We start from the raw sequence: 72089 nt of genomic DNA on the forward strand, positions 1-72089 counted from the left end.
ATAAGTGCAGTCAAAATGTAAGCAAGTACTCCATGCTAAATTCTTTGACATATGACAAGAATTTTAAATGGGCTATCTTAGCCAGTGGGTAACTATAATAATACCAAGTAAAGATAAGGAGGCTGTATAATTTTGGAATTCAAAATTGAAAGAGAAGATGAGATAACACAAAAGATTACATAGATGGAAACCAGCCCAGGACTAAGCAGCCCTGACAATAACACAAGGCTGTCTGTTGGTAAAAAGATGCTACGGGCCAACAGATAGGCAAATAGGGCCAGAAGAAAGATGCGCTGCCTAAGTCCACATTAAATGGGTTTAAGAAGAGGGCTGGAGAGATGGCTTAGCGGTTAAGCACTTGCCTGTGAAGCCTAAGGACCCCGGTTCGAGGCTCGGTTCCCCAGGTCCCACGTTAGCCAGATGCACAAGGGGGCGCACGCGTCTGGAGTTCGTTTGCAGAGGCTGGAAGCCCTGGCGCGCCCATTCTCTCTCTCTCCCTCTATCTGTCTTTCTCTCTGTGTCTGTCGCTCTCAAATAAATAAATAAATAATTAAAAAAATTAAAAAAATTAAAAAAAGAATAGGCTGGGGGCAGAGAGACTACCCATCCTTAGCAAGCAGAGAAATGAAGGGGCTTTAAGAGGCAGAGGAAGCCTTTGAATTGGGGACTGAAGGGAGCAGCTAACACTGAGTAGTGAGAGATGGCAGTTACTGGAAGACAGTGGGGAGGATGCAAAAAGATTCTCTGTCTCATCTTCAAGTCATGATTTGTGATAAGGAAACCAACCAAAGGCTCAAGATCCACAGTGGTAAGTGTTCTAATAAAACAGAGAAGCAGGTCAGGGGACATGCTTGTATCTAACAATGCAGTAATAAGCAGGCCAGGGGACATACTGGTATTCAAGGAAGCTGAAAACTAGGAGTCCACCATGGATGCAGAGTGGGGGGAGGAAGAGGGGTACAGTGAGGTAACCCCTCAATGGGAAACTGCAAGCTTGAGCTCTGGCCCCTCTCTTCCAATCCCTACCATAGAAGTGCAGGCAAGTTCTGCCCTGTTGGAGGGAAAAGGGAAGGAATGACTCTAAGATTGTAATGGGGTGCTAAAGGTCAAGGAAAGTCCTTGCACCCCAAACCCTGGGTTCGTTTCTAATTTTAGTCAAATAAAAAAGAAAACTGAAAAGGATAATTAGTAAATTGTTATATTTATTGAGGGAAGTAGAGCGAAGGAAAGGCACCTACGTGGTTAGAGATCCCACATGGAGGGCCTGGGGAAAACAGCATGAAAAGAAGAGAAAAGAAAGTTCAAGGAGCTCCTGTCATGTGGGGAGCTGCAGGGAATAAAGAACCCACGCAGACAGGGCGAGGGGCTCCTCCCAGCTGGGTCTGGGCCTAGGTGGATCCAGCCCAGGCCCAGGGAGGGAAAAACTTCCACAGCTGGAAGTTCCCGAGTGATCAGAGTCTGCCTTTCCCTTGTAAAGGTATTTATGACCTTATGGGGGTGGGCTGTCTTCAGGTGACCCAGAGGACCAGCTGGTTAGTTAAGGTTAAGGGCTGTCTCAGGAAGAGGTTAGGGACTGAACTTGACCAACCATAATGTTTAAATCCTATGAAAGACCTCCCTCCCAGGAAGGCTCCTGGCTGTTTGTGAAAAAACAGGTCTTGGGGACTAGGCAAGAAAAAGATTGTGCTTTTTACCTTCAAGGGTCCACTCACCCTAACTCTACCTGCCTCTCAAGATCACAGCACCAAAGATCTATGCGAGATGACTTGTGTAAGAGGAAAGCTGGAAGATGAGGGTGAATGTGAACAGTTCATCTCATGGATATCCCCTCTTCCTTTCAAACAGACAATAACATAACGGTAGGTATGGTGGGTCATATTTATAATCCCATCATGGGGAAGGCAGGGGTTCTGCAAATTGTCAACCACAGTCAACTATAAAATAGTCCTTCCTTTTACATTTGCACATCTAAGGCTCTACAAATGAAGATGTAGTTGTAGAAATGTGAATTAACTGACTACCTAAATCAGAATTCCATCCACAAACCAGAGCCCAGAATTCAAGCACAGCTGCCAGTTTTTGTAAATAAAGTTTTACTGGAACACAGCCACACTCAGCTCTCTCTGTGGCTGTTATTCCATGGCAAAGGCAACATTGAACAGTCAAAAGAAATAGTATGGCCAAAGAACCAGGAACATTTACTGTAGGTCCCTTTCAGAAGGCTTACAATGTTCTTCTCTAACACAGTGGCTCATGACTCTGTCTTCACAATGGAATCACCTGAGGAAATTTAGAAAATACTGATGCCCATATCCTCTTTCCAGAGATTTTATTTGGTTGGTTCCATAACAAGAGCATGAAGCTTGTTAAAAGCACCCTGTGACTCTAACATGCAGCCAGAGTTGAATGATCCGAGCTGTAGGTTCCCAAGCCAGACCACATCAGTCTAAAGGTAAAGCAACATCCCACATTGTATTTTAGTTCCCCCCCAGAAATGAGTTAAAAGCTACTGTTGGTATTCATATCTCTCTTCTCACAGAAGAGTGACATCACAAGTGTCTATTTGAAGAGCATTCCTTTATCTTTTGAACCACCAGAGCCAGACATTGACTGATCTATTCCTCAATGTCTCTGATGAAAGAACTCACTCAATAAAGTCTAAAATTCTATGTCAAAGGAAAAAAAGTGATTCTAGATAAACTTGTAAACTACCTTTTATCCAATAACTGGAGCTCCAAACCTCAAAGTCCTGCAGAATTGAACTTCACGGCCAGGAAGCGAATGTGACGCTAACTGAAGGGACTATAAGCAGGTCAGGTTTCTGATCCATCTGGTCCTATTGTCCTTTCATTATTTTTGTTTGTTTCCTTCAGTCTTATTTTTAATTGATCCACCTGTCTTATCTTTCAATTATTCAGATCTTCTTTTCTTAAGAGACATATATTAGTAACTGGAGGTATATGTATGTAGGTTCACTTCCTAAAGGTAAAATGGTGGTTTTGAAACATGTCAGCAGGGCTGGAGGGATAGCTTAGCAGTTGAGGCACTTGCCAGAAGCCAAAGGACACAGGTTTGATTCCCCAGTTCCCACATAAAGCCAGACGCACAGGTTCATATGCAGTGGCTAGAGGTCCTGGCATGCCCATTCTCTCTCTTTCTCTCTTCTTTCTCCCTCACTCTCTCGAAAATAAATAAATAAATAATATATTTTTTTATTAAAAAAAATGCCTGCAAATTTTTGACATCTGTACTATCAAGGACATTCATGACCATCTACAGAGTACTCTGCCAACAATGCTACATGATCTCCAAGATGGGCTAAAGGGTAAGGCTATTTCCAACTGATTCACTGGAAGCATGCCAGAACCTTGAGTCAATCTCCAATCCATAGAAGCCATTATAACAAAGTCCTATGAATAGGTGTGTGACTACAACAGACCAAATAAATGATGTCACCCAAGTCTAGCTTGGTAAAGCAATGGGTTTATGGGGTTACTTATAGGAGCACAGATGACTCACAAGTTGACTGCATCAACAGAAAGCCTACCCCAGGATGGATAACAACTCACAAAAGCTTCACCCCTGGAAATACTTTCCCAACTTGCAGGTAGTCCCACCAAAGAGCCTCCTCTCCCCAGAAATTATTTAGTGCTTATATAACCTTGGGGAAAGACCTACGAGTCTTGCAATTTTGTCAGCTCTCTATATCCCCTCAAAGAGAGACTAGTTCAGCTCAGAGGAAACAGATATACAGCAATAGGGTGGCTTATAAGCAATGGAGGTTCACTTCTCACAACTCCAAAGGCAGAGATGCTCAACGTAAGCCATCTGTAGAGTTGGTACCTAGACACTATAGGTTTTCTGGTTCTTATACACTGATTTTGTTGTTGTTTCACTGTGTCCCCACATAATGAGACTTCCTTAGGCCAAGTTATCTGAGGCCTGTTCTTATAAAGGCACTTATTCCATTCATGAAGACTCCACTATCACTATGCAATCACCTCCCAAAGGTTCCCACCTTGTAATTCCATCAGCTTCAAGGTTTAGGAATTCAACATGTGACCTGGAGGAAACACATGCTTTGGGACCTTGCTAGTCACCATGAAAAGAAGGTCTACCTCCAGACTGCCATGCTATGTGGAAGCCTAAACTAACTCATGCAGAGCAGCTACACAGGGCGGGCATGAAACGACAGAAAGAGAAATGCTTATCTGACTTCTGCTACTCTAATGTCCTGCTTTTCTTAGTGCCAGCCCCATCTGACAGCAGCCATGTGACTCATCCCAGGTTAGTAGCATCCAACTATGCCTTTTCTGAATCCTTGTCCAACAAAGACCTAGAAAGATATAATCATTGTTGTTCAAAGTCACCATTTTGGGCTAGTTTGTTAATCTGACTGTAAGTAATGCATGGTAACAGTAACATGCAAAGTAATAGTGCCTCTGCTCAATTCCACTGTAGTTTGCCCTATTGTCAGAAAATGTCAGTTGGTAAGAAAGTTCTCTCATTCTGGAAAGAGATCAATAATGGGTACTAAAATCATTAGGTGAAAGGTTGATGGAAAACTGAATAGTGTCACCCACAGGGTTATATGCTGACCACAAAAGAGACTGTCTTCCTTTGAGGTAGAGAGTAGTTGTCACAGCCTTGAGCAGAGTAATCAATGACACATTATAAATAGTGGGCAACAGACCAGGCATTGCGTGCCCCCTACTGTGAGCGCCATCATCTCTGAGGTATTAGTAACAAAAATATCTCACATAAAGGGCTCTAGAGATGGCTTAGCAGTTAAGGTGCTTGCCTAGGCAGCCTAAAGACCTGTGTTCAATTACCCAATACCCTCAAAAGACAGATGCACAAGGTGATGCATGTGTTTTCTGTCTTTCTCTCTCTGTCTCTCATGAAAAATAACATGTATAATTTTAATCCCAGCACTTGGGAGGCAGAGGTAGGAAGATGACTGAGTTCAAGGCCAGCCTGAGACTATATAGTGAATTCCAGGTCAGTCTGGGCTAGAGTGAGACCCTACCTTGAAAAATAAAAATAAAAATCTCCCATGAATCCAACCAGCTAACTTTCCCTTACATTGTATAGGAATGACAAAGAAGAAAAAAAAAATAAGAAACCAATTCTCTAGTCCCCAATCTTATTTTTCAAAGAAAAAGAGATTGTTTTAGATTGAGAGACCTAAAGAATATACCATTAATAATTTTAGAATTTGCCAATAAAATGCTCTGCCCTGCCCACTATAATACTTGAGTAGCAGGCAAACTCGACACTTAGGATTACTTCTGCAGCTCAATTAGAAAACAAGGAACACACTTGGCAACTTAAAATCCTACTACATAAAGCTGTGCTTCCAAATCCAAAAGCACCACGGATTATGAGAAAACACAAGCATAAAATCAACTCAGTATGCAAAAATTACATTATAATACAAGAAACACAGAGAATCAAGAAAATACAATCCCACCAAAAATTATAAATCTATCAGAAGTTACCCCCAATGAGGCTGTTTTAAATGAAATGCCTGACAGAGATTTAAAAAAAAAAAAAAGATTTTATCTATACTCAAAGAAATCCAAGGAATCAAAGAAGAAAACAAACTTCTGGGAGAATCCCAAAAGAAAACAGGAAACCAGTTTAATGAAATAAGGAAAGTATTGCAAGACATGAGAAAGGAAACAGAAATACTACAGAAAAACCAGATTGAAATTCGAGCTCTGAAAAGCACAGTCAATCAAATGAAAAATTCTGTGGAAAGCCTCATGAGTACAGTAGATGAAAGAGAAAACCAAATATCTAAACTAGAAGACCAGGTAGCAGATCTAATACACTCCAACAAAGAGAAAGACAAGCTAATAGCAAGGTATGAATGGAAATTTCAAGATATCTGGGGCACTATGAAAGGATCAAACATAAGAATTCAGGGTATAGTAGGAGAATAATTTTAATTCAGAGGCTTAGCAAGCATTTTCAACAAAATTATAGAAGAAAATTTTCCCAAAATTGGGCAAGAAATGCCAGTGCAGGTACAGGAAGCTTTTAGAACACCAAAGAGACAAAACCTGGAAATAACCTCTCCTTGCCATGTTATAATTAAACTACTAAATACACAAGTCAAATAAAATACATTAAACAGTTAGGGAGAAAAAGCAAGTCACCTACAAAGGCAAGCCCATCAGGATCACAGCATATTACTCAATACAAACTTTAAAAGCTAGAAGGGCTTGGAGTGATGCTTTCCAAGTTCTGAAAGATAACTGTTAACCAAGATTGCTTTGTCCTGCAAAGCTATCTATACAAATTGATTCATATGACCTGCGAAGATTAAATCAATATGAGATAAACCATTTAAATAGGGACAAAAATTGGAAAGGAAAAGATCAAATTGTCATTATTTGCAGATTATATGATTATATACATAAAAGACACTAAAGACTCTACCACTGCTAGAGCTGGTAAACACTTCCAGCCATGTAGCAGCATACAAAATAAACACATAGAAATCAGTAGCTTTCCTATATACTAACAACAAAACACACAAAGGATGAAATCATAGAATCTCTCCCATTCACAACTGCCTCAAAAAGTACCTTGAAGTAAACTTAACCAAGGAAATGAAGGATATCTACAATGAGAACTTTAAAACACTCAATTAAGAAATTAGGGCTGGAGAGATGGCTTAGCGGTTAAGCGCTTGCCGGTGAAGCCTGTGAACCCTTGTTCAAGGCTCAATTCCCCAGGACCCACCTTAGCCAGATGCACAAGGGGGCGCACGCATCTGGAGTGAGTTTGCAGTGGCTGGAAGTCCTGGCACGCCCATTCTCTCTTTCTCTCTCTGCCTGCCTGCCTTTCTCTCTCTCTCTCTCAAATAAATAAATAAAAATAAACAAAAAAAATTTAAAAAAGAAAGAAATTGCAGAAGACAATTAAAAATGGAAATACATCCCATGTTCTTGGATTGGAAGAATCAATATTGTGAAAATTTCAATCTTACCAAAAGCAACCTACAAATTTAATGTAATCCCCATTAAAATTCCAATGGCATTCTTCACAGAAATAGAATACACAATCCTAAAATTCATTTGGAAGCACAAAAAACCTCAAATGGCCAAAACAACTTTGAGCAACAAAAATAATGTTGGTGGCATCACCAATTTTAAGCTATACTGCAAAACCATAGTAACAAAAATAGCATGGTATGGGCACAAAGACAGACATGTAGATCAATGGGATAGAATAGAGGACCCAGATGTTAATCCCAGCAGCTAAAGACATCTGATTTTGACAAAAAAATGCCAAAAATATTCATTGGAAAAAAAGATAACAAGTGGTTCCGGGAAAACTAGACATATATATATATGTATATGTATATGTATATATATATATATATATATATATATATATATATATATATATATATATATATATATATATGTAGAAGGATAAAAATAGATCCTTGTCTTCCTCCATGCACAGGAATCAAGTCCAAATGGATCATGGACCTTAATATCAGACCTGAAACACTGGAATTGCTAGAGGAAAAGGTAGGGAAAACCCTTTAACATATTGGTATAGGCAAGGACTTTCTGACTATAACCCCAATTGCTGAGGAAATAATACCACTAATCAACCACTGGTATCTCATGAAATTACAAAGCTTTTGTACAACAAAGGACACTGTGAATAGAGCAAAGAGACAACCTACAGAATGGAAGAAAATCTTTGCCAGCTACACGTCTGGCAGAGGATTAATATCCAGAATATACAAAGAACTCAAAAAACAAAACACTAAGAAATCAAACAACTCAATTAAAAAATGGGCTATGGAACTAAACTGAGAGTTTTCAAGGGAAGAAATATAGATGGAATATAAACATCTAAAAAGGTGTTCTATATCCTTAGCCATCAGAGAAATGCAAATTAAAACTGGTAAGATATCACATGTCTTGGGTAGCAAGGTCACTGAGAAATCAAGCTGGTGCTGAGCAGAAAACCTTCTCCCTGCAGACCAGCCAACTGAAAGCTGGAAAAAGCTGCACTGCATGCAGCCCTGGAAGACAGAAGTCATCAGCGGTGAAAACAGTGGACAATGGAAGCCTCAAGTTTGGCCAGACAGGGCAAATGACCAAATGAGTGCAACAGTGGCATGTCTGCTCTGGGGTAACCAACTGCTCTCTTATTGGACTGGAAGCTGGCTCTATGGGAATGAGGACATGCCTGGCACTGAAAACCTAATCAAAAACCTATGGCAGGGGATGTCATGAGCCTTAGGGGTATAAAGCCTGCTCTTGTCTGGTAAATATGTATCTTTCTGTCACCAAACTGCCCTGATAGCACTACACTTAATGTTCATATTCATCTATTAATGCTACCCTCACTTCTCGTTAGAGAAGCTTCTCTTTTCAGATGGTGATGACCGCTGGGAAAACCCAAAAGGCAACATAGTGCTAACAAGAAGGGAAGGAGGACTGTCCAGCACTGAAACATCTCTATCACACCCTTCAAAGCTCAGGGTCCATTGTGGAAGAAGTGGCAGAAAGAATGTAAGAGCCAAAGGAAGGGCACTGCTCCTTACATACAGCTGTTCGAACAGAAATTGGCCTTGATATCCATGAACTTGCACTGCCTAGAAATACCTTCACAAGACCTTCATAATAGGAGAAAAAGATGATGATATTAAAATAAAAGAGAGATTAACAGAGAGAGAGAGAGGGAGGGGATAAGATGGAGAGCAGAGCTATGAAGGGGAAGGTGGCAGAGGGAAGGGAAGCATCATAATTTTTTAAATAAATAAAACTATAAAAAAGAAAAGTAAAGAAGGTTGGAGGTGGAGAGATGGCTCAGCAGTTAAGGCACTTGTCTTCAAAGCCTAAGGACCTGGGTTCAATTCCCCAGTACCCACATAAATCCAGATGCATGGGGTAGCACTTCCATACAGAGTTCATTTGCAGTGGTTGGAGGCCCTGGCATGCCCATTCTCTCTCTCTCTCTCTCTTTCTCTCTCTCATTCTGTTTGTGTTGCCTTTCTTCCTCAAATAAATAAATAATGTTTTTTTAGGCAAGACCCACAGACTGGCCTTTTTTTATGCGAGAGTGTAAGAATGAGAGAAAGAGAGACAGAGAATAGGCATTCTGGGGACTCCAGCCACTGTAATCGAACTCCAGATTCATATGCCACCTTGTGTGCATGTGTGACCTTATGAGCTTGTGTCACCTTGTGCATCTGGCTTACATGAGACCTGGAGAGTCGAACATGGGTCCTTAGGCTTTGCAGGTGAGTGCCTTAACCACTAAGCTATCTCTCCAGTCCTAAAATACTTTTAAAAAAAATAGTAATACCAATTCTGTTATATGTGACCATATTATTATAATATATGAAAACACCTTATTTTGAAAATGCAACACGATATAGTTAAGGAGAATAGAAAAATCTCCAATTTACTTTCTAATGGTTTAGTAAAACAGAGAAGCAGATATGAAAAATGTTGACAGGTGGTAGTCTAGGCAGCAGACATACAAATGTTTATTCTACTATTCTCTCTTCTGTACTTTTGAAATTTTTCATGAAAATATATTAAATTCTTGAAATTATGCTGCAAACAATATTTTTAAAGTTCATCTGGCTATTCTAAGTCTTGTGATTCATATTACAATTAAATATACATTCTTTAGACAGAAAAATAGCTATGGGCATTCCCCGCATTACCTATTTCATACAGGCTAATTTGGTCAAAAGGAATAGACACCAGGTTTGCTCAAGCTTGGCCAAGAAAATCCAGCTTTATTATTAAGCTCAAATGATCTCATGAAGAGACAAGGTCAGGAATAGAGGAGATCCTTATTAGGAGATAGGAGTTGGCCTAAAAGAATCTGAATGGAGTATTTCGGGAATCTGCGTAACTCCAGGGACAGAGCCTCCCTCATGCTGTTCCTGTGGCTCCTTCTTTTGCTTCTCTCCTAAGTGTTTGGGCTTCCCAGGCTCTCTGCCATGCTGCTTACATATGTCCCATATCCAACTGGTAATCATCTGCATTTCTTCATTCTGACTGGCCCAGCTCATTCCTGCACATCCTTCAGCCATGCACCTAGGTCTGGCCACAAGGAGCTGGAGCACTTAGCATCACGGGCTTTAAGTGGCTCAAGTCCCTCACAAGGTACTGTGAGCAGAGTAGACATCCAGAGCACCTCTGACACAGCCTGTGTTCTGTCTGGTAGAGAGCATTCTAAGCCACTGGGGAAGTTTTTCAGGAACCTAAAAAAGAAATTTCTAGGTTTCCCACATCTCTGCACACAATTATCATATCCTATGAGATCAATATCTAGCTAATGAATATGAAGTACTTTACTCAGAACACAGAGATTACCTGTAACTGAACTGAACACATAACTGAAAATAGAGGAAATAAAGTGATCCTTCACTTGGATTTGAGCAACAAAAGTGGGCCTGGGCTTTCATTGAGATCTAATATTACCCTTCCATTGTATATCCAGTAAATGTGGATGGAGTGAATGTCTGCTCTGTGCACATTGCTTTGCCAGGAGAAGCACGGTGGCCTACAAAAGAAGGCGATGGCTTACATGTAAGAATAGAACAGCCTTGGTGAGGGAGGTGAGGTATAGACTCCAGCAAGCATAACAACAGAAGCAATTGCCTGGTACGAGAGCTTCCATAGGTCAATGCCTGCTAACTACAAAGTGAGTGCTCTGTGTATGTGGAGAGGCCAGGAAACCTAGAAATTTCAGATAAAAGGCTCTCTAGAAGTCTGGCTTTGGAAGGTGGCAGATAATTTAAAGAATGCACTTTAAGGCAGAGGACAAGAAAATATGCAAAAAAGTACATCAGGCAAGTCTGAAACAGCGGAGCAGGTAAATATGATTAAAGACAATTTTTACTGGAGGCAAGGGGGTCATTTTGAAAAGGTAAATGGAAAACAGGACGTCGCAGAAGGGCCTTGAAAAGCAGGGTAATGCACTTCACCTTCTGAGAAAGGCTGTGGAGTTAGGAAAGGCTGGGATGAGATCAGTGCTTCAGGAAGTGCTGGTGTCAGGGGCGGGCTGAGAGGCCAGAGAGCTCTGCAATTTACAAAGCAACCTCAGGCATGAGTCAGCCAACTCTGTCCTGGCAAGCGGTTCCTCAGGAGGCTTTTAGAGACTCCACTCTGGCAAGGCTGCATTCAGAAGCCTGCACAGACTACAGTTGCAGCAATTAACAAGGGTAAGTCACTGGCGCCAGAATGGTCAGACAGATCAATGTGGCAGGATGGAACATCTGGAAACAGACCCAGATATTTATGTTTATATATAGATTGTTAATATTTTATCATGGTGGCATTTTAAATCAGTGAACAAAGGAGATTAATTTAATAAACAGCTTTAAGATAATTGTCTACCCGCTTAGGGGAAAAAATACGTGAAATGCCTTCCTTACAACTTACATCAAAAAAAAAAGATTATTAAAATGGAAAAATAATGGATCTCAAAGTTTAGCATCTAGTTAACAACTTACAGAATTTATAAAATGGATACTTCCAGAGATTCTGATGCAATAGTGCTCAGGTAGGCCCCAGAAACGATGGTCTATAGACCATACTGTGACAAACACATATTAAAGACATTATAGATGATGAAACTATAAAAGCTTAAAAATGCATTAATGTTTGTGTAATTTTATGAGAGAAATCATAATACTGAAAGCAAATGTTAATATTAACCTCCAAAAATTAAATATTCTTTATGTCATAAAAATAACAATTTTCTCACTCCTTTCACTGAGTACAACCATAAGCACTGTATCAAAATATATGAATAAGAAAACCCTGAAAGATAGAGAAAACCAAAAAAGACAATCTGACTAAGGCAGCTGAGAACTTGAGGTGAGCTCACTGGGTTTTCTCTTTGTTCACAAATCCCAGGAGGGATGAGGAACCCAGAACCCCAGAAACTCCACCGAGTACAGGGAGGAATGCTCTCCAGCCAAAGGTCCAGAGGAGGAGAGGAGGTTAGGAGGACAATAAACTTTCTAATCAATCGCCCAGAAAAGAGAGTGGTCCACCCTTGACAGCAATGGCAGGACAGAGAGCCTACATGTCATTCCCATCCAGTAGAATAAAGGTGCCCCCCACCCATCGTGGTCATACTAAAAGGAGACCTAATGGCATGTGGGCCCCATGGAAGTGAGTTGTCCCTCACAATGTCATTGCAAGTCATGCAGGGAAAAGTAACCAAGTACCCCTGCCCTGCTAGTCAGAGCAGAACAGCACAGGCCTAGTGTGGTCCCTGAACTCCCAACTCACCCAGTAGTAACCAGAATACTTTGAAAAAGTAGGTGGTCCCTAGATTGAAGCTGAGAGGCCTTCAATGTTCAATACCAAGATTATTAGCTTCATCTTAGGAGCAAGTTTCACAACAGATGAAATTATCATAGCCACATATGTCAATAATGAAGCCATTCCCTCTTCCCCTGTCAGTACATTTTGTGTGTGTGTGTGTGTGTGTGTTATAAACAAAATATTTAAATAATATCCAAAATTTATTAACATATATATTAGTCCATTTTTTGTTACTATAACTGAAGCTGGGTAATTTATAGCCAGCCAATAAAGCAAGATGGGCCCACTGGTACAACAGCAGCATGTCAATTATGGGTGTAACCAGCTCCTTTTGTCTGGGTTTGAGACCCACTCCATAGGAGGTATTTCATTCCTGGTAATGAAAACTGGGTCAAAAGCCTATGGCTTAGAAGATCATAGGCTCTAGGAGGGAAACTACATTGTTCTTTGATTAAATGGATATGTAGGGCCTATCAATTTGACTTCTAAACATTTATGTTTATGCTCATAGATTAGTGCTTTTCTCACTTTTGTTTACAAAAGCTTCTTTTTGCAGATGGTGGTGACAACTGAGGAGACCCAAGACCCATCAAGGTAATGAGAAGTGACAGCTGAGGGCTCAGCACTGGATGAGACATCTCTATCTCACATGATGGGCCATAGAGAACAATGCAGAGAATGTGGGACAAAGAATATTAGTGCTAAAAGTCTACTCCAAATGGATCAAAGACCTTAACATCAGACCTGAAACTGAAACTGCTAGAGGAAAAAGTAGAAAACACTTAACATAAAGTCATATTCAAGGACATTTTTAATAGAACTCCAGTCACTTAGGAAGAAGAAAACTGATCAAACACTGGGACCTCATGAAATTTAAAAGCTTTTGTACAGCAAAGGACACTGTGGATAGAGCAAAGAGGCAACCAACAGAATGGGCAAAAATCTTTGCCAGCTCTACATCTGACAGAGGATTAATATCCAGGATATACTAAGAACTCAAAAAACTAATATGCAATCAAACACCCCAATCAAAAAGTGAACTATAAGCTAGGCATAGTGGTGCACATCTTTAATTCCAGCCCTCAGGAGGCAGGGATAAGATTGCCAGGTGTTTGATGCCAGCCTGGGACTACATAACAAATTATAGATCAGCCTGGGCTAGAGTGAGACCCTACCTTAAAAAAAAAAAAAAATAGACTACAGAGCTGAATAGAGTTCTCAGAAAAAAAAAAAAAAAAACGGAATACAAATGGCCAATAAATATCTACAAACATGAACTACATCCTTAGCCATCAGGGAAATGCAAAATAAAACTACTTTGAGATTCCATCTCACTCCTTTCAGAATGGCTATTATCAAGAAATCAAATGACAATAAATGCTGGTGAGGATGTGGGGAATAAAGAACCCTTCTCCATTGCTGGTGGGAATGTAAACTGGTATAGCTATTGTGGAAATCAGTGTGGAGGCTCCTGAGATGGCTGAAAATAAATTTACAATATGATACAACTCTACCACACCTTGGCATATACCCTAAGGACTGTACATATTACTGTAGTGGTACTTGCTCATCAATGTTTATTACTGCTCTATTCACAATAGCTAGGAAATAGAACCAGCCTAGATGCTCATCAACTGATGAATGGATAATGAAGATGTGGTCTATTTACACAATGGAGTTTTATTCAGCTGCAAAGAAAAATGAAATTAAGATATTTGCAGGGAAATGGATGGATCTGGAAAATATTATACTAAGTGAGGTAACTCAGGCCCAGAAAGTCACATTCTCCCCACCGCCCCCTTCATATGTGGATCCTAGCTTCAAATATTTAGGTTTCTATTAAGTTGGAGTAAAAATCTATAGTAGAGGCCAGGAAGCTAAAAAGGGGCCATAAGAAGAAGCAAGAAGAGAGAAGGGCTTAAGAGAAGGCTATAGTAGATATACAAGTAGAGGGTCAGAATACTGGAGGTGAAATGGTCTATGTGGGGTCAGGGAAGAGGATGACAGAGATAAGGACTAGGAGGTGATCCAATCAACATTAAGGATGTTATGAATATAGATAGATAGATAGATAGATAGATAGATAGATAGATAGATAGATAGATAGAGAGGGAGAGAGGAAATCAATGTGTGTGTGTTATTTTTGGCAGAAGTACCCTGGACAAGTGGATAATGCTATGTCCAGAAGCCATAGATTATTACTAGAAAATTTTATTGCTATGGGTGGGATACCTTCCAACAAGCTATTGGTCAGGCTGGCCTTTAGTGCCTCCAAAACATTAGACTACTTCCAAGGCTCTTGTTTGACCACCAAACTATATAAATGGTAAGATCCTATTGCTGAAGAAATCACATGCTTGGGCTGAAGGTCACTGAGAATTCAAGCTGGAGCTGAACTAGAAAGTCCCCTCCTTTTGGCTAGCTACCAGGATGCTGGAAAGAGATATGCAGCCTGTTAGGAGTGAAAAGTTTTCAACAGTCTTAACCAGCAGCGGACCCTCCAAGTTTTACAGCTGGACAGTCAGGTCAAATATACTAACTGGTGCAATGGTGGCAGGTCTGTTATGGGGGAAATCAAATACTCTTTAATTGGACTTGAAGCCCACTCCACAGAAGGGAATTCCTGCTTGGTACTGAAACCCTCATGAGAAGCCTGGGAGGTCATAAACCCTAGGGAAAAAACTACTCTTGTTGTCTGGATAAATGGATATATTAAGACCACCAAACTGCCTTCTAAACACTTATGTTTATGCCCACAAAGTAATACTATTCTTGCTTTTGGTTAGAGAACATTCTCTTTTCAGATAGCCATGACCACTAGGGTGACTCAAAATTCACCAAAGGGCTGAGAAGAAATGACTGTCTTGTATTCAGCACTGACACATCCATAATCACACACTCCAAGGCTCAAGGACCATTGTGGAAGAGGTAATAGAAAGAAAGAATGTAAGAGCCACGTGCTTGCTTTGGCAGCACATATACTAAAATTGGAAAGAATGTAAGAGCTCAAAGAGGGCAGAAGTAGTGTGGTGGTTTGATTCAGGTGGCCCCCATAAACGTAGGTGTTCTGAATGCTGGGTTCCCAGATGATGGAGATTTGAGAATTAACACCTCCTGGAGGGAGTGTATTCTTGGGGGCAGGCTTCTGAGTGTTATAGCCAGTTTCCCCTTGCCAGTGTTTGGCACACTCTCCTGTTTCTATTGCCCACCTTATGTGGGCCAGGGGGTGATGTCCACCCTCTGCTCATGTAATTGTTTTCCCTGCCATCATGGAGCTTCTCCCTCATGCCTGTAAGCCAAAATACCCCTCTTTTTTCCCACAAGCTGCTCTTGGTTGGGTGATTTCTACCAGTAATGTGAACTGGACTGCAACAAGTACTTTGCAATACTGTCTTCTAGACACAAAGTGGTCATGGTATTCATGATCTCACAGTGGCTGAGGCTACCTACATAATAGGAAGGGGGATAAATGATGATATTATAGTAGGAAAGAAACTAGTTGCAAAGACAGGATTTAGTGGAGTGGGGATTTGGAAAGGGGGAAAAAGGAGGGTGGCAGGAGGGGATTAAGACCATGCAATATTATCTATATATATGGAGATTGTTAATAAAAGGTTTTAGAAAAGAATTTTAGTGCTGCTTTCACCTCTGGCCAGAGAAGCTTCTTTATGGAGATGGCTATGGATACTGAGTAGACTCAAAATTTATCAAAGTGCTGAAAGCAAGAGGTTCTTGAGAGCTTAGTGCTAAATGACATCTCTATCATGAACTCCAAGGCTCAGGGAACACTGCAGAAGAGAATGCAATGCAGAAAGACTGTAAGGGAAAAAAAAAAAAAAGAATGTTAGAGTCAAAGGGTGGGGAGGAATACTTTGGGATATCACTCCCAGGTATGAAGTGACGGTCGCATTTACGACCTCACAGAGGATATCACTACTTCCACAAGACTCGCACAATATTGAGCCCAGCAACATATTAACATAGATGCTGGAAGAGGGCAAAACAGAATAAAACATCAAAACAGACAAGGGAGTACTTGGAAAGAGGAGGGATTCCAGTAGAATACGGGTGTGAAAGGGGGAGAAAAGAGTATAATTGGAGGAGATTATGATCAAATTACAGTATGTCCATGTATTAAATTCTAAATAAAAAAAGAAAGAAGTAGCCAATAGTTTTGGAGATGGAAAGTCCAAGCAGGTGTCAGCACTGTGGAGGCTTTCCTGGCTCACTCAACTGACAGCAGACAGAACCATAGCAGGCTTTGTGTAAGACAGACAGACCACATGGTAAAATAGGAAGTCAGAGCAGGAGGGAGGGACATGCTCTGTTTTCTACGAGGACTGCTTTGAAAACTCTCCCTTGAGAAACACCTAGACCCTCTGAAGGTAGCTTCCATATGCTTTACCACCTCTCACATCCCCAGGTTAAGGACCAAACTTCCCACACATGAATTCTAATGCCCACATAGCAGTATAAAAATGTCTGTTTTCGTGCAAAATCATTCAATATACTAAGAATATCTCCAAGCTGATTTGTAAAGATAATTGTCAGATGCTTTTGGAGATTGAATGGAAGCCCTAAGAGAAATACGTCACCATGAATGTCACTCGTTTGGGAAAATGGGCCTTAGTGGGTATAATTAAGGATCTTCAGATGACATTATTCATTACTCAAGTGGGCTCCAAATCCAATGACAGCTGTTATCACGAGACAGAACAGAACACAAAAACAGAAGGGAAGGCCATATGAATATAGAGGAGAGACTGGAATTATGTAGCAAAAAGCCAATGGCTGGCTGATGTTATAGTTTGAATGTAAAAGGACCCCACAGGCTCATGGATTTGAACACTTGTTCCCCAGATGGTGGCTGTCTTGGGAGACTGTGGAGTCTTTCAGACATAAGACCTAGTTAGCATAAGTGGATAGTTGGGAGCTAGCCTTAAAGGTTGTACATCTGCCTCTGGTTCTAGCTTCAGCTCTCTGCTTCCTGCTCTTGCCAAAGGTGAGGAATTCTGTCAAATGCTCTTCCTGCCACAGAACTATTCTGCCATAATGGACTGTTCCCTCTGAAACTGTGAACCAAAATAAACCTCCCCATTTAAATTGTTTCTGCTAAATATTTTTTGTCACCAGGATGAGAAAGTAACTGATACAAGTGGAGCCATGAGAATTTAAAAAAAAAAAAACAGAGGCTTTCCTGGAGCCTCATAGCCCCACTTGAAACTTGCTGGCAGATTCTAGTCAAATTTATATTGTTTTAAGCTAAGTCTGTTATAATTTGTGACCTTAGTAAACTGTCATGTGAAACTAATGATACCAGTACCAAATTGAATAACTATTAGGACTATCCAACAGGTTCGTTAAAGCATTTATCATAAAATACTTCAAAATATACTTGAAACAAATTATAAAAATAGAAGACTCTTTATACAAAATGGAAAAGTTACAACCGAAGTATATAATAGCTAAAGTAAAAATCTCAGTGGAAGAACTCAACAGGAGAATGAAGATGATAGAAGAAAGAATCAGTGAACCTGAAAGTACAAATATAGAAATTACCCAATATATGAATAACAATCCAAAAAGAAATGAACAAAAAAGTCTAATATTTGTCCTTGAAGCCCAAGAAAGACTGTAAAAAATGGGTGCGGCTCGAGGGATAGCTACCAGTTAAGACACTTGCCTGCAAAACCAAAGGACCCAGATTCAATTCTCCAGTACCCATATGCACAAGCAGATCATTTGCAATTCTCCAGTACCCATATGCACAAATAGGCAATATGCACAAGATGGTACATGAGTCTTGAGTTCCTATGCAGTGGCTGGAGGCCCTGGCATGCCCATTTTCTGACTCTCTCTCTCTATGTTTTACTCTCTCAAATAAATGAATAAAAAAAAAATTTTAAGTGGGTGGGACTAAACACCTTAAAAAGTTAGGGACCAGGGTGGAGAGAGGGTTCAGCAGTTAAAGCATTTGCCTACAATACCTAAGGATCCAGGTTTGAATTCCCAGTACCCGCATAAAGCCAGATGCACAAGGTGACATGAGTCTGCAGTTTGTTTGTCCTGGAGCACCCATTCTCCCACCCCCATCTCACTCTTTTATACATAAATCAAAAAAAAAAACATGTTTTTAAAAAGTTAGAGACCTGATATGTTATGCCAAACAAACTATTGTCCAAACACTTATGCTTCTATATAAATGTTACTCTCACTTTTTGTCAGAGGAGCTGCTTTTTTTAGATGGTAGTGACCAATGAGGTAACTCAAAACTCACCATAGTGCTAAGAAGAAATGGCAGATATCCAGCACTAACTGAGACATCTCTATCATACCCTCCATGGCTTGGGGACCATTGTGAAGAGGTGGTGGGAACACTAAAACCACAAGAAGAGAAGGAGGGTGTGAAAAGATGGCTCAGCAGTTAAACGCACTTATTTTCAAAGCCTGACGGCCCGGATTTGATTCCCCATTGCCAACATAAAGCCAGATGCACAAAATGATACATATATCTGGAGTTTGTTTGCAATGACAAGGGCCCCAAGCTTGCCCATTCCATCTGTACATCTTATTCTAATTTTCTCATTATTTCTCCTTTACAAATTAATAAATAAAAATATTTATCTTAAAAAGAAGAGGAGGAAGTTTTACAATACTGTTTTCCAGACACAAAGTATCTATACCATTCATGACCTCATAGTAACTGATGCTACCTACACAAGACCTGCAAAATAGGAGGGAGGAAATGATGACATAAAAATAGAAGTTGGAAAGAAGAGATTCAGTGGGGGAGTAAAGGGAGGAGAAAAATGAGGGGTGGTGGGAGGGGATTATGATCATGGCATATTGTCTATATTTCTGTAGGCTGTCAATAAAATATTTTTTTTCTGTGCCGAGGACCTAACCCAGAGCTTTGCAGTTGCTAGGCAAATGCTTACCCACTGAGCTAAATCCCCAATCTCCAATCCCCAATCCCCAATAAAACATTACTTTTTTACCCCAGTACACATGAGGTAGAAGTAGGAAAATCTGAGTTTAAGGCCAGCCTGAAACTACATAGTAAACTCTAGGTCAGCCTGTGCAAGAATGAGACCCTACCTCAAAAAAACAAACAAGAAATAAAATTAGACACCAGGCAGGTGAGATGGTACATGACTATAACTGTAGCACTTGAAGAGGCTGCAGTTGTATTACAAGTTCAAGGTCAGCCTAAATTGTATAGCAAAACTTTGTCTCTCTCCTTTTCTCTCTCCCTCTCTCTCTCTCTCTCTCTCTCACACACACACACACACAAACACACACAGGAGTTAACACCACAAAGGGAGAAATGTGATAGAGAAAAGCTAACATCCTTATGTAAGATCTAGTTTACGGTCTCTCTCTGTTAAGCTTCTCTTCTAACTGGTGTCACAGACTACAATCTAATAAATCTGAAATGTTATATCCACACCGCACTTGGACTTGACGTGCCAAACAGCGTGCACTAATAAGCCCGTGCACTGCAGAGTGCTGTTTGTCCACACGCATAATGATGTGGGATCTGCAGCTTGCTGCCGCTGCTCAGCCTTGCAGGAGAGAACCGCATTTGCTGTGACAGGCCCAGGAAAAGGTCAAAGTCCAAGCTGAAGCGCAGTTTGTACTGAATGCACGTCACTCTCATGTAGCATAAAGTCAAAACTTCCTAAGCCAGTCTATTGTAAATTGGGACCATGTGTATAGCTATTAAAAGCACAAACTACCATATGGATCTGGGACTAAGCTTACCATAATGATTGCATTTTAAGAAAAGCTATGCATTAACTGCAAAATAGTGTGTTAACACAATAGCAGGTATAAAATGAAAATAGAAAAGCAGTATTGTTCCATGTGGGGAAAAATACATATATATCCAAGAAAAAAAAAAGAAGCACAAAATAGAATTAAGTGAAGGGGAGAAATTACCTGATTTTCTCTCTTTTTTTTTTTCTTACTAATTTCCACCTTTCACTACTCTTAACAAAAATGCAGTTCACTTGTAATGATCTTTAAAGTGAAAACAACTTGAAAATTTGGAACAAACTCTGTTTTGCTGTTTGGATTTTGTTTTTATTTGAAACAAGATATATGCATATAACCTATAAATACTAGTCCAGTGTTGGCTGAGGAACTGGATAAAATTTAACACTTAAATTGGAAGAAAATATTAGTCGTTTTTTTCTTCAGGGCTGGAGAGATGATTTAGCAGTTAAGGTGCTTGCCTGTAAAGCCTAAGGACCTGAGTTCGAATCCACAGTATTCGCATAAAACAAGATGCACAGTAGCACATGCATTTGGAGTTTGTTTGCGGTGGCTGGAGACCCCCAGCATGCCTATTCTCTCTCTCTGTGTCTCTTCTCCCTATCTCCCTCTGCTTGCAAATAAATAAATAAAAATATTTTATAAAAATTCTTGTCTGTCCACATACTGAACTGATTAGAGTAAAGCCCTATTAATCTTACATGTTTTACATTAAATTATCATTAGCACAGAGAAGTATAGTGAACCAATAAAGACCACATACATATAAAAATATAAGCTTTTATAAAAAACACAAAATCTGCTATGTTTATTGTTCTTTAACTATATTCAGTGTATGCATACAACCATACACAACTACATGCACACACATGTACATGTGTATAGCTGAGGTCTCAGCAACCACATAGACATCCATATGGATGTATACAATTGAGATCTTAACAACCACATATGCACACATGCCCACACATGTACATGTATGTATACAGTTGAGATCTCAACAACCACTTGTACATACATGCACACACATGCACAAGTACATGCAGCTTATATACTGTTCCCAGGGTACTGTTCCCACTACCCTGTGTGGCATAGAAGGGTTCTCAGAACAGAAACCCCCAAGGCAACACTCAGGTCAAGTAATGCAGATGTACCTCTGAGGGTCATGCTGTGCTTTCTGTAGGAATTTAACAGGGGCTCCAGGAGAACTCTTAAAACCTAGAAATCTCTTGCTCATGGAACAAAGCTGTAATTGGAAGGTGTGTCTGTAGGGTCACAAGAGTTGTCAGACAAGCTTCTGCTATGATGTAAAGTGCCAGACCTGGTAGTTCATACTCAAACCCCACTTGCACCTAAATAGTAGGCATTGCCCCAAATTACCCAGAAAAATACAAGAGTCTTCCTGTAGCAGACAGCTTCAGGTTCGCTGAGATAAAATTCCACATCAGACACAGTTATGGAGGAAGGGATTTATTGAAGCTTACAGATCCAGGGAAAGTTCCATAATGGCAGAAGAAGCTGGCCTGCCTTCACAGGTCCAAGCAGAGAGAGAAGCACAAGCCTAAAAATCAAAAGACACACAGCACAGCACACTTCAGGACCTCTAGCTGGGCACATTTTGCATATCCCTAGATTGAAATTTCAAACCTACCACCAGACCTTAAGATCTGCCCAATGACACCTCCTCCAGCCAGGTGGCTACAGATGCAAACTACAAAGTAATAAAACAGTGAATATATTGGGACCATCTATTCAAACTGCCACACTTCCCAACAGTTCTGAGCTCACAGCACATTTGGTGTTGGTGAGAGAGGAAGGAAATCAGCCCTGGCTCGGGACCTGGCCCTCATTCAGCACATCCCTGGTGTTTCCTAAATGACCACAGTCATTCAGAGCTAGCAGTGTAGCTCAGTGTTCGAGCACTTGCCTGACATGCACAAGACCCTAGCTTCATTCTCCAGTACAAAAAAAAAAAAAAAGTAAGTTGGATCATTTGATCACTAATCCTCACTTTAACCCTTCTGAGCTCTCAATTACCTCTATCATATAAGAGGTGACCAAAACTTACATTAAAAGAAGTTTGAGGAACAGAATTTAAATTCACTGGATGTGAAAGGAGCCCTTAAAAAGAATGAAATCCACATAAGTCTTCAACAAACAGGCTTCTCATTCAGTCCTTGTATCCACACAGACATCCTGAGTTGATGGGACCTCCCCCACCTTCCACCCCCCCAAATCAATTACTTCCACATCAAGTTTCAGTAAAGGCTTAGCAGTCTTCCTCTACGCAGATTCCCTCCAAGAAAGAATGCTACATTTGGCTCTTAGAGCATAGCAAAAACTGAAAGTGTGCTCTCTCTGTGAGGAATATGCATTTTTTTCCCTTTGGTTTCCCTTGACTGGAGAAGCAGCCCCTCTCTGTACTTCTGAGATCCCATCAGTGCAAGCCTCCCCAATAGACGCTACAACATAGACAGGATGTTAGAAAGTCCACCCTCACTGCCAACTGCACAATTTTCAAAACATTCTACAAAGTGAAAATGCATTCAGACATCTTGCAGAAGACTAGGCAGCAATCATCAAACCAAACACAGGACCTTGAGCCACTGTCGCTGTCCGTGAAGTTGGTCTGGACCACACAGGACATATGCCTGCTTGGACCCAGAGCTGCACCCTAGAGCCTCCTTTCCTTACACATGCAGGTCCACATCCTCGCCGTTCTCCCACCCTCTGCCTCATGGCCAACCCTACTCACTCGCTGTGCAAAAAGAGCCCCGGGCAGTCATAATAAGAGGTGCAGTAGCATCAACCAAGGAAGGCACTTGGTTTTTTTTGGGGATCTCCCCAACCCATCGCCCTGCCTAAACCTGCATCCCTCACCACTGCCTCACAACCCAGCAAAGAAACTGAGACACAGGCTGTCCTGCAAAAGGCCTACTGGGGAACCAGCACGAAGGAGCAACATGCTGGACAAGGACTGTGACAGATAAGGGCAGTGTCCAATTCCTCTTTATAGGTAATTGATGTACACTAGAGGAAAGAAAGAGGGAGGCACTGGCTGGGGAGGTGGCTCAGGGTTGTTGTACAAACTGGCATATGAATCTGAAACTAGGTTAGTGACAAGAGGCCCTGGTGCACCTATTCCCAGCCCCTTTCTGAAAAGTGATAAAATATGTTTAGAAAAAGAAAGAGGCACTTATGCGCTCTCCTCCCAATCGGCCCTAATATCCCTGCGTGTCTCAATTCCTGTGCTTCTGGGCATTTATACTCCAAGCTAAGACATCAGACCCTAGAGAAGAAATGAGTGATAGACGCTTGAGCCAAGGAGAGGCTCCTCTGATTATACCTGTAGCAGCTGTCCAGACCAGTCACTGAAATAGAAACTGAAGCCCAGAAAATTCACAAGGTCCACCCCAACACCCATCCGAGATGAAGGTCAGTAGGTGAAGGAATACCAAGCAGAGCCTGGCGTAGAGCAAGTGGGTAAATAACATGGACTCTTGTTGACGAAGACTGTGATCAGGAAGGCTCACTCCTCTCCAGGCTGAATGTATGTCCTGGCAGAGCAACAGGTGTCCTTTACCCTCTGGTGGACAGTTTATGTCTTGGAACATGTCCAGATCTGGCAGCACACAGGGCCTGTGTTTGTCCACTGAGCATGTGCTTATTACATCATGCTTATTCCTACCAGCCTTATTCAAGGAGAGCTCTATTGAAAACTATCCAAACAAATATAAAATGTGTGATTGAAAAATTAACTCAGAAGTATCTGGGCTTTTCTTCCTCTGTCCCTTTTTATGAGAATGGCTACTCAAGCAATGAGGCCATAATTGAATTAAAAATTTCTCCAGTCAAAATGGGACATAAAACAAATAAACATTGACTTATAGCTTGAAAGGGTATGGTGGGGGTAGAGAAATGAGAGAGTCGACCATCCCAGAATGAATGACAGAGAAAGATCTTCCAAGTCACAGGCAGCATAATGACCATGCCAGCGCCATTGCTCATATGTGAAGAACTCATGTAAACTATTTGATTCGAATTCAAAGTTCATAATAACTTCAAGCAGAGAGAGAAAGAAAAAGAGAGCCTTAATCTAATTCATCCTTGAGTGATCCTTGGGACTCTCAGACTTTGCATTATTCCTTTTCTTCCCCAGAGCACTACCCTAACCTTTCCCCCTATGGCACATTATAAAAACTAACAGGAACATAGGGGAATGGAGTGTTCTAGTTAACTGGGTGATCTAGTTAAGGAAAGTCCAGCTTATAACCACCTCATCTGTCCTATGAAGTTTCCAAGCATCTGAGTCCATCTCCCTGCATCCCAAAGTAGACTCTAGAAGGCAGACTGGGACCTTTTTTTTAGAAATCAGCCTTTTTTTTTCCCTAATATTTTTAATTTATTTATTTGACAGAGAGAGAGAGAGAGAGAGAGAGAGAGAGAGAACGGGCATGCCAGGGCCTCCAGCCACTGAAGACGAACTGCAGATGCATGTGCCCCCTTGTGCATCTGGCCAACATGGGTCATGGGGAATTGAACCTGGGTCCTTTGGCTTTGTAGGCAAACGCCCCAACCACAAAGCCATCCTCTAGCTCCAGCCATTTTTAATATAAAGAGAAGTAGAATAACAAACAATAAATGTTTGCTAGTCAGACATCCAACTCTCCAATCTGCCACTTACTAGCTATGTGATATTCCTAAACCACTTAACCTAGCCAAGTCTACCATCTTTTTCTGATAAAGAAGGTAATAATATCTACACCATATGCTGTGGTTTGGGAAAGTAGCTCCTAAAGACCCATGTGTTAAAGGCTCGGTCCCAGCATGGTGCTATTGGGAGGTGCTGGAGCCTTTATTTCTGGTATTTGTTACCATAAGGCAAAGCTGACCAGGGTGCCATAGAGGTCCCATCAAGGCAACTCATGCTTGATAGAGGTGAGAGCCTCAACCACTGGCGGCATCCTGACTGGTCCAGGGCTCACTGTCAGGGCTTCTGGAGCAGGAGACAAAGTACAGGAGACTGCAAAATCTGCATCGATGCTAAGAGGCCTAGGAGCTTCTTTACCAAAACAGATTATTCACTCCCTGTTGTTCTCTAGTCTTTTTCTAGAGAAAAAAAAAAAAAAACAATAACTATATTCTGTTTGGCTGGCTTCACAAACTCATGAATTTTCATGTCTTAACCATCTCTGTGAAAGAATATAACTATAAAGAATATGTCTATATATTTTTATTTTCACGTGTGTGATGTACATATGTGTGCATACATATGTCCACATGTGCACACATTTGTGTTCACATGCATGTGGAAGCCAGAGGTCAACCTCAGGTGTTTTCCTCAAGAATGCCATCCATTTCTTTTTGAGACTGGATTGGGATATTAAAGGAAATGCTCTCCCCCAAACCTAGCACATGGGACCCAGGTGTGGTGGCGCACTCCTTTAATCCCAGTACCTGGGAGGCAGAGGTAGGAGGATCACCAAGAGTTCAAGGCCATCCTGAGACTACATAGTGAATACCAGGTCAGTCTAAGCTAGAGTGAAACTCTACGTCGAAAAACAAAAACCCACCTAGCACATGGCTTAAATTTCTTCTGCCAAAGTCATTACTTTCGATCAAAACATTTCTTCTGAGAGTTCCGTGTGCTTCCTAGACAGAGAAGAGTCCTCAGATTCACCATTCAGAATCCCTGCTTTGTAATCTCTCTTTACCCTGTGGCCTTGTCTAGACATCACTAGAGACTGGATCACAAGCTTGTAACTCTACACAAATTACTACTGCAAATATCACACCTAGACCTTTACTGGCTGTAATAATTCCATTCATGTATCTTCAAAGCACTTAATAAGAATCACACCCAGGGCTACAGAAATGGCTCAGTGGTTAAGACTCTTGCTGCAAAGCCTAATGACCCGGGTTTGACTCCCCTATACCCATGTAAAACCACATGCACCAGGTGGCACATGTATCTGGATTTCATTTGCAGTGGCTAGAAGCCCTGTTACACCCATCCCCCTCCCCTCTTCTTGCAAATAAATGAATGAATGAATGAATATATAAATAAATAAACTTATTTCTTTAAAAGAATCACATCCAAACTAATTCAACATATCCTACTATAAGTTTCCCTGTCTTAATGACTGACATCACCAATCACCAAACATTGAGATATACTCTATTTGCATACCTTTCCTTCACTTCCCTGAATATAGTTAATTCCTAACCACACCCCAATTTATATCTTAAACAGCACTATCTTAAAACAGTCATCCTTGATCCCCAAGATCATAAAGCTTGGGCTACACAGCCATTGGAGATCTATTAGAACCATCTGAACTTTTCAAAACATACATGCCTTCCACAGAGCTCATCATCTCCTCCCTCCCCTTCCCCTCTCGATAGCTCTTCCCTCCCCAGCGCTCTGGCACCACCAGATTATCATTGAATGCTCGCACATGCTCCAACTGAGACACTATTAATTATTATCACTGCCTATTATAATCAGTGGTAGTTTGTTAGAAGCCTCAGACACATTGAAATGGAAAACCATTGAGAACTGCTCTTCTAGATGGCCTTTAAGGTCCTTCCAGCCCTTAGGCTGGACTTCCCTTGTGTGCAGAGCGCTATGCTGAACCTCAGCGGCATCCCCTCAAGCACCACCTGGAAGTGCAGGCTAGGGCCTCTATATATGAATGGGAGTAGGGCACAGTTAAGGCCACAGCAAATACATATGTTGTTTTACTCTTTCTATTTTTAAAACGTAATTAGGTTTCTGTAGTGATCTGAAATAAATGTCCACCATAAACTCATGTGTTCTGAATTGATGGTCCCCAGCTAGTGGCAGTTTGGGAGATGGAGCCTTGCTAGAGAAGGTACATTGCTGGGAGTGGACCTTGAGGCTTATTAGCCCTAGCTTGCCAGTGTTAGTTTGGCTTGCTCTCCTGGTGTAATTTGCTACCTGATATGGCAAGGAGGTAATGTCCAGCCTCTGCCCATGCCATGCTTTCCCATGCCATCATGGAGCTTCCATTTGAGACTATCAGCCAAATAATAGAGACTAGAAGCAAAATTTTAAAAAAATAAAACCTTTCTTCCCTGGGCTGGAGAGATACTTTAGCAGTTAAGGTGCTTGCCTGCAAAGCCTAAGGACCCATGTTCTACTTTCCAGATCCCACTTAACCAGACACACAAAGGTGAGGCAAATGCAAGGTCACAAATGCCCACTACGTGGCACAGGTATCTGGAGTTCAGTTGCAGTGGCTGAGGCCCTGGTGCACCAATTCCCTCTTCTCTCTCTCCCCTCCCCGCTCTAGTTAAAAAAAATAATCAGGGGCTGGAGAAATTGCTTAGTGGTTAAACACTTGCCTGTGAAGCCTAAGGACCCCAGTTCATGGCTCTATTTCCCAGGACCCATGTTAGCCAGATGCACAAAGGGGTGCAAGCATCTGTAGTTCATTTGCAGTGGCTGGAGGCCCTGGTGTGCCCCTTCTCTCTCTCTCTCTCTCTCTCTCTCTCTCTCTCTTTCTCTCTCTCTCTTTCTCTGTCTATTCCTCTCAAATAAATAAAAATAAACAAACAAAAATATTCAAGAAAAACTTTCTTCCTATGACCTGCTTTTGATCAGGTGCTTTATCCAGCACACAAAGATGACTACAACTGGAAATTGGTGGCAGGAGTGGGGTGGATCATTGCTGCTATAAACCAGACTGTGTGGATTTTTGCCTTTTGAAATTTGATTTGTGGGAGATATGTGTAAGTATTCTAAACCTTCATCTAAGAACTGCCTTGCAGTGCTGAAGCAGAGTTTGAGGAACCATTCTGGTCAGAGTTTGAAAGACCTAAATGCAGAAAGAAATACAGGCTGTGAAGGCTTGGCTTATGGAGGAAGAATGAGCTTTGTCTGGAAGAGAGGAAGTTTGTGTGAGAGGCTACATGTGCTCTTCCCATGTTCTGAGAACTTGTGCAGTGTTAAGGTTAGAAGAAATAGACTGGTATGAGCAAACATATATGGCACAGAAAGAAATGAAAGCTGTGCAGAAGATATCAGCCCCATTCAGCTGCAATTGTTTGAGAGATCACCATGATGGGCCAGATGTTATGAACTGGGTCAGAAGGAATAATGACGACTCTTTTGAAAGGAGAGGGCCTAAATACTGAAGGAATGTCATTCTCTTTAAAGTTGGCTTTATTCCTCCCTGGATTAACAAATTCAGTAGCCTACCTGGTATTATAAGAATATAACAAATATAGGAAATGGTCATTGGATGTGCAATGTGATTTGTTTTTGGAAATGACCACTTGGCATTGTGAGGCAGGATTGTTGGAATCCCTGCATGAAAGCTCTATGGAACCATGAGGATGAATCATGGGTTGCAATGAAGACCATAGGCCTTTTTGAGATACCAGAATTGTCAGACAGCTGCCAAGGAGAGTGGCTAGTTTGGGATGGAGTTTTACCCAGGCTGTAAGCAGCCCAAATGGAGGGGAAGAATTAGAAGTCCTGAGACTTCATCACTGGTTACAGATGTCAGACTTAGCGCTACAGGATTTAATGTTTGCACTGCTTGTTTTAGACCTTGCATTGGTTCCATCTTTCCATGTCATCTCTTGCAGTGTGAATATTTATTCTGTGCCATTATGTATTTTTGTTTTGACAGACTCAAAGTTAAGAAATCTTGGACCATGGGAATATTTGAACAGTGTTGGAACTGATAAAATCTATGATGACTTTTAAAGTTGGACTGAATGCACTGCATTTTATGTCATGGTCATCAGTTTATGGAGGTCAGGGGCAGAATGGGGTGGTTTGAATCAGATATGACCCATTAACTCATGTGTTTCAAATGCTTTATCCTTAGCTGCTGGCAATATGGGTGGTGGAGCCTTGCTGGAGGTGTGTTGCTGGGGATACACATTGAGGTTTATTAGACCTAGCTTGCCAGTATTAGTTTGGCTCACAGTCCTGCTGTTGTTTGACACCTGCTGTGGCAAGGTGGTAATGTCCAGCATCTGCTCATGCCATGCTTTTTCTGGCATCATGGAGGTTCCTCTCAAGATTATAAGAGGATAAAAATCTTTCCTCCCCTAAGTTGCTTTTTGTTGAGTGCTTTATCCCACCAAGAAGGTAATGGGGGTGGGTGATGTGGCTTATCAGTTAAGGCACTTGCCTACAAAGCCTAAGGACTCATGTTCTACTCTCCAGATCCTACATTAGCCAGATGCACAAAGGTGAGGCAAGCGCAAGATAGTATATGCCCACTAGGTGCCACAAGTGTCTGGCATTTGATTGCAGTGGCTGATACCCTGACACACCAATTCGCTCCCTCTCCCTCCTGCTCTCTGTCTCTCTCTCTTGCTCACTTGCTCTTTCTAAAATAATTTTTTTTAAGTAAAAATAAAAGACTTCTGGTCAAGATAGGATCCACCTAACCACGCTTCAGCTCCTATGGTAATACCAGGCAAGATCTTTGAGGTTCCAGGGTCAGCAGGTCCTAGCAGAACCCCAGTGGGAGAATGTAGGGGGGAACAGTAGGAAATCTGATGATTCCCACACTCTCAGGCAGCCTACTAGTCCCTCAGGCCCCTTAAACACCCATTCCAGCCACCACACCACAGACCAGGTTCACTGGTGTACTACCTGTACACAGATCAGGGGCAAATGCCTCTCACCTTTCCTCTCTTTCTCCTCAGCCTTTCCTCCCTTCCTCCTCCCTCTCCCTGCCACCAGGTCTCTGCCCCACCATGACACTAGGTCAGTACCATCCCCCCTCCCTGCCCTGCCTCCCACTACGAGGTCCACGCCATCCCCTCTCCCTACCAACATCCACCATTGGAACTGCACAGTCCCCTCTCCCTCCCCCACCACCCACCTCTGGGACCACGCTATCCCCTCTCCTTGCCTGTCACCGGGTCCATGCCTTCCCCTCTTCCCGCCCCACCACCCACCATCGGGACCATGCCATTTCCCTTTCCTCTCCCACCACAGGATCTCTGGATCTCCACCGGGGCCACACCAATTCCTCCTGCCTGAACAGATAGATCCCTGTGCCATCAAAAGCCTAATATGGTCAATTATAAAAGATAACAATCCCTGAAGACACTTCAAGGATAAACTACAGGTTCCTCCTGAATTAAATAAGATTCCCACACTGTGATGGGCAGCCAGAGTGCAAAAGGAACAACACAAAGCATCAAATGGAAGGAACCTCAACAAGGTTGCCTAATATCACAATAGAAGTTTCTAATCAGACATAGAAGAGACAACAGGAAAAGAACCCCAAGATGAAGACACAAGGTATGTGACCTTGACCAAGCAATTGGCAGAACTTGCAGAAAATCTACAAAAGACCAGCAAGTGTGTGATTGCTGTTCTTTCTAGGTTGGGCCTAATAAGAAAACAAAAAAACAAAAAACAAAAAACAAAAAAACAGAGACTTCAAAAGAGAGTTAAGTGATCTGAAGGAGAGCCAAAAAACAGAAGACCTCAATAAGAAGCTGACTAAGCTCAATAAAGACATAAATAAATGCAAGGATGAATTCCAAGAGGCATTAAGAAAATCAGAAAATGACATGAAAAGGGAACTTAACAGAGGCATGGATACAGAAAAAGGCAATAGAAAATACACACAAAATTGAACAAGTCCAAACCTCTCTAGAAGACCTCAAGAACAAAGTCAGTCATGTGGAGGACAGAACGTCAAAATGGGAAGACAAGAAAGAAGAAACAGTTTGCAAGTCCAAAAACTTTAATAAGTTCAAAAATTTTTATGAACAGAAAATGGGGAACTGTGGGATACCATTAAACATCCCAATATTCCCAACATGGGTATAACAGAAGGGGAAGAAATTCAGACCAAAGACATGGAGAACTTATTCAACAACATTATCAAAGAAAACTTTCCCCCTCTCAAAAGAGAGATGGATCAAGATTGATATAAGATGCTAACGGAACACCAAACAGATTGGACTAAAAGAGAAACTCTCCAAGACATATTATCATTAAAACTCTAAACAACAAAAAACAAAAAGAAAGTCCTGAAAGCAGCAAGAGAGAAGCAACACATCACATATAAAGGTGCCCCATCAGAATTACCTCAGACTTCTCAGTGGAAACCCTGAAAGCCAGAAGGGTCTGGAATGGAATACTGCAAAGTCTAAGAACCTTTGGCTTCTAACCCAAACTACTGTACCCAGCAAAAATATCCCTCATAACAGATGGTAAAATAAAAACTTTCCATAATAAAAGTCAGCTCTACAATTGTATGAACACAAAGCCAAACATCCAGAAAAAAAAAAAAAATCAGGGAATTCTGCACACAGAAGAGTCAAACAATCTTAGGAGCCTATGAGAAGCAGACCACAATAACCAAACCTAGAGAAGGCTCAAAAAACTACACAGTCCAAGAAAACACCAAACCCCATAAAGTACCACAATATGGCAGAAATTTAATAAAGCCTCACAGTTATTACCCTCAACATTAATGGACTTAATTCACCCATCAAGAGAAGCAAGTTATTAACAGGATGAATCAGAAAATGGACCCTTCAATCTGCTGTCTTCAAGAAAGCCACCTCACCACTAAAGACAGACACCTCCTCAGGGTGAAAGGGTGGAAAATGATATTCCAAGCTAATGGAAATAAGAAACAAGCCAGTGTTGCTATACTAATATTGGATAAAATAGACTTCAAACCAAAAGTAATAAAAAAAGAAAAGAAGGCCACTTCTTACTTATCAAAGGAATGATCTAACAAGTGGGTATCACAATCATCAATCTACATACACCAAACATAGGTGCACCACAATTCATAAAACAAAACTTACTTGACAACAAAACATAAATAAACACTAACATTATCATAGCTGGGGACTTCAGTACTTCACTATCAGCAATAGATAGATCATCCAAACAGAAAATCAAGAGGGAAGTATGAGAGCTCAGCAACACCATAGATCAACTTGACCTAACAGACATCTACAAACTATTCTACCCAAAATATTCAGAATACACATTCTTCTCAGCAGCCCATGGCCTTTCTCTAAAATAGATCATATATTGGGCCATAAAGCCTACCTCCATATATTCAGAAAAGTCAACATAATTCCTGCATAATATCAGATAACAATGCTGAAAAGCTAGAAATTAACAAGAGATGTACCAGGAACTCCATCAGCTCTTGGAGACTGGACAATACACTTTTAAATAATAAATGGGTAGTGGATGAAATAAAACAGGAAATTGAAAATTTTCTAGAATTAAATGACAATGAGATCACATTGTACCAAAACTTATGGAACACAATGAAGGCAGAACTTAAGGGAAAATTCATAGCACTAAATGCCTTCATAACAAAAATAGAGATCCCGTATCAATAACCTAACCATCCACCTGAAGGCATTAGGAAAACAATAAGAATCCAACAAAAAAGCTCCAGACAGAAAGAAATAACCAAGATTGGAGAAGAAAGTATTGAATTGGAAACTAAGAAAACAATTAAGAAAATTGATGAAACAAAGAGCTGGTTCCTTGAAAAAATAAACAAGCCAGGCATGGTGGCGTATGCCTTTAATCCCAGCACTTGGGAGGCAGAGATAGGAGGATCACCATGAGTTCGAGGCCACCCTGAGACTACACAGTGAATTCCAGGTCAGCCTGGGCTAGAGTGAGACCCTACCTCAAAAAAAAAAAAAATTTAAAAAAAAGAAAGAAAAAGAAAAAAGAAACAAGATTGATAAACCCCTGGCCAATTCGATCAAATAAGAAAAAAAAAAAATACTTCAAATTAACAAAGTTAGAAATGAAAAAGGAGAGATCATAATAGACATAAGTGAAATTGGAAGAATCATCAGGACTTACTTCCAAAAGCTCTACTCCACCAATCTGGATAATCTGGAAGATATGGATAAATTCCTGGACATATACTACCTACCAAAACTAAACTAAGAGCAGATTAATCTCCTAAACAAACCTATCACACCCATCATGATTGAAAAGGTAATCAAAAACCTCCCCAAAAAAGAAGAGTCCAGGACCAGATGCCTTCTAGGCCAAATTCTATCAAACCTTCATGGACAAACTAAAACCAATTTTCCTAAAACTGTTCCATATAATTGGAGGAAAAAGAAAGCATACCAACTCCTTTTATGAAGCTAGTATCATTCTAATACCAAAACCAGAAAGAGATACAACAAGAAAACAATAGGCCTATAACCATGATGAACTTAGACACAAAGATCTTGAACAAAGTCCTTGCAAACTGAATTCAACAACACATCAAAAGCATTATCCACCTTGATCAAGTAGGCTTTATCCCAGGAATGCAGGGTTTGTTCAATATATGGCAATCTGTCAATGTAATGCACCACATAAATATGCTTAATCACAAAAATATGGTCATTTCGATAGATACAGAAAAGGCTTTCAACAAAATACAACATCATTTCATGATCAAGACAGTGGAGAGAAAGACATGGATGGTATATATCTCAACATAGTAAAGGCTATATAGAAAACACCTAAAGCCCAAATAATATTTAATGGGGAAAGACTCAAGGAATTCCCATTGAGATCAGGAACAAGACAGGCTTGTCCACTCTCACTTCTGCTCTTCAACATAACACTAGAAGTAATAACCCAAGCAATAACACAGTAGAAAGAAATAAAAGGGATACAAATTGGAAAGTAAGAAGTCAAGTTAGCCCTGTTTGCAGATGATATGATCCTATACATAAGTGACCCAAGAGCCTCTATCTCAGAACACCTAAAGGTGATTAATTCCTTCAGCAAAGTAGCAGGATACAAAATCAACACAAAATGTCAGTAGTTTTTCTATATGCAAGGGACAAAGATATGGAGAAAGAAAATAGCAACACTGTTTTATTTTCAATAGCAACAAAACTAATAAAAATAAAATACATTGGAATAACACTAACCAATGATGTGAAAGACATATATAATGAAAACATATAGAAATTGAGGAGGATTGGAGAACATGGAAAGTCCTCCCATGCTCCTGGATAGGCAAAAATCACATTGTGAAAATGGCAATCCTACCAAAAGCAATATACAGATTTAATGCAATACCAGTGAAAATCCCAGCATCATTCTTCACAGAGATAGAAAAAATGATCTCAAAATTCATATGGAGGGCTGGAGAGATGGCTTAGCAGTTAAGCACTTGCCTGTGAAGCCTAAGGACCCCGGTTCGAGGCTCGGTTCCCCAGGTCCCACATTAGCCAGATGCACAAGGGGGCGCACGCGTCTGGAGTGCTTTTGCAGTGGCTGGAAGCCCTGGCACGCCCATTCTCTCTCTCCCTCTATCTGTCTTTCTCTCTGTGTCTGTCGCTCTCAAATAAATAAGTAATAAAAAAAAATTATATGGAATGGCATCAGACCTCAGATATCCAAGCATATTTATTATCAGCAAAGGAAACACCTCTGGAAGCATCACCATACTTGATCTAAAGCTATATTACAAACCCATAGTAACAAAAACAGCAATGTGCTGGAATAAACACAGGACTATAGACCAATAGAACAGAGCTGAGAATCCACATTTTAGGTCAAGTAATTACAGCTACTTGATCTTTGACAAAGGCCCCAATTACACTGGAGAAAAGACAGCATGTTCAACAAATGGTGCTGGTCGAACTGGATAACAATATACAGAAAAATGAAACTAGACCACACATCTTGTCATGCATACAAATCAAGTCCAAATGGATCAAAAACCTCAATATAAGACCTGAGACTCTTCTACTACTGGAAGAAAAAATAGGAACTCTCCACAATATAGGAGTGGGGAAAGACTTCCTGAACAAAACCCCAGTAGCTCAGGAATTAATCAGTCAACCAATGGAATCTAAAAAGGTGAAAACTTTTTTCACAGACAAACATACAATAAGTGGAGCCAATAGATTACCCACAGAATGGGAGAAAATTTTTGTCAGCTATACAACTGACAGATGCCTAATATCCAGAATCTACAAAGAACTTAAAACCTAAAAATAAAATAAAAATAATCAAACAACCCACTCACAAAATGGGGAAGAGAATTGAATAGGGAGTTCTCAGAGGAAGAATTACAAATGGCTAACACACACTTAAGAAAATGTTCAACATCCCTAACCATCAGGGAAATGCAAATTAAAATAACCATGAGATTCCATGTTACCCCAGTAAGGTTAGCAAACATTAAAAAAATCAAATGAAAACAAATGTTGACAAGGATGTGGAGAAATAGGAACACTCATTCACTGTTAGTGGGAATTTAAGCTGGTACAACCACTATGGAAATCAATATGGAGACTCTTAAAAAGTTTGAATATAGAGTTGCCAACAGACTCAGGTATTTCCTGGGCATTTAGTCTAAAAGTTTTGTGCCTAAGTTCAGAGATATTTACTCAATCATGTTTATAGTTGCTCAATTCATAATATCCAAGAACTGGGATCAATCCAGGTGCCCATCATTGGATAACCAAGATGTGATATATTTACACAATGGAATTCTACTCAGCAGTAAGAAAAAACTGACATGATGAAATTTATAGAAAAATGGTCAAACTCAGAATAGATCATACTCAGTGAACTCACACAATCACAGAAAGACAATCATTGGATGATCTCGCTCATATGTTCTTCCTAACTTGGATCAGCCCAAGTTGCCGACATACCTAATAGACATCTGAAGGCCTGGACAACAAGAAGAGTAGGGCTTGAGGGGAAAGGGAGGATGGAGGGGGACACAAAACTGAACCCAAATGGAACTGGTACCATATAATCATGTATCCTGGAAGATACACTAGAAGTTTGTGCCCTCAACAGGACCTTGGGGGCAGCACCTGATTCAAGGGGCCCTGGAGAGGATGAGATGAAGCCTAACCTCAAATTTCTCCTGTTTCTTTTTTTTTTTTTTCTTTTTTCTTTTTCTTCTTTCTTTTCCCTTGGTGATAGCCTGTAACTCCTAGTACCCAGATGTGGTTAACACCCACAGTGAGATATTGATCAGAGAGAGACCAGCAAGGTTTCCCAAAACAAGACAGACTTCTGTCAGAGCACTTGATTAATCACCAAAGGTAAATGGTAAGACTCTACTGTGGAAGATGTCATATGTTGTTGTTATGGAACATTAAGAGAATGGGCTGGAATCTGGAAGACAGCCAATCCCCAGGAAGTTATCCCATCTAGTGCTAGAAGGTGCTACATGAGCTACTGGGGAAAAGTGAGCAACATCTATCCAAGCAACTGAAGGTCTAAGCTACTCAGAATCAAACAACCTGACATGATGATCACACAAGTGCAATAGTGGCACACAGCCATTTTGGGTAACCAACTGCTCTTGGATTGGATAACACATCACTCAGTGGAAAGGAACCCATATCTGGAACTGGGAAACAAGTCATCATATCTAGATAACGATTTTGCTTTCCAATATCAAGCTCCCACTAATCTTGGGCTACAAGAGGGTCTATATCCATTAAATTCTCTCTAAACTAATAATAGTTATCCCATTCAACCTGTGCTGACTTCATTCTCCATTGGAGAACTGGCTTCTCTTTTTCAGATGGAAACGGGACCTGAGGAGAGAAATGACCCATCACACTTCACTACAGTCCAGTTTTTCAGCCTCAGAGGAGCTGGGGAAATAAACAAGAGTGCTGCTCCCTCGGTGAACCTGGTAGCAGCACAAGGGTGAAGGAGATAGACACTGAGGACACTCAACACCTACTAAACCAAAGATTCAGAGGCTCCTAAGAGCCCATCACTGAAGTAGACTTAAAACGCACCCAACATGGCTCAAGGAATTTTGCAGAAGAGGGGGCAGAAAGATTGTTAGAGCCACAAGTTGGGACATTATGCACAGAAATATTGCCTCTTCCCCATAATTGATGGCTGCCCCTACAGTGCATGGCCCACAATTCCCATGAAGATGACCTTCATCCCCAATGAGGAGGCTCCCTTTGAAAAAAGGGGGAGGGATGATGGAAAGGATGGTATCAACATGTGCTGTTTATAAACTAAATATTTCCATAACTGGTCTTCAGTCCTGGCTTGAGGCCTTGCTTCAGCCCTGGACTGGAGTCCATGCTTTCACTCTTTCTTCTGTCTTTCCTTAATCCTCACTCCCCATCAGGTTCGAACCCTTTCAGCTGGCAGGCTCCGGCAAGTGGCGCCCAAATGTGTGGCCTGAAGACGGGGATACAGTGAAGGACACCGCTGGATTGAAAAGAAGCACACTCGGAAAAAGAAAAAAGGGAGCGGTGGGTAATATAAGTAAAAATGGGACAAGGTAGTAGTCTATGCTTTTTGTACATATGCTGAAAAATATGTTGCGTACTCAGGGAACTAAAGTTAGTCTACAACAACTTAGTAACTTTTTGGAATTTATAGAAAAAGCCTGTCCTTGGTTCCCAGAAGGAGGAACTATCAATTTAAAAATCTGGCAAAGGGTAGGGACTGAGCTTCAAGATTATTATAATACCCATGGGCCAAGTAAAGTACCAGTGGAAACTTTTAACTTGTGGGCTTTAGTTAGAGATAGTTTAGATCCTAGACATGAAAGAGATAAAGTTAAATCAGGTACAATTAAAGACAAAGGACTGCTTCCCAGCATGGACTTAGAAAATGAAATTAAGCCTTCCATTTCACCTGAGGAACCAGAGCCTAAATCTAAGCTATTATTTAGAAAAGAAGAATGTTGCCTTGATCATTCAGATTCAGATAAGGAAGCAAAAGTAGAGGAGGAGGTGACAGAAGGTCACCAAGAGGAAGACTTTCCACCTTTTATAACTTTTACTAAACCTGAGGATGAACAGAAAGAACAATATTTAGAGGAGATGCAACGTTTGCAAAGTATGGCTAAATCATTGTCTTTACAAGTACAGCAGTTTCAGGGAAAGCGTATTCCAGGAAATACAGTCACTCCCAATCCATAGTCCCACAAAAAATTCAACTCAGGAAGGATGGGTTACGAACCCTAAATGATTTTCAAAAGCTTCTGGGAGATATTAATTGGTTTAGACCTCATTTAAAAATTAGTACTGGAGAATTAAAGCCTCTCTCTGACATTTTAAAAGGAGATCCAAATCCAAAGTCTGTACGTCAGTTAACAAATGACAAGCTATTGAAAACAACAAATTCAATATATAGATTATTCTCAGGAATGGGCTGCATCTGTTCTGGCCACCGAACATACTCCAACTGCAATTTTATGGCAAGAAGGACCTCTATTGTGGCTACATTTACCTGTTTCTCCTGCTAGAGTATTGACTCCTTATTATGAAGCAGTGGCTTGTTTAATTCAAATGGCTTGAGTAAACTCTAGAAAATATTTTGGTAAGGAACCAGCTATTATAGGGGTTCCTTTTACAAAGCAACAAGTAGATTGGCTATTTCAAAATGTGGACTCTTGGACTATTGCTTTTGCAAATTATCCTGGTATTAATATTTCCATAACTAATAAAAATAAACTATAAAAAGAGGTAATGAACACAGTTTCTTTATGGCATTTTTCAGACAGATCACTTCGTTTCCCTCCTTTCTCCCACTCCCTTTCCCCTGCCCTATGCCTTCTACCCACCATAGCCTCACTTCCACTTTCATGTTTCAAGAATCCTTTTGCCCATCTCATCCTTTCTCAATACTTCTTTCTCCTCTTTAATGTACTTATAGTTTTATAACTAGTACCCTCTCTCAGTACCATTTATACACTAGAAATATTAAAAGTTAAGATCTACATAGGAGCAAGAATGTGGGATTTTTATCTCTCTGGGCCTGGGTTACCTCACTTAGTATAATCATTTGTTATACAACATTGATTTCTCTATGTATACAGAAAAATAGTAAGACATAAAATTATCAGTGGGACTAACCTCAAGATGATGCTTATGTCTAAAGGATGCAGAGAAAAGAAAAAAGAATGGCAGTACATATAGAAAGGTTTTCATCGTGCTATTTGTTTTATTGTGGTAAAAGCTGTCTGAAGCAAACATTAGGTCTAATTGGTAAGCCCATGTAATATTACTGTCTATACCTTCCTGTATAGTTGGCATTTTGGTACTTTTTAAAATTTAACTGCACTTAAAATAAGGATGGTTCCAGTTTTTATAAAAACACAAGAAAGTAAATAGAAATTGATTTCAACTGCATGGTGGAAGATAAGCTGTGAACACAAAACCAAATTGCTCTACCTCCCTGATCTTTCAGCTGTCCGTGGGACAGCTCAACATGGAAGGCACTGAAAATATGTCACAGTCCAGTACCAAAAAGAAATTATAATCTGGTTGGCCCAATTACAAAGGAATTACATTCTAGACAGGTGTAGTGGTGCACACCTTTAATTCAAAAGCTTGGAAAGCAGAGGTAGGAGGATCACTGAGTTTGAGACCAGCCTGAGACTATATAAATAAATTCCTAAGATAAACCTGGGCTAGAGGAAGACCCTACCTCAAAAAAAGCAATAATAAAGAATTATACTCTAAATATCTGTTTGTATGTCTGTGGTTACATATCAAGCCACAAAAATTTCCTCATAGAGCAAAAAATATATAATCAACTGTGATTAAGTTCTTAAGTCAGCTCTCAAAAGGCCTATTTATTCTATAATATAAAAATTACTGAATTCCAAAGTTGGAAGGGATCTTAATATAATTGCGATTCTTCACATTTGTAGTGAAAAATGGTAGAAAACAACGGCATGTTAGGAAACTGGTAAGAAAACAGTACAGATAAACAATAGAGTGGAATAAGGAAAAGATTTCCTTTTATTAGCTTGAATGCTAGCATTTCAAAAAAAGAACTAATGAAAGGCATGCTGGAAAGCCAAGAAAACCTGTAGTTACTCAGGGAGGACTGGGCATCCAGGGGGTTACAGGATTACAATTGTAAATTTTATATGCCTAGTTTATCCAAATAAAAATAAAAATAAATAAATAAAATATTTTAAATCCACATGCCATAGCAGGGGAGGAACATTGTGGGGCAGATGGAGTGGACTAAAGAAAACAAGAGAATAGGTTGGGGAGCTGTGGTAACTTCAGATAAACTCATTTACAGAACATTTCCCACCGCTAGCATGTCTCTTGGTGATTCCTCCTCTTAGTATTTACATTATCCCAATCAGATATCCTCAGGGCAAAATTATAGCCTCTATCTTCCCACTCAATGCCAAGGTCCACGAAGGCAGGAACCCTATTTGTGTGCCCATCACTACATCTCCTAAGCATCATATTGACAGGCATCTCATGGGCACTTAAAATTTGTGGGACTAATATCTAAATTAATAATTGTACAACCAACCACCCTTTAGTTCAGAGCCACAACACAAAATGACCCGCCTGTCTGTAGTTCTGACTCAGCTACAACAATGGGAAGCAGAGTCAGGAGAGTCCTGAAGCTCCAGGGCCAGCTAGCCTGTGTTCCCATTGGAAACTAGCAAGAGAGACCCTGTCTCAAAACAAGGTGGAGGGGAGCCCATGTCATGGCACACATGAGCCCACTCTCATGCATATATGCTCATGCAGCTCATACACAAGTACATATACACATACACACATAAATTCACACACAACTAAAAACAGAATGGAGTGCTGGAGAGATGGCTCAGTGGTTAAAGGAACTTACTTAAAAAGGCAACTGGCCAGGTTTCAATTTCCCAATACCCATGTAAAAAAGCCAGACGCACAAAGTGGGGTGAGCATCTAGAGTTCAGAGGCCCTGGTGCACCCATCCCCCACCTTTCCTCTTGAAAATAAATAAATAAATAATAGAATGTAATTGAAAACAAATATCACAGGTAATAAGACCCACAAGAACTAAGCTAGGCGATGTCTTTTTGACTTGAGGAATTCATACGGCTGAGGGAGTTGAGTTGAACCCAAACACTGTTTCCACCCCGTTTTGCTATGTGTCAGCCAACTACACTGTGGACACCTGACTGCCATTTTACAATGACGATGACCCACTCTCCCTTAATAAACATGCATCATTACATGTTCAAGGTCCTGTAGCTTTATGTGTAAAAACTTTGCTCTGTGGATCTGTTATTAGAGGGTAAAAAATAGGTGTGACCATACCTGATTTTAACCTATACTACAGAGCCATAGTAACAAAAACAGCATGGTACTGGCACAAAAAAAGACATGTAGATCAGTGGAACAGAATAGAGGACCCAGATGTAAGCCCAAGTAGCTATAGCCACCTGATATTTGATAAAAATGCCAAAAATACTCATTGGAGAAGAGACAGCCTCTTCAGCAAATGGTGTTTGGAAAACTGGATATATATCTGCAGAAGGATGAAAATAGATTCTTCTCTCTCACCATGCACAAGAATTAAGTCCAAATGGATTAAAGACCTTAACATCAGACCTGAAACTCTGAAACTGCTAGAGGAAAAAGTAGGGGAAACCCTTCAACATATTGGTCTTGGCAAAGACTTTCTGAATACAACCCCAATTGCTCAGGCAATAAAACCACAGATTAATCACTGGGACCTCATGAAATTACAAAGATTTTGCACTGCAAAGGACACAGTGAAAAAAGCAAAGAGGCAACCTACAGAATGGGAAAAAATCTTCGCCAGCTATATATCTGATAGAGGATTAATATCTAGGATATACAAAGAACTCAAAAAGTTAAATAATAAGGAATCAAACAAGCCAATCAAAAAATGGGCTATGGAGCTAAATAGAGAGTTCTCAAAGGAAGAAATACGAATGGCATATAAGCATCTAAAAAAATGTTCAACCTCACTAGTCATCAGGGAAATGCAGATTAAAACTACTTTGAGATTCCATCTCACTCCTGTCAGATTGGCCACCATCATGAAAACAAATGATCATAAATGTTGGCGGGGATGTGGAATAAAAGGAACCCTTCTACACTGCTGGTGGGAATGCAATCTGGTCCAGCCATTGTGGAAAACAGTGTGGAGGTTCCTAAAACAGCTAAATATTGATCTACCATATGACCCAGCTATAGCACTCCTAGACATATATCCAAAGGACTCATCTCATTTCCTTAGAAGTACGTGCTCAACCATGTTTATTGCTGCTCAATCTATAATAGCTGGGAAATGGAACCAGCCTAGATGTCCCTCAACAGATGAGTGGATAATGAAGATGTGGCACATTTATACAATGGAGTTCTACTCAGTGGTAAATAAAAATGAAGTTATGAAATTTGCAGAAAAACGGATGGACCTGGAAAGTATTATACTAAGTGAGGTAACCCAGGCCCAGAAAGCCAAGCACCACATGTTCTCTCTCATATGTGGATCCTAGGTACAGATGATTGGGCTTTTGCGTGAGAATGAAAGTACTTAGTAGCAGAGGCCAGTAAGGTAAAAAGGAGACATAAAGGGTGGAGAAAGGAAGGGAGGAGGATACTTAATAGGTTGATATTGTATATATGTAATTACAAGGATTGTAATGGGGAGGTAATATGATGGAGAATGGAATTTCAAATGGGAAAGTGTGGGGGTGGGGAGGGAGGGAATTACCATGGGATATATTTTATAATCATGGAAAATGTTAATAAAAATTTTTAATTAAAAAAAAATAGGTGTGATTTATAGAAACTACGTTCTCATTCTGTATCAACATTTTTTTTTTTTACCTGTAACATCTTTCTCTTTAAAATTGGTGTTACCTTTACATGAAATTTCTTGTTAGCCAAGGTCTGATAAATTCCTAATCAAATAAATTAAGGTAACTTTAAAGTAAACATTTGCGTATGTGTGGTGAAAATAAGACCTTGAGTTGCAACAGTTTCTGAAAGAGTACCTCACATTTATCAACTAAAAGAGAGAGAAAAAGTAAAAGCTTAGAGTAGCAAATAGATAAAATACCAATATTATTCTCCTTGCCTCTAGAACAAGTTAGAGTAGTGAAGAAGTCAGGCAGCTTGCCCTAAGTCAACTCCAGAAGTCAGTTCTGGGGATGAGAACAGAGCCCAGGCTTCCAGGCCACTGGCCCAAATGTGTCTCTCTGAGGATCATAAATCACAGGACTGTTTATAAGTCTCTGGATGGTCCAGATGTTGCCCTTCTCCTCCATGTCCTTGTGCTGCTACCCAATGCATTCACATTTTTTATAGACTTAGATGAAAGTCTCCCTCCTCCTGACAGCTTTATTACCCCAAGAAACCATTATCTCCCTCTAACTTCGAAAGTTAGACTCAATTGTTGGTGCAGTAACCAAACAGGAGTCAAAGACATTTCTATGATTGATATTCCCTTCAGTGGAAAGCAGCTGAAAATATTACCACTTGGGTATTCCTATTTTTCCAGGCTTAAAGGTTAATAAGTTGACAATGTTATACAGAAAGTCTTTTTTTTTTTTTTTTCTAAGTTCAACAACAAAGAAACTGTAAGTTGGAGAACTCTTTCAGGTCAAAAGGTGAACTCAGAAGTGTGAACATACAGGATGATGTACCATTATGGGATGGCTTGTTGGCCTTTTTTCTAAGTTCAAGGGTCATAATCTGAGAAGCATGCATACTTATGAGCTTATGTCAGTGCTAGTGAAAAAAGAAGAAAACATACATGAAAAATTAGGAAGAGAAAAGGAATTATATACAAAAGTTAAGAGGAAAGGAAAAATATATGAAATATATATAAAGGCTGTAAGAATAATATAGGGCTGGAGAAATAGCTAAGCAGTTAAGGTCCTTATCTGTGAAGCCTAAGGACTCAGGTTCAGTTCCTCAGTACCCACATAAGCCAGATGCACCAGGTGGTATATGTGTTTGGAGTTCGTTTGCAGTGGCTAGAGGCCCTGGCATGCTCATTTCTCTCTCTCTCTCTCTCTCCTCTCTCTCTCTCTCTCTCTCTCTCTCTCTCTAATACATAAATAACAATGAAATATTTTTTTTCAAAAAAGAATAAAGTAAGCCGAGCATGGTGGCACATGCCTTTAGTCCCAACACTCAGGAGGCAGAGGTAGGAGGATCACCTTGAGTTTAAAGCCACACTGAAACTATATAGTGAATTCCAGGTCAGCCTGAGCTAGAGCAAGACCCTACCTCAACCACCCCCCCAAAAGAAAAGAATAAAATATACACACATATACATACTACATATAAATGCAAACATTAAAAATAACTAGTGTTGTTATTGAGCACCAAACACAATGCAGAGTTCTTGGGCAATATTCCAAAGTGGACCACCTGCATCAGAATCACACAAGCTGTTTACATCACTGATTCTTGGGCTCCATCTTGAAATACGTGAGGAGCTGGGTAGAGGAAACATTTAAGTGCAGGTGGTGTACATGCATGTGTGTATGCATGTAGGCACTTGCATGTGGGGGTGCTCATGCATATGGAGTCCAGAGGTTGACATCAGATGTCTTCCTCAATCATTCTTCCCTTTCTTTGTATTATTTATTTTATTTTTCTTTTGGTGTTTTTGAGGTAGGGTCTCACTCTAGCCCAGGCTGACCTGGAGCTCACACTGTAGTTCCAGGCTGGTCTTGAACTCATAGCAATCCCCCTGCCTCTGCATCCCTAGTACTGGTATTAAAGGTGCGTGTTACCATGCCTGGCTATTTTTTTTTAATTGTTTTAGACAGCACAAGAGAGAGAAAGACAGAGAGAGAAAAGGAATTGGGACACCAGGGCCTAAGCCACTGCAATCCAACTCCAGATGCTTGCAGCACCTAGTGGGCATGTGTGACCTCGTGCTTGACTCACCTTTGTGCATCTGGCTAACATGGGATCTGGAGTGTCAAACATGGGTCCTTAGGCTTTGCAGGCAAGCACCTTAACCACTAAGCCATCTCTCCAGCCCAGTCTCCCCTTTATTTATTGAGATAAGTTCTTTCAGTCAGACCCAGAGCTTGCTAGCTGGCTTGTCCTAGGAATCATCCCATTAGCTTTTCCCCGGTGCTATAATTATAGGTGGGCCACCACACCCACCTGGCATTTCCATGGGTGCCAAGGATCCAAACTCTGATTGTCACACTTGCAGAACAAGCACTTTATCCACTGAGCCATCTCCCAAATCTCATTTTTATACTAGGTTTATACTATATGCTTTATACTTACTTCATACTAGGTTTTCTCTGACCTCTCTGCCCTCAGGGGAGATGTGGGATGGAAATGAGACATATGAACACATAATTCCCACTCAGTGTGTGGTGAGTGAGACAGGCAGACTGCTAAATAGGCTTGGGAGAAATAGCTAAGAGGGGCAAGAGGAGGAAGAGGTCAAATCAGGTGGGTGATTCTGGTGACTCTAAAAGGCAATATAGCAATTAGCCGATGAAGTAGCACAAAGGAGAGGGTGGGAAGATGATTGCGTCATGAAGCATACCCCAAAAGCCAGTATCTGCCACCCTTGAAGCTTGTTAGATGTGGAAATTCTGAAGGCCCTCCTCAGACATACCCAGTCAGAATTCCCGACAGCAATCTGTGACTTCAAACCCTTCAGAGGATTCTGTAAACCATCAAACCCTGTAGCCTCTGCTGTGGAGAGTGGAGCTCATGGGAGGCAGCACGGTGGCAGTTCAGAGTCAGGCTACCGGGCTCCACGTCCAGGCTCCCCAGCTTGATAGCATTAAGTGAGCTGATTAATCCCGGTGGGACTCAGTTCCTTCATCTCCAGAATAAAAGTACTTAACGCATAATAATTGTATGTGAAGAGCTTAGGACAAAGCCTGGCATATGTGGAGGGCTGCATAGCTGTGCTTTTATTAGTAGAACTATGGCCAGGCTGTTGGACAGGCTGTTCTGTGGTCTGACCACCAGGCATAGTGCAGGGCATGACAAGAGTGCTAGCAAAATACTCAAGGGACAGGCCACAGCATTTTGTTTATCTATGTATCTGTGTGTGTACAGGGGTAGAGTATGTCTGTGGTATGGTGTATGTGATGTACCATGTATGTGTACACAGATGTGCACACCCCATGTGTTGCAATGAGGAGGCCAGAGGAGCATGTCAAGTGCCCTCTTATTACTCATCTGCCTAGGTCCTAGAGACTGGTCTCTCCCTCATCCTGGAGCTGCAGTCGCTCAGCAAGTTCCAGTGATTCTATGGTCTCCACCCCATGCAGACTGGGGTTATAGAAACGCCTGGCCATGCCTAGCATTTGAGTTGGAGTCTTGGTAGTCCACTCAGCGATCTCCCAAGATGACTTCAAGCTTAAGCAGCATGTGCACTTAGCTGCTGAGCATCTCCCCAGGCCCCAGTGTGTTGGAAGTTTCACCTCCATAAAAAAAGGAGGTGTATTGTTACTGATTCCTCCTGTTAAGCACAGCTAAAATCCCTGGACATTACACACAGGAAGATTCCACAAGGCACAAAGCGGCCAAGTCAACAAGAACCTGAGAAATGACAGGGTGATGAGTTCATGGAATTTTTTTCCCCACAAATATTTCAAACTTTGAGCTAAGGATAACAGCATCCTAGAAATGGCAACCAATGGCAGAAAAGAAAAGCCCCATCAAAATTTACTCTGGCCAAATGATCTGGAAATGGGCAATCTATTGATTCAGAGCTTGCTATATGCAGCAAGGGATCTTGCTCGGCCACTTCTGCCATCTAAGAACTCCAAGTCAGGCAAAGAAGAGGAGAAGCTTAATGGTGGGGGGAAAGCAAAGGATGGCTTCAGGTGGCCTGATTAGAAGCTGCTGGCATGATCCCACCCTGGCCAGGTTGCAGCAAAGTGCCCCAATCCCAACACCAAGTGGGGCCAGAGAGGCAGTGTGGAGTTGGGCATTCATCATTGCTAATGAAGGGTAGGAGAGAGTTAGCTTTATTTAGGCAGTTTTAGTTAGGGACTGAAGTTAAAGGAGAACCAGAAGATGCCATCTCACATGCCACTACATGTAACTCTCGTCTGATCAAGGCTGATCTATGATGCCCCATGTTGCCGAGTCTAGCACCATTCCTAGACAGCCAGCCTTGGATGGGCTGCCCCAGGGATCCGCCCTCAATCTACTGATCAGTCCCATCTTCCCCTTGCCTATAAAGGCTCCTGTCTTCTTCCTGTCAAAAACCACCCTGGGGCTGGAGAGATGGCTTAGCGGTTAAGGCACATGCCTGCAAAGCCTAAGGACCTAGGTTCGATTCTCTAGGTCCCACATAAGCCAGATGCTCATAGTGGCACATGAGTGTGGAGTTCACTTGCAGTGGCCAGAGGCCCTGGAATGCCCATTCTCTCCCTCTCTCTCTAATAAATAAATAAAAGCAAAATGTTTAAAATCAAAACAAAACAAACAAACAAAAAAACCACCCTGCTCCACTCTGCACAGGTCTGCTTCTCTGCTGGCCCAGCATACCTCATTCGGGCCACAAGGATGCACATGAGTCCTGATCACCGCCCCCAGCCTGGCTAGGGGATGGGGAGAAGAACATAAAACTGTTTCTTGGTCTGGAGGAATTTTTCTTCTTGTCTCTGCTTTATAGTTTGGGGTAACTTCTCTCATTGATGACGTGAACGATTTTCCTCTGGTTTTTGAATCTACCGTGTCCAGGTTTGTCTCAAGGTTCCTGACACAAGCTGCTAGGTTCTACTTTTCATGTGCCAGCAGCTTCACTCTAATTTCTCCTTAAAAGCCTCAGTTTCTCTTAAGTCCGCATGTTTGCCGCTCTACTCCAATTTCCTCCCCCCGCCAAAAAAAAATCCTCTCAATTTCTCTTAAATGAATCTTATAAACTATACAGTGTTTCCACATGAGAACATGTGGAATTTCTTAAATCCCAGAGTTTGTGATTTCTTCCTTACATATACTCCACAACTTATGATTTTCCTCCCAATAAGCTTAATAAGTCATAATTTATCCTTCTTGCTTCCGTCTTTATCAATTCTTTATTAAAGGTAAGACAGAACTCAAGGCTTGGGGTTCATACAATGAGGAACCCCTCCTGAAGCCCAAATTCCTGTATCACTTAATGATAAGAAAATTGCCCTCCATGTTGTGAATGGAGCCTACCTGGGGAGCCAGAAGTCTGCACCCCTCAGCAGGAAGGAGGATCACCCCAGTCTCGGCCATCATGGAGGCTGAGCAGGAAGCCTGGTCCCCTCCCTCCTTTCTGAAATAAGGAAGCAGTGCTCACCCTTCCTCAGCTGGACAGCCTGTCCTAGCCCTGCCACTCGTGTCCATGCCCAGTGATGACTGTGCTCCAACGGTGTCATGGCAACAGTTACTGTTGGTGGGGAGAGGTGGCATGGTTCTTGGCAAACAGTAAGAGGCTCTCACTGTATTAGTTCTTAGGTTTTGTTTTTTTTTTAAATAAAAGCTTTAATTAATTAAAAAAAAGAGAAAGAAATGCAATGTGACTCATCTAGCAAAGGAGACCTCTGGACATTTTCAGTGACAGATGGGATCTGTGCCTCCTGACATCAACCTTTCTGACTGCAGGTTCACGGGCGCAATCACCAAAAGTCACCCAAAAGGAGTCTGTTTTGACAAGGAATCTGCTACCTGACATGATTAGAGTTCTTGTGTAGTCAACCTTAACCACAGACTATAGGAGACATCAGGGCAACCTAAAGGAGTTGGGCTCTGTTGCTGGGGTGATGAGCCTAATGTCCCATGGGAAGTCTTGAGACAGCTAACAGTAGAGTTATAGATCATATTCTTTACAGGAAAAAGATCTTGACTGAAGAGCTCTTGGTTCTAACAAATATACTTGTGAAATTCCTCTGTTAACTCCAGTAGGATCTAGAAATCTGAAAGGATAAACACAGATCAGTGTGATCAATGACCAAGGATAGGCTGTGACATACTTTTCAACAAGAGATTTTTGCAAATGAATATCATAAATTTCTTCCTATGCAATCAATTTTTTTCTACTTATGCCAGTCACACAGCCTCCAGCATTTCATGCCCCTGGGTAAAATGGAGCTAGTGTGCGATGGAAATGAAACAGTGTGGTGATCAAGAGGTCACTGCTAGAGGCAGTGCTGAGTCCTGAGAGCAGCCATTGCCCAGACAGAACCCAACAGGCACAGCAGGTCCTCAGGAAAGAAGGGAGGGCAGGAGGATCTAGAGTTTAGTCAATTGAGGCCAGCCGGCTAATGCAACAAAATTATGAAATTTAGAGAGGATAGAATATATGAAAAAGCCATCTAGAAATCTACCACTTAGGAAGATAAATCATTTAAAAAAAAAAAGAGAAAGAGTTTAAACCATACCCTCTATGGGTATATGAAGCTGCTCTCAGAAGCCAAAGATTATAATAAACAAAAATTCTAGTACAAAGGGTGAGATACCTCTCTATGAATTGTTATTCGAGAAGGCCACAGAGACCCCTAAAACTATATAGGCTATCACATTGTTCTTAATTGCCCACCAAAGCTAGATGGTAAGTCTCCATTGCTGAAGAAACAATATGCTCGCTGGTGCATTAATAGCACAATTATTATAAGGGTAACAAACCACTTTCTGATTGGATTTGAAGCCCACTTCATAAGAGGGAATCCATGCTTGTTACTGTAAACCTGCTCAAAAGTCCATGGCTGAGGAAGTCATAAGCACTAGGGGTAACCTACTGCTATTGTTAAATACACATGTTGTCAAACTGTCCCCTAAATATTTATGTTTATACCCACAGATCAGGAAAGCTTCTTTTGGCAGTGGGCTGTAGTTAATACAGAGAGAGATTTGGTCAATGTGCTGAGAATAAGTGGCTACTAATACTAAGTGCTCAACTCTAAATGGAATATCATTATTATCCCCTCCAAGACTCAAGAAACATTGTGGAAGGTGGGGCAGAAAGTATCTAATTACTAGAGGCTGAGGAGGGATGTTGTGAAACACTGTCTTCTGGACATGACTGCTATACTCATGAACTCACAGGGCATGGAAGAGGAGCACCATTGATGTTCAGGAGGCAGAAGGTTCAGGAGAAAACATGAAGTCTCATGGGAGAAATAGGCAAGGCCAATTAAGCAAATTCAGGTCTGGTTGTTTAAATAACTTCATTGTGCTCATGGTGTAGAGGCAATCTCTAGTTGCCTGACAACTGTCTATGGGGTGACTGGGGGAAATGGATACAGTGTTAAAGCGTGTGAGAGTCCACAGTGAGCTATGTCTGGGAACACACTCCTATAATCCCAGGTACTCAGAAGTCTGAAGCAGGGAGTTTACAAGGCCAAGGCTAGCCTGAAAAGACTTAGGAAGACCTTGTCTCAACCATGAAATGAGCCACCTCTAGCACATCTGCCAGGGACCAGGCAGCATCACAGAGGAAGTGGTGATTTAAACACCATCTCACTGCTATCCCAACAAACGGATCCAGGGAGATGGTGATAGACACTGAGGACACATATAACCCATCAAAACAGAAACCCAGAAGATGCAGAGAGCTCAACACTAAAGTAGACTTATCACCTGCCTACCCAGGCTCAGGGACCATTGTGGAAGTGGGAGGAGAAAGACTGTAAGAGACACAAGGTAGGAAGGAGTATCCTGAGACATTGGACCCCCCCACACCCCCTCCCCTGCAAAGACCGAATGCCAACAACTCCACTATGGAAGACCATCAGTGGAATAGGAGTGAGGGAGAGGGGGATATAAAAGGATAACACAAGGATAATGGGACCAACACACAATTTGTTAATATAGTAAACTACCTAAATAATTAAAAGTTATTATAAATGAAAAAATGATAAAATAAGGACTATGAGTACAATCCAGTGCCAAAGTACTTGGCAAGCATACAGAAGGCCTTACATTCAATTCTCACTACCATAAATAAATATATATAATGGATATCTGGTGGAGGTTATAGATTAATCACATGTGAAAGGTACACTCATAAATGTAATGATTTAATTTTTCTTTATGGTTAATGGAATTCCATTTTGTATATGTACCGCATTTTATATATATTCATTTATTACTGACATCTTACCTGGATCCATTTTTTAAGTATTGCAAATAATTCAGTAGTGAACACAAGTGTGCATGTATTTCTGAGGTAGAATTTAAAGTCCTTTGGGCTTAACTTTTTGTTTTCTGAAGAACTTCCATACTGGTTTCACAAATTTACATTTACATGAGCAGTGAAAAAGGGTCCTCTTTCCCTATATCCTCATTAGTATTTGTTGTCATTTGTTTTGATGACAATAGTCATTCTGACTAAGTGAGATGGAATCTCTAAGCAATTTTAATTTTGCATTATTTTGATGAATAAAGATACTGAACACTTTTTCAAATATTTATTGGTCATTTGTGTTTGTTCCTTAAGAACTTCCATTTAGATCATTGATCCATTTATTGATTAGAAAATTTGGTGCTTAATTTTCCTAGTTCACTATATGTTCTATATCTTATTCTATGTTCTATATCTGAACCTATTATTTGATGCATTCTTGGTAGAGACTTTTTCTCTCATACTATAGGCTGTCTCTTAACTCTGGAGATTATGCTCCTTGCTTTGCAGAAGTTTTTTATTTTCATGTAATCTCATTTGTCAATTCCTCTAACAACTTCAGAGCTTTATGTCTTATATTGAAGTCTGTGACCCATTTTGAATTGATTGTTGTGCAGGATTAGAGATATGGGTCTAACTTCATTTTCTGCATGTGAATATTTAGGTTTCCCAGCTCTATTTATTGTAGAGGCTTTTTTGCATTGTATGTTCTTGGTACCTTTGTCAAAAATTCAGTAGTTACAGGCTGGAGAGATGGCTTAGCGGTTAAGCCTGTGAAGCCTAAGGACAAGGCTCCATTCCCAGGACCCACGTTAGCCAGATGCACAAGGGGGCGCACGCGTCTGGAGTTCATTTGCAGTGGCTGGAGGCCCTGGCGTGCCCATTCTCTCTCTCTCTCTCTCTCTCTCTCTCTCTCTCTCTCTCTCTCAATCTCTCAATCTCTCTCTTTCTCTCTCTCTCTGTCTGCCGCTCTCAAATAAATAAAAGTGAATTTAAAAAAATAGTTTTTAAAACAGTGATTGAAGCTGTGTGGGCTCATTTCTGGGTCTTTTGTATTCTATTGGTCTCCATGGATATTTTTGTGTCAATAATATTATATTTCTGTTACTATGGTTGTGTAAATAATTGGAGATGAATCATTGAGATAATTCTAATGTACCTCTTTCTACTTAGGATTGCTTTGGTCTGTTGTGTTTCCAATATGAATTACAGGATGTCTTTGTCTTATCTATGAAAAATGTCTTGGTAATTTTGTTGGTGACTTTACTGTTTTTGTAGTCCTCATTCTATAACATATCCTTTTTTATAGTATAAATTCTGCCAGTGAATGAGCATTGTCGGGTTTCCACCTTCTAGTATCTTCAGCTTCTTTCTGAATGTGCTCCTGAATTTACTTTGCAAGTCTTTGTTGAGAATTTTTGCATCTATGTTTATCAAGAAAGCTGGCCTAAAATTTTCTTTTTGTTGTTATTGTTTCCTGTTGGAGACCACTGTCAGGCCTCAATGTGCTGACAGCATGCTTGACACACAAAAGCACCTTGATCAAAGAATGTTTATCATGGCAAAGCCAAATAAACATGAATGCCAGGGCAAGTTGAGGAAGCAGCTACCCCTACTTCAAATGAGATAAAGTGAGTTAAATCCAAACTATAGACCTCCATGCTCTGTTTACCATAGCCAGATTCACCTCTAACAAACAAATCCATTATCCTAAAACTACATGCCATAAAAATCAAGGAAGTTGCCGGGCATGGTGGTGCACGACTTTAATCCCAGCACTTGGGAGGCAGAGGTAGGAGGATCGCTGAGAGTTCGAGGCCACCCTGAGACTACACAGTGAATTCCAGGTCAGCCTGAGCCAGAGTGAGACCCTACCTCGAAAAAAAAAAAAAAATCAAGGAAGTTCTCTCAAGGTAACTTGTACTATGTCAAGGTCACTATTTATGATGCATACATAAGCTATTGGAGATGCATGCATTAGCCTAAGAATAAAAACATGGTGGAGACTTCTCCTTAAGATGGCGGAATAGAAGCCCTGCCGCAGAAACTGGGAGATAGAGCAACAACAGGAAAGATACTCCACAACACACCCTTCTTCTCAAAAAGTTGAAGATCTGGACTTAAGTAGCAACCCAGGAGAGTCAGGGGCAGACAAGCAAAGATCTTCCTGCAACTTAGCCATTGTGGTTTACGCTCCAGCAAGTGGCTGCAGCCAGATGCCCAGAGGACATCCCAGAGGGCAAGGGCGCATGTGGGGAACAAGTTTTCAGGGCTGGGTCACCCACCCCAACCCTGTGGCAGTGGAGTAGAGTGCACAGCCTGCAGCCTCGGGAAAGTCCCAGAAGACAAGGCTGTGAAGGGGACCATTTTCAGGGGCAGTGGCTATTGGGAAGTACAGCCTAGGGGAAGTGCCGGGGGCAAGGGCAGCAGCAGGGCCAATGGAGAGGGCTCAGCCCCCATTTGGCAGAGGTGGCAGTGCTGCTGGGAAGTGCTAAGAGGAAGGGCCAACAGACAAGTGCATGAACTTGGCAAAGTTGGGCTCAGTCCCCATTTGGTGGCAGCAGAGGCTTCTGGGAATTGTAGCCAATACCTAAGTGGATTTGCCAGCCAGTGAGCCCTCAAGTAGGTCTAATAGCTGAGGCTGAGAGAATCAATAAATCAATAACCATGAACAGGGTATTCTCAAGGGAGAGAGGAAGCATGAGGTCAGGGTGATCCTTGAGAGGTCAGCAATCACCAGCCAGTACCCACAGAGAGGAGCACAAAAGTACCAAGAAATAAAAGCTCACAGCCAGAGGGAAATGTTCCTACACCATGCACAGCCTTCTGTTAGCCAGCAGGAGCTGACTGACATACTTCAAAGGGATTCTACCACCCACACCCACCCTGAAAGAACAAACAGAAATTTAAAAAAAAAAAATCTGAAGGGCTAAAGCATTGGGCCACTGTGTCCTGGATCCAATCCCCAGGAGTGATTTGGAGCTGAGCTCATTACAAACCTCCAGACATTGAGTAGCACTGAAAGAACAGGACCCACCCTGGACATTGAGCAAGCCATGGGCCTCACAAGGTTTCACTAAGACCTGCCTGGAGGGAGCACACATAAAGTAGACTCTGCTTAGACTCAACTCTGCCCAATCCAACAGATATACTCCTACTACACACACCTTGATCAAATCAAACCAGGACATTCAACGCAGGATATACAAGAGCTGCTATTCCTGCATTCTCAGTGAGACAACAGGTTGGTCTCAAGATGGGAAAACTCCAACTAAAAGACCATGGCTGCCAACCAAACTACTATGCCCAGCAAAATTATCCCTCAAAATAGAAGGTGAAATAAAAACGTTTCATAATATAAACCAGCTTTATGAATATTTGAGTACTGATCTAGCCCTACAGAGAATATTGCATGGAATACTCCACACTGAAGAGACAAACAATCATACACACGTGGCTACATGAGAGAAAAAGAAATAATCAAAACTAGCACAGACATTAAATTACATAAAAAACTCCACAAAGCCTTCAATTAAGCAGGGATTCACTCACATCTCACAATTATAACTCTGAACATTAATGGACTCAACTCCCTAATAAAAGGACACCAGTTAACAGGTTAAATCAGAAAGCTGGACTCATCCATTTGCTGTCTACATGAAACCCATCTTACCATTAAAGACACAAACCACCTTAGGGTGACAGGACAGAGAAGATAGTCCAAGGAAATGGGAATAGAAAACAAGCAGTTATGGCTCTACTAATAGCAGACAAAATAGACTTTAAGCCAAAAGTAACCAAATGAGGTAAAGAAGGCCACCTCATACTCATTAAAGGAACAATTCAACATGAGAATATTACAATCATAAACTTACATACGCAAAACAAAAGTGCACCAAATTTTATAAAAGCAAAATCTACTAGAGAATAAACCAGATATAAATACTAATACATACCCTACCAACAGCAATAGACAGATCATATAAGCAGAAAATAAACAGAAATTTCAGAGCTATAAACCATCACAGACAAATTGGATTTAACAGATATCTACAGAATATTCCCCCCTAATTTTACAGAATACACATTCTAATCAGCAACTCATGGGACCTTCTTCAAAATAGAAAATATGCTATAGCATAAAGCATGTCTCCACAAACTCAGAAAAATTGACATAACTCCATATGTTATATCTGACCACACTGTAATAAAGCTAGATATAAACAATAGTATTAACAGAAAGCACACCAACTCTGAAGACTGAACAACTCTCACTATTAAACAATAAGTTGTTGAAAAAAGTTAAAAGGAAATCAACAAAGTTATAGATATGAATGACAACAAAAACAGGACCTACCAAAACTTATGGAATGTAATGAAGGTAATTCTAAGAGGGAAGTTTTTTGTTTGCTTGTTTTCTTGTCTTTGATTTTTGAGATAGGGTTTTACTCTAGCCCAGGCTGGCCTGGAATTCACTATGTAGTCTCAATATGGTTTTGAACTTTCTAAGAGGGAAGTTTATAGTACTAAATGCCTACATTACAAAAATATAGAGATCCAAATAAATAACCATTCATCTGAAGGCACTGTAAAAACAAGAGCAACTCAATCCCAAAAGTACCAAGCAGAAAGAAATAATTGAGATCAAAGCAGAAATCTATGAACTGGAAATAAAGAAAACAACTTTAAAAATTGTTGAATCAAGGAGCTAGTTCTGCAAATATATATATAAGAAAAAAAAAGGGGAGAGTCAAATTAACAAGATTGGAATTTAAAATCTACCAAACCTCCATTGAAGAACTAAACCACTTCTGCTCAAGTTATTTCGCACAATTAAAAAAGAGGTAATGCTCTTCAACTTCTCCTATGAAGCCAGCATTATTCTAACACCAAAAGTAGGCAGAAACACAATAAAAGAAAGTTATAGACTGATATCCCTGATGAACTCAGAAACAAAAATTCTCAGTAAAATCCTCACAAACCTAATTGAAGAACATATCAAAAACATTATCCACCTCAATTGAGTAAGTTTCATCCCAGAGAACAGGGATGGTTCAACATACAGAAATCAATAAACTTAACACACTGCAGAAATAAACAAAAGAACCACATAATCATTTTAATAGATGTGGAAAAGGCATTTGCCAAAATAAAACACCCCTTCATAATTAATTAAAACACTGGAGAGAGCAGGGATGGAAAGACGATATCTCAATGTTTATGGGCTATATAAAACACACATAAGGCCTACACCATACTAAATGGGAAAAAACTTGCAGCATTCCCATTAACATCTGGAACAAGATGGGATGCCCACTCTTCCCTCTACTTTTCAACATAGTTCTAGAAGTCTTAGCTCAAGCAATAAAATTAAATAAATAAAAGGTATACAAATTGGAAAGGAAGAAATAAAGCTAGCCCTATTTTGTAGTCAGCTTCACGTTGCTGGGATGAACTTCTAAACCAGGTACAAGTTTGGGAGGAACAGGATTTCTTGAAGCTTACAGACCCAGAGGAACTTCCATAATGGTGGAAGAAGCTGGTCCCTTTCACAGGTCCATGCAGAGAGAAATACCACCACTAGTACCATAAGCAAGCACAGTCTAGAAACCCCAGGCAGAGCTCAAGCACTCTGCATACCTTAGGTTTGAATTCAGATCCATCCACAGTGACACTTCCTCCAGTCACAGCTGGACATTTAAAGCCCAAGCTTTAATAAACTCCTGAATCTACCGGGGGACATCCATTCCAACTACTTCATCCTATTTGCAGATGACATGATTCTACACATAAGTGACCCAAAGGACTCCACCAAAAAGTATCTAAAGGTGATAAATTCAGCAAAGTGGATGCAAGAATTTGAGTATTGATACAAAATCAATACATAAAATCAGTAGCCTTTCTGAATGCCAAATACAAACATGTGGAGAAAGAGATAGGTGACACTACCTACTTTTCAATAACCACAAAAAAAAAAATCAAATGCTTGGAATTTCCCTAACCAAGGAAATGAAATTGTATACAAAGAAAACATAAGATCCATGAAGAAAGAAACTGAGGAGGATATGAGATAGAAGATCCCATGCTCATAACTTGGAAGAATAAATATTATGAAAATCATCATCCTACCAAAAGCAATATACAGATTCAATGGAATTCCAATAAAAATTCCAGTGATATTCTTCACAGAATTAGAAAAAATAGTCTCAAAATTCATATGGAAGAACAGAAAGTTTCAAATCACCAAAAATATCCTCAATAACAGAAATACTTCTGGAGACACTACCATACCTGATTATAAGCCATAGTGATAAAAAATGGCAAGGTACTGGCACAAAAACAGACACAGTGGAATAGAATGGAAGACCCTTCTCCAAGTTCAAGCAACTACATCTACCTGACCTTTGACAAAGGGGTCAAAATTCTCATTGGAGAAAAGTATTCTCAATAAATGGTGTTAGAAAATTGTATAACCACCTGTAGAAGAATGAACTTAGACCCACTTCTCTCATGCTGCACAAAATAAACTCTAGATGGATTAAGGACCTCAATATTATACCTAAAACATCTAGAAAAAAATAAGGAGAATATTCTATGATATAGAAATAGGGAAAGACTTCCTAAATAAGACCCCAGTAGCCCAGGGAATTAGACAAAAACACTCAACCACAGTGGCCAAATGAAACTAGGAAGCTATTATACAGACAAGCAGACCATCAAAAGAAACAATAGACTACCTACAGAAAAGGAGGAAGTCTTCACCAGCTATACCTCCTACAGAGGATTAATATCTAGAATCTACAAAGAACTTAAACTAAGCAATAAGAAGCAAACAATCTGGGCTGAAGAGATGGCACAGTGGTTAAGGTGCTTCCTGCAATGCCTAACAACCTGGTTGGATTCAGTATCAATGTAAAGCCAGATGCACAAAGTGGTGCATGCACCTCTAGTTTATTTGCAGTGACTAGAGGCACCTATACCATCTCTCTCTCTCTCTCTCTCTCTCTCTCTCTCTCTCTCTCTCTCTCTCTCTCTTTCTCTCTCTCTCTCTCTCTCTCCCCCCTTCCTAAATAAATTTAAAAAATCAAAAAGTTGGGTAGAGAATTTAACAAGAAATTCTCAAAGGAAGAAATATAAATGGCCAATTCACACTTAAAGAAATGTTGAACTCTTTTAGTCATCAGAGAAATGCAACTGCTTTCAGATTCTATCTCGCTCTAGTCAAGATGGCACCCATCAAAAAATTGAATGACAAATGCTGGTGAGGCTGTGGGGAAAGAGGAGCCATTATCCACTGTTGGTGGGAGTGTAGATTTGTACAACCTCCATGGAAATCAGTATGAAGTTTCCTGAAAAAGATGAAAATAGACCTACCATCTGATCCAGCTATTACTCTCAAGCATATACCCTAATGACTCCACTCTTTACTACAGAGATGCTTACTAAGCCATGTTTGCCACTGCTCTATTCATAAAAGCTAGGAATTAGGATCAGCCCAGATGCCCATCAACTATACACAATGGAATTCTACTCAGCAGTAAGGAAAGATGAAACAATAAAATTTGCAGGAAAATGAATGGAGTTGAGAAAAAACCATCCTAACCAAGGTCACACAGGCTCAGAAAGACAAACGCTTCATGTTCTCTCTATAATATGGATCTTAAATTGTATCACTGGGGATGACTTTAAATAGTAGTAAGTATCTGGAATATGAGCATAAAACTAGAATGAAACCAGAGAAAAAGAGGAAATAGGGAGGGAGAAGAGGAAGGGATACTTGATAGGCTAGGTGAGGAACAGAATACAGGGGGTGGGAGGGTCTTAGAGGGGTAAAGTGTAAGGAGGGTGAGGAGGGGAATCACACAAAACCTAAGACAACATGAATCAGTTCCATAGAAATGTTGCTCTTGGATAACACTCTATAAGATAAAATCACAAGTAAAGGTAGGAAAGGGAGAAAGGTTCAAATAGAAACACCCTGTAGAAGGTTGAAAAAGCTTAATCCTAAAATCATGCACTTTGGCTAGTAAATCCCTGGCCCAGAATTGGATTACTGCCCCTCCCCCCCCACACACACACACACCACTACAGTGAGCTACTTGTCAGGGAGACCCATGAGGTCCTCAAAATGATGGAGGCCATTGCCAAAGCACCTGATTACCTACCAGAACTAAAAAGGTAACATTCTGTTGCTGAAGACACCAGCAGCTGTGGTAGCAGGAGACTGAGTCACCATGCTGGAACTGAGAGGGGAGCCAGTTTCCTCCTGGGTGATCCTCATGGCACTGGAAAGTGCTTTAGGAGCTGGTGGGTGACAATGATCACCAATAGCATGAATAAGCAGGGGCCTGTGCAAGGTTAAAAAACCAACCAGCCAGGCAAGAAATGCACAGCTGTGCAAGCGTGGCACACAGCCCTAACAGGAAACGAACTGTTCTCTGATTGGATATGAGGTCCGCCCAGTGTTTCAGAACTCATACCTGGTTCTGGGAACCAGTCAGTATCCCATGGACAGGAAATTCATAGACTACACAGAAAATCCCCCACTGCTCTCCAAATAATAAGGGTGGGCACACACATTAAAAAGGCTCTCAAATAACTATGAATATCCCCTTTAATCAAAGCCGCTGTCACTCTTGGTTGGAGAATCAGTCTTATTTTACAAATGACAGAGAATGCTTAAGAGATCCAAGACCCTCCTACACAACAAGAAAAGATAGCCTATTACCCACCATGAGACATGCCACGTCTATCTAACATATCAGTCTGGGGCCAGGAAACACTACAGAGGAGCCAATGATATGAATACAGTTCTCCTTGCTAGTTCAACAACCAAGAACATGGAGATAGTGACAAAAAATATGGCTTGATTAAACTCGTCAATAGTAGAAACTCAGAGGCTACAGAGAACTCAACACTAAATCTCACTGCTAAGGGACCTACCTTGCCTCAAGGAACATTGTGGAAGAGGGGCCGCAAAGATTGTAAGAGCCACAGAATGGATAGTAATACCCTAAGGAAAGTCTCCCCACAGAGACCTTCATGACCCCACAGTGAATACCAATAATACCACTGAGGAAGGCCTTCAGGGAAAGGTTAGCAGGGGCAATTTTATATAGAGTTTAACCTCTTATTCTTTTTTTTTTTTTTTTTTTTTGGTTTTTCGAGGTAGGGTCTCACTCTAGCCCAGGCTGACCTGGAATTCACTCTGTAGTCTCAGGGTGGCCTAGAACTCATGGTGATTCTCCTACCTCTGCCGCCTAAGTGCTGGCATTAAAGGCGTGTACCATCACACCCAGCTGAGTTTAACCTTTTATAAAAATAAATTCAAAAGGAAGGGTGGCAGGAAGGGATTATGATCATGACATATATATTTACATTTAGGAAAGTTGCCAATAAAAATGTTAGGAAAAAAAACATGATGGGCCAAGATTTGAGACTTCTGATCTGTTAGAACAGAAAGCCCCTTGGTTCTCCCACTTTCAAAATTAGCCAAATTATGTTTTCTTTCTTTTTTTTTTTTTTTTTTCCAAGTCTGTGCCATCCTCTATAGGATTCTTTGAACCATGCTGTATGTATGTGAACAGAGAAGTTTCTTTGTCTGGCTTGGTATCAGGGAAATACTAGCTTTGACAAATGAGTTTAGTAGGATTCATTCCCTTTCTATTTTATGGAAAGGAATGAAAATATTGATGTTAGCTTTTCATTAAAAGTTTGGCAGAATTCAGCAGTAAATCTGCTCAGTTGTGGGCTTTTGTTTATGGGAAAACTTTTAATTGCTGTTTCATTCGCTTGATAGGTTGATTTCTATCTTTTGACTCTCAGTTTGTAGGTTTTTTTGCCAGTGATGTAGGTTTCTTGGACACAACAGACAGTTGGATCTAGTTTTGCTTTTTTATTTGTTCTGTTTTGTCTTGCTTTGCTTCTATCTAGTCCATGAGTCTGTGTCTTTTAAATGGCAAGCTAAATTTATTTGCATATAAGGTTATTGCTAGGTCTTTCTTATTCCTGTTTGTTGTTTGTTACTCATGTTGGTTGTATTATTAGCAGTTATTTTCTTTTCCCCTATTAGTATCAGGGGTTGGCTGGTTTACGGTGTTGGAAATAATGCTTTCCTTCCTAGTCCTCTATTGTTCATCTGTTCCTCTTATGAAATGTATTCTTTCTTTTGCTTCTATAAAACAGGCTGGCTTTCTTCTTCTCCTTTGTATTTGTATATTTATACATTTTATATTATATATATTTGTATGTACAATATTTGTATATTGTGTATCCTTTAAGTATTTTCTACAGTGTTGACTTAGTTGTCATGAATTGTCTCTTAGTCTGTGTTTGCCTTGAAATGTTCTTATTTCTCTATCAATTTTAAAATATAGTTTTGCTGAGTGTAGCAATAGTGCTTGACAGTTATTTACATGCAGCTCTTGATTTCTTGATTTTTAGGGTTGCTAATGAGAGATCGCTATTATTCAGATACATTTGCCTTTGTTGGTGAGTTAGTATTTTTGCCTTACAACATTTTAATGTTTCTTTGCTTTGCATTTTTGACATCTTGACTATATTGTGTCATGAAGGAGTTCTTCTCTCCTCCTTGTCTATTCAAAGTACTAAATGCCTTGTGTGTTTGGATGCCTATTTCTCTGTTTTGAAAACTTACTGCTATGATTTCTTTGCACAGATTGTCTGTCTTCAGACTTTATCTCATTGCTTCTTCCACTTCACAAAGTCTTGGGTTTGGTCCTTTGAATGCATCACAGAGTTCTTCAAAGTTTTGGTCATCTCATTAATTCTTTTCTGGAACTATGTCTGAATGTATTATTGTGTTATCTTGTGCTCCCTTGCTGATATTCTTTCTTCTGCTTGGTCTTGTCTGTTTGTAATGCTTCTTACCTTGTTTATTATCTCATTGAAGGACTCCTTCATTTCCAGCGCTTCTGTTTGGTTCCTTTTTTTGAATCTCAATTGCATTACTGAAATTTTTTTCATTTTTAAAAATTTCCCCTCCAAGATGAGCAAGAGTGCTGCTTCCATGGTGAGCCTGACAGTCAGCACCAGGGTGAAGGAGACACACACAGAGGATACTCAACACATAACAAAGCAGAAATCCAGAGGCATCAAAGAGCTCATCATGGCTTAGTCTTAAACTATATCCCACCAAGGCTCAGGGAATTTTGTGCAAGAGGGGGAGAAAAGACTGTAAGAGCCACAGGTCATGCTCAGAGGTGTTGCCTCTGCCAGATAACTGACTGCTGCTTCCACAATGCATAACCCACAACCCTGTGGGGAATACCAGCCACCCCACTGAAGAAGGCCCCCAGTGGAATGAAGACAGGGAGAAGGGAAAAGATGGTACCAACACATGATGTATTCATACAAAGTATGGTCTTAATTTAAAAAAATTCTCCAAACAACCATTTAATCCTGTATTAGTTACTTTCTCATTACAGGGTCAAAATATCTAAGCAGAAGAAGATTATGGAAGGGAAGAATTTATTTTCAGCTTACAACTTCAAGGGGAATTTTCATCATACTGGGGAAAGAAAGGCAAGAGCAGAAAGTTAGGATCACATCAGAAAGGAGGAGTATAGAGGATAAGAAGGGCTGGGACCTCAAGCCCTTCCCCCAGTGACACATTGCTTCCACCAAGTCTTTACCACCTAAAGGCTCAACAACTTTCCCAAACAGTGCCTTGAACTAGGAAATAAATATTCAAACAAATGAACCCAGGAGGAACATTTTATATTCACATCATCACATTCACCCCTGGGCCCCATCACTCAGAGCCATCTCATGATGCATTATGCATTTGGTTCAATTTGATAAATCCCCATGTCTTGATCAGTCACAACATTGCTCAAAAGTTCAAAGTTCAAAATCTCATCTGAGGCTTAAGGTAATTTCTTAACTGTAAATCCTGTAAAATCAAAACTCAAGTTATATATGACTAACACATAATGGCACAAAGTAAACATTCTCATTCCAAAATGGATGGATGGAGACATAGCAAGAAAATATGGAACCAAAGCATGACTTTAAAAACCCAGCAGGGCAAACATCAAATACACACCATGTCTGGTATCTGTGACTAATGACAAAAAAATCCTCTGAGCTCCACAAGGCTTGGATAGCCCTGGCCCTTCCTTCATCTGTGCTGCCTATAGCCCCTCTTCTGAGCAGAATCTGCCCTGAGCCCACAGCTCTTCCTGGCAGACATCCCACACTCCTGGTATCTACAGTATCCCAAGGTCTCCATTGCAACCTATGCTTCATCTTCTCAGTTTCCCACAATGGCCTTTCAGGGCCTCCTACAAGGACTTCATCTCTGCCTCACAATGTGTAGCCTCAGCAGCTTTCTGGAAGAGTGGTGCAATAACTGATCCTTTGTTTCTTTTTTTCATGCTTATAAAACTAGTACCATGTACACAAAGGTTGCCAAGTTTTCTTCTAGGTGGGGATAAAGGCTGACTTGGAGGAGGAAAGAACTCCAGCATTCTTCCTTCAGGCATTTTCATTCAAAGTAATTCACATTCTTACTCACTTAAGCCTTCAATAGGTTAGGTTTTGCCCTCAGGACAGCTTTCCTATTGTCCCAGTACAGAGCAGTTGGCACATCCTTAATGGTGGTCATCCCTTTAATAATTGTAGCAGAAGCTGCTATAGTCTTTGATCCTGGGATTTTCAATTTCTCTGTGTGGCACACTTGATATTTCCATATCTTTCTGCTCTGCATTTTCATCTCTGTCACTATAGATCTGAGTTAGACCATCAAAGAGATACCATGCCAGACAGGTAATGTTTTTCTGTTTTGTAATTTCCTCTACCAAACACATTAGTCTTGTATTTTTTTCTTTTATTTTTTGAGGCAACAGACCAGCCTCTTTTTATGTGTGTGTGTGTGAGAGAGAGAGAGGCAGAGGGGAGGTAGAGAGAGAATTGGAGCACCAGGGCCTCCAGCCACTGTAATCGAACTCCCTTCACATGCACCCCTTTGTGTGCATGTTTGAACTTGCATGTTTCCACCACCTTGTGCACAAACCCATTCTCCATTATATCCACTCCTGCTCTCAATTATTCTCTCTTTTATTTTGATGTAATCATATTTTCTTCCTATTATGCGGGTCTAGTGAAGGTAGTACCAGGCACTGTGAGGTGATGGATATCAAGGGCAATTTGTGTCTGGAAGAGCTCATTGTGAGGAGTCCTACCCTTCCTTTGACTCTTATATTTTTTCTGCCACTTCTTCCACAATAGACCCTGAGCCTTGGAAGGTATGACAGAGATGTTTCATTGCTGAACACTCCTCTGTCACGTCTTCTTGTACTATGGTTCCTTTGGGTCATCCCAGTACTCACCACCACCAGAAAAGAGAAGCTTCTCTAACAAAAAGTGACAATGGCATTAATTCCACTCTGTAACAGAAGCTTAGAGGGTGTAGAAGTCCTTCTCTAGCTGTTGTCTGCCTTTGCCCCGGTTGTTCTCGATATTTGTGGTTTTATTTGTTTCACTGAATTCCTACAGTTCGCATACTTCTTACATTTCTGTATCACTCTGCCAGGCAGTTGGGTCGGGGGAGTGATGCCTTTCTAGAAGATGCATTACAGGGTACCCTTGGGCATCTTCCAGCTTGGGTTTATACACTGTGCTTCTATCATAGTCTCCACAGCCAGTGCTGTTTCTTCTTTCTACCGACTATGTATCCAGTCCCTGATTGTATCTCTTCAGCTCAGTCAGCTCATTTTTCTCACAGCACCCATGCCCAGGAGGGGATGGCACCTCCCTGGAAGCTACCACAGACCCCAGTCCAGCTGAAGCAGTGCAGATGTGGTGGTGAGGGCATCAGTGAGTGGGCCCTCTTGATGGCTTTCCCACTGGATTTTGAATTTTTTATTTTAGAGAGAGTGACAGAGAGAGAGAGAGAGACAGAGACAGAGAGAATTCGTGTGCTACGGCCTCAGCCACTGAAATTGAACTCCAGATGCTTGCACCACCTATTGGGCACGTGCGACCTTGCAGGTGCCTCACCTTTGTGCATCTGGTTCATGTGGATCTCTAGAGGTGAACATGGGTCCTTAGGCTGAGCAGGAAAGTGCCTTAACCACTAAGCCTCCTACTGAGGATTTTATAGCTTATACCTTGCCTTCTTTTTTCTTCAGCTCCTTATCTCATAAGACTAGTCTCCTGACTCTTTATCATCATGGTGTCACACACAGACAGCTTCTAATTCATCATCTTGCTCACTCTTTCTTTATAAAGACCAATTCCAGATCATCCAAAATAACCTACCCATTTCAATATACTTAATGAATCACAAAATCTACTTTCCATGTAAACTAGCCTAGAGGTTCTAGGGATTGGAACATAAATATCTTTGGGGATCATTATTCAGCCTTCCATAGTCTCTTACCATAACTCATCATCATATGTCTATCACACACATAAGACTGTAAATTACATGGGTGAAAGAATTACGACTGCATTACAATGCTGAATATATACCAAACAGTTATTAGGTATTTAACAACTGAATAAAGAAATAGAATATGTAAAGATGGGGCAAGACCAAGATATCCAATAATAAAGATGGACATAGATACTCTGCATCTCAGCCAAGGCCCAGGTAAAACCACAGAGGAAATGGGGAGATAAGCAAGAGTGCTGCTTCCATGGTGAGTCTGACAATCAGTGCCAGGCTGAAGAAGACAGATGCTGAGGATATTCAATACATGCCAAAGCAGAGACTCTTAAGAGCCCATCATTGAGGTAGACTTAAAACATACCCAACACAGCTCAGGGAATTTTGTAGAAGAGGGGGAGGAAAGATTGTAAGAGGCACAAGTTGACACCTCATGCCCTGAGACATTGCCTCCTCCCAATAACTGACTGCTGTTCCTACAATGCATAGCCCACAACCATGAGGAATGCCAGCAAACCCACTGAGGAGGACCCCCTTTAGAAATGGGGCAAAAAGGAGAGAAAAGATGGTACCAACACATGATGTATCCATACAAAGTATGTTCTTAATAAAAACAATGTGATTAATATAAATCAATTAGATATGACACATGCAGTTTGGACTGTATAGATAATACCCACTAAAATAAAACTATTCATGTAAGAATAAATTATATTATAATCTTTATGAGAAAAAAGATACTTGGGCTGGAGAGATGGTTCAATGGTTAAGATGCTTGCCTGCAAAGCCAAAGGACCCAGGTTCGATTCCCCAGAACCCACATAAGCCAGATGCACAAGGTGGTGCATGCATCTGGAGTTTGTTTGCAGCACCCATTCTCTACTTAGCTCTCACTCTGTCTCTCTCTCTCTCTCTCTCTCTCTCTCTCTCTCTCTCTCTCTCTCTCTCTCAAATAAATAAATGAATGATAAAAGAAAAAAAATCAAAAACAGATATTCAATTTTTGAATCACATATTTCACAGAAATGTGTGTGTGTGTGTGTGTGTGTGAGAGAGAGAGAGAGAGAGAGAGAGAGAGAGAGAGGGAGGGAGGGAGAGAAACAGGAACAAGGAGCTGTGTAGCACTGCTTCAAGTGCCTTCCCTCATTGAAACAGAAAATGTGCTCATTAATACAAGTTAGGTCTGTATTTGTAGAATTTGTAGGAGATATTGATGTAGATAGAGAAATGAATAGAGTATGAAGGATACTCTTCTCCCAGAGAGCAAGGAACTTTAGCCTTGAGTTGAGGTCACTAACATTTGGTCTTGCCTGCATATTCGAATTAAACAGGCAGTAAAAAAAAAAAAAAAAAAAAAAAAAAAAGTGTGGAAGCTGGGCATGGTGGCACACACCTTTAATCCCAGCACTCAGGAGGCAGAGGTAGGAGGATCATGGTGAGTTCGAGGCCACCCTGAGAGTCCATAGTGAATTCCAGGGCAACCTGGGCTAGAGTGAGACCTTACCTCAAAAAAAAAAAAAAAAAAGGTGTGGCGCTGGAGGAAATGGTTTAGTGGTTAAGGCATTTGCCTGTTAATACAAAGGACTGCCATTTGATTCCCCAGGACCCATGTAAGCCAGATGCACAAAGGGGTACATGAGTCTGGAGTTCATTTGCAGTGGCTAGAGGCCCTGGCATACCCATTCTCTCTTTCTCTCTATCTGCCTCTCTTTCTCTCTCTCTGTCTCAAATAAATAAATAAAAATATTTAAAGAAAAAGAGGTGTGGCTGCATTAGACTATGGACCACCAAACACACTGGCATGTAGTCACTTGGGCACCTAACACAAAAAGAGAAAAACACTTGACTAGCTATAATTTCAGCTAGTAGTCATAATTACTGTTTGATTCCATTAGGACCTTAGCATATTTAGACCCATGTGATGGTGAATGACTGATGATAATCCCATACTCACCCATGCACACTGGGGAAGCTGCATGTTGCAAGCTTTGCTTTCTAGTTCTGCCTTCTAGAGCTATTCTCAACACCTTGAACCTCTGGACTTAGCTCTTTTAGCTGTTCTCACCTACACTGTACGAGTGAGCTTTCCTGGGAGGTTTTTGTTTTGTTTTGTTGTTTTTTTCTTTTTTCTTTCTTTCTTTTTTTTTTTGTTTATTCTTATTTACTTATTTGAGAGTGACAGAGAGAGAGAAAGAGGCAGAGAGAGAGAGAAAGAGAGAGAATGGGCACTCCAGGGCTTCCAGCCATTGCAAGCAAACTCCAGACACATGCGCCCCCTTGTGCATCTGGCAAACATGGGTCCTGGGAAACCGAGCCTTGAGTGGGGGTCATTAGGCTTCACAGGCAAGCATTTAACCACTAAGCCATCTCTCCAGCCCTTTTTTTTCTTGTTTTTGTTTTTTAGGCAGGGTCTCACTCTAGCCTAGGCTGGCCTGGAATTCACTCTGTAAGGGTAGTCTCGAACTCATAGCAATCCACATCCCTTTGCCTACCAAGTGCTGGGATTAAAGGTGAGTGTCACCACGCCCGGCTTCCTGGGAGATTTTTACAGTTTGTTCAGATCCCATCTATTTGAATTTTGGGGTTAAACAAGAATCACAGGAAGAGGAAATTCTTTGTCTACCTTATCGCTACCCAAGTCCCTGCATGAACCAACCCAACTACCAGCAGACACTTCTGAGCACCTACTAAGTGTGCCAGAGCTTTTTAAAAAAAGAGGCTCTAGATCTGACCCCGCTCCTGCCATCAGGAACTTACCAAAGTGAAAAGGTTACATCTCTTCAAAAAGAGAATGAATACAAAATTACTGCATGCCACAGGGACACTCTGTACAATATTTAAGAACACTGTAGAATGCTGTCTTCATCACACATAGATAAAGCATCATTTTCTGTGATGGTGGAAGTTAAAGTGCACATTGACCTCTTTTCAGAAACTCCTTGAAGACTGACCTTTCTTGAGCATCGGGTGAATAAATAAAGAGTATTCAGCGTTGAGAAACAGAGAAAGAGGGAGGGAGGGAGGGAGGGAGGGAGGGAGGGAGGGAGGGAGGGAGGGAGGGAGGGAGGGAGGGAGGGAGGGGGGGAGGGAGAAGGAGATAACTGGGATCCATCTCATAAGTTATATCCTACATAACAGATAGTTATATACCATGTATGGATGTCCAATTTTCAGTCAATCAGAAAACCAAAAATATACCTGACACCAAAATTATACTGCACCAAAGTCAATCATTGCTTGCGAATTCATGAGGTCCTTCAGGAGCTCACAGAGCTCTCAGAATATCAGTATGAGTATCAGTTATCATTCTGCTTGGCAAGCAGAGAAACACCAATTAGCAGAGATTTCCAATTGGCAGAAATCTAGCTAAGCCTGCTCTAACTTCAGGGGAAGGAAAGGTATTAGCAAAATAGAAAAAATAAGCAGAAATTGGGAAATAGAGAAGGAAGCAGCTGCTTTTAACAAATGCAAACTTTGATCCTCCTCATCCTCCCATGCAGCCCTGGGACATGGCTAGAGTTGTCAGCAGATGGTGAGACCTCACTGGAACCTCAGAACTGGGATGCTGCTGTAGAACACTCTTACTTTCTCATCTGGAAAAAATGCTGATGGTTGCTTAGAAAAGATCAAATCTTTCTCATATCCTAAGAGAGTCTAAGGAAAGTAATTACTACAAGGAGATTTGGTGTTAGAAATACAGAAGCCATTCCAGAGAGACGCGTGTAGATCGTGATACAACCAGAGACATTGTGCCGGATTGTTAATGGCACCCAGCTGAGTTCTGGAATTACGTTTCAGAGAAATGTCCAAAAACTGCAGCAAGGAATTTGTCTTGCTACAGAATTATTTAAGGTCTCTAATTTGTTGAAAAAGGAATTACCAGCTCAAGACTTTGCAAGGCTGCAGTAATTAAACTAACAAATTTTAAGTACATTTATTTGGATCAAAGCTATTCATCACCCAGGAGTGTGAGTGCCACATCGCCATGCTCAGAATCGGCAGTTCTCCCCAGGTGCTTGCTCTGCACATGGGAACAGTTTACTTAGCGGGGAAGGACCTTTACTTAGTTATACCTTTCTACACCCTGAGTGACAGACCACAAAGAAGGCTTTAGTTTGCAGGGAGAAGGGAAGGAGAGGAAGTCCAGTTCCATTTTAATGCCTGCAGCAGCAGGAAATTAAATCTGCTATGCAAAACTCTGTGGGCAGCATAAGATATGAGAAGAAATGTCTACGTGTGGATATAAATGAGAAAGGTCAAAGACTTAGTTTTCTCGTTCACCTTCATGCAATTTATTGGCAAACTGGCATATCATTACTCAAAAAGATAGAAATGAGATGATTACAGTTTCCTTTACTTTACTGGCCCTGTCAAACTTTGCAGTTCAGAGCAGTTCCTCATGCCAAGGGTGAGGGCATTTATACTTCCAAGCTTACCCAGTGTGGCAGTAAAAATGATTAAGTCTGAGCACCATGTCCATATTCTTCCTTAATGATTTGCATGTTGTTTACTGATGTCCACAGTGACACCAGCAACCCCACAGGACTGCTCACTTGTCCATCATGCTGATCACTAAGCACATATTAAACAAGCACTTCCATGTAATGTGTCCTCGGCATTAGCCTGGAGCTATGAAAAGCTCCTTTTTAGGTGAAAAAAATTTCATTGGGTCTCTGACCCACCTCATGGTGGTCTAGAACTTGATCGCTTTGAACTAAGAATGGAGGACAGAACCCCATGGTCAGCACTGTAATAGTGATCATTTGCCTAGTAGATCCCAGTTTAAGTGATTAATCTTATTGTGAGACACATTAGCCTTCCAACTCAGCTTTCATGACCTGTAATAATAGCCATTTCCTGCTATACACAGGTAAACACACACTTAAATTTGGTTACTTGGTGTCAGAGGCTTAATTAATGTCCCTAGTTCATATATTAACATTCTAACCTCTACTACTTCACTATGTAGCTATATTTGGAGATAGAGTTTTTGTAGAGGTAAAATGAGACTATTAGAATGATAATCTAATAAGATCGATGTGTGTATAAAAGGGAGAGCTTAGCCACAGGTGCACACAAAAGAAGTCATGTGAGGACGCAGAGAAAAAAGCCACCTGCCAGTCAAGGATGGAGGTGTCAGAAGAAACTATCCCTGTAGCACCTTGACCTTGGACTTGAGTGTCCAGAATGGGGAGAAGTCAGTCCCAGTCTACAGTATATGAACAGACTCACGGTTGACTTGTTCCTCATTTGTGCCTGGATGCTTTGCCTTCCCTGGAGTACAAGTGAGGTCCTCTTGGTTCCTGGTTCCAAAAGAAAGGTGGACTAAATCAAATAGCCTGGAAGGGACTGCACCGGGTGACATTTGAGCTGACCATGTGAATGAGAATATCCAGCTGCATCTCTGGGTCAGCACCCACCTTGCTGCTGGAGGACTTACCAAGAGAATCAGAAGACTGTAAGCTGTGGCCACAATGGACCCCTTAACTGAGGCCCTCAAGCCAAACACCAGAGCTAAAGGACCAGGAAAAGGATGCCAGAGTAGAAGCTGACCTACATGTCAGAATTGTGGGTTGACCTGACCTGAATCAGCCCAGATTACTTTGAGGAGACTGAGTCTCCATGTTTCTGAACACAATGCCTTAGACCGCTCCACTATCCTCACAGTGGTTGATCCTCCCATATTTCTATGGGCCATCTTGACACTGTCAGCAAAAGAACCATGACTCTAGCTGTGGACAGCCACAGAGAAGGACACAGGACTCTGACACAATGAATCAAAACACTTTACAGCTGGGAAAATGGTACAGCCAATAAAATGCTTGCCATGCAAGCATGAGAACCTGCATTTGAATCCCCAGCATGTACATAAGTCCTGGGTGGGCATGGCAGGCAGCTTGTAGTCCTGGTACTCGCAGGAGTGGAGACGGGATCCCAGGACTAGGCAAGCTGGTGTCAGTAAGTAAAAGTAGAAAAGGATGGAAGAAGATGTCCATATGCACATGACCATGCATGCACACACATGGGCCCACACACATGTGAACATGCATACACATGCACACTATACATACATGGAGAAACAAAAGTATCTTATACACCTGGGGTTATACTGAATAGCCAAGAAGAATGAAGCCAAGCAGGTCCAATGTGAGCCTTCCTTAAATATGTCTGTGTGCTCACGCTCCCACATATGCATCTTCCCAAAGGATTGCTGAGTGAGAAGATGTGAACCTGGAGCTCTGAGCAGCCATTTTCTCTCCAGAAAGAAGAAAAAGACACTGAGCTCTGAATGCCCCATCAGTATCATTTCTTTCTGTCAAAGCCTGTCATGAACAACATTTCCTGTAGAAGAGTCCTGACTATCACAAAGTTATTGAATTGATAAGATTTGTAGGGAGATACAATATAAAGACAAGTTCCCTTCATCAAGGAGTTTACAAAAGTGACTCATCAATTCCGTTTAGATTGAATACATGGAGAGATAAATGGATAAATTCTAGTAATAGACCATGTGGTGGTTTGATTCAGGTGTCCCCCATAAACTTAGGTGTTCTGAATGCTAGGTTCCAGCTGATGGAGATTTAGGAATTAACACCTCCTGGAGGTAGTGTATTATTGGGGTGGTCTTATGGGTATTATAGCCAGTTTCCCCTTGCCAGTCAGTATTTGGCACACTCTCCTG

The sequence above is a fragment of the Jaculus jaculus genome, chromosome 2, assembly GCF_020740685.1.
Source record: "Jaculus jaculus isolate mJacJac1 chromosome 2, mJacJac1.mat.Y.cur, whole genome shotgun sequence".
Lineage (NCBI taxonomy): Eukaryota > Metazoa > Chordata > Mammalia > Rodentia > Dipodidae > Jaculus > Jaculus jaculus.